Source organism: Amblyomma maculatum, chromosome 1, assembly GCF_055883805.1.
Source record: "Amblyomma maculatum isolate TAMU_Amacu chromosome 1, ASM5588380v1, whole genome shotgun sequence".
Lineage (NCBI taxonomy): Eukaryota > Metazoa > Arthropoda > Arachnida > Ixodida > Ixodidae > Amblyomma > Amblyomma maculatum.
Genome location: NC_139344.1, coordinates 46,574,353 through 46,638,896, shown reverse-complemented (window position 1 = coordinate 46,638,896; position 64,544 = coordinate 46,574,353). Strand labels below are relative to the sequence as shown.

Below are 64,544 nucleotides of genomic sequence, written 5' to 3'. Positions count from 1 at the left end.
TCAGTTAGCTGGCTCGCGCAGCGTAGAACCTACCAATATCACCTTCACGAGTCCACGCCTGTACTTACCTCTTCTTTCTAGACCTTTATCCCTTAAGCTACCAGTCACCTTTTTGTAACATGAAAAAGACACCCAGTTCCCAGGGTAGCTGCAGCCCTTCCATATAACCGTGTCTTTAATAGCAATCTCAGGTGAATATTACGTGGAACCAATGAGCCGAAAAGGAAACACAAGCGATTCGTTTCCCGCATATCATCAGTAATTCCATTCGCTATTTTCTATGCCTCTTCTTCGGTAAATTGCGGAACGATTTCCATTCCAAGTTTGTTTTGCAGTTGACAATCAAATGTTTTCAGCGCTCGCCGCAATCCGCCTTTTTCACAAAATGTGGCGCCCTCTGGGAGTGTTTGAAAATTCGTCTGCTATTGGTTGAAAACGTCCTTGGGAGATGCAGCTGCCAGCGAAATGACGGTGTATGCTCTTGACAGCTACCACAATCTATCCTATGCACCTGTCACTAATATTAACTACACATGGCCTCCGAGATAAGCTACGGACGCGCCGAACACGGAGGCTTAGAACAGCGCATGCACAGCTTGGGTTGGTGGTTTGTTTTCAACCAGGGAAGATTGCGGATAGGCTAATGTCCTTCCGCATTTACTAAATGAGCAGTCAGTAATTGAGATGTCTAATGCAGGGGGCTACCCAAAGTTTCAAGCTCGTCTACCAAGCAGGACGGCGACTGCGACGGCGATTGCGACGGTGATTGCGACTGCGACTGAGACTGCGACTGCGACTGAGACTGCGACGGCTACTGTGACGGCGACCAGCGGTCATGTAGCACCCAGACAGAGAAGGACGCTGAAATCAACCTCGGCACTAAGTGTGTTCGCAGCTTTCGGACCGATGAGCCGCTGTTCGAATACGAGTATGTTGTTCATTCCTCCTTTTCCTCTGAAAATCTTTGTACTTGCAGACATAAAGTTCTACAAATTGGAACATAGCGGGTACAAAGATCCAGCACTTCGTATGTGCACTGCCCCTTGAAAAATCTCTACACTGAGATAATTAGGCATCACAACGTTAAAAAGTCTGTCCGCGCTTCACAAGCGCAGATTGGCAGCTACCCTACCATGAATTAGGATCTATCGGGCACAAAAATTAATTTGGTACACGCATCATTTACGGTGGAAATAAAGATGACTCAGTTTTGTTTTATAAAAAAAGACTGTGTGGACACCCACACCACACATTTTATTGGATGCAGACTAAAGCGTACTCGTATGACGATTTCATGCAAGTGTGTGGAGAGACTTAGCGCGCTGCTGAGCACGATGTACAGATACTGGCGAAGACAGTATGATGCCCTGCAGCGAAAAGACATGGGTGAGAAGATGCGAGATCCATTCAAAGCGTGCAACTCGCAGCATCTATGGGCGATCCCAGGATGTGTTACGTCGGTTCTGTATCGCAGTTCGTGCTCAGACCTGTACATAACGGTGACAGCGTCTGCTTTTTATTTCTTCCCATGGTGTTGCCAATTAATCCGGCTGTCGTCTTCTGGTACCTTCTTCTGCGCATAAAATTGGAAATGGAAGAAATCGGCCCACGTTGACATTTTCATGATGCAGCTAAGTCACGATGCAAGAATTCAGGACTTTTCTTTCGACGCGATCGCTCTGTTACGAAAGGGCACTTCAATAATGCAATTGCAAGCGCAAATGTTTCCCCCGCATAAGTTACGTGTACTCTTTGTTAAAAGTCAAAAGTTACAGCAGAGCCCAGAGGGTCTGCTTCTGAGCCACTTCGGGCTGCTCGTAATGCATTTCCAATGTTCCAAATCTGTTGATGGTAACAATATCTTTTGTCGTATACCCCTGCAATAGGAAGAACCTCCAGTAATGCTAAATCAGCGCCACTTCAAGGCTTAGAAACAAACGCCCGGGCTCTACACTTTTGGCAAAGGCTCTACACGGGCTAAATCCACATGGCCTAGCTACTTCACTGAAATAATTTAAAAGCATGGCATTGGACAATAACGCCATCTGAAAATTAAATACAATGCAGACAAACATAAGAATAATATCTACCAATTGACTTAGCTATGCTTGCTTGAAACAAAGGGTAACAAAACTATGCTTACAAATTGCTTTTTGCACACGGCTGATACGAAGATCTCTATAACGCTGCCTATCGCCTCATTTTACCTCGAAAGTATTAACGGACCGTCAAGGTGTTATTTGTCCATCATGGGGCTTGGTTTTTCACTACCCAAAGTATTTCCCTGCTAAGTTGCATCGATGATACCAGCTAAGCAGGTTACTCACTATAACTGCACCTTACTTTCATACTGAGCAATAGTTGGGCTCGCAGTTGTCCATCTGGCGGCTCCTAGACGTCCACTGAAGAGGTCCTTCCTGGCATCCCTATGACTGCTTTCTACCATTGTACTCTCCGTGGCCGTAGTAGCAACCCCCTTGGCAACATGTAAGCAGTCTCATGGTGACTGCTTCTGAGAAGAAAAAACTTGCTCTGTCCTTCGGGAAAATAGGTTTGAATTGATTGGCCTCATCGGCAAACCCGCATTTCCTCGGAAGTTTGACCCAAATTTCCAAATTCCCAAGAATGGGGGTGACAGGCTCACCACTTCTACACTGCATTGCTCTGCATCACGAGCTGACACCGCAAATAATGCTATCGCAAAACATTGGGTATTCATGACACTAACAAGCTGAGTAGCCCTATTGATGTTGTGTCAGAATGTGTACGTACTCCTCTTTTTACGTGTTGAGTATGGGCATTTTTATTAGGTTAAGTTACCACGAAACAGGACTTTGGTCATGAAACCTGTTTATGCTGTTTTCAGATAAACCAGCCAGGCTGATGTGCTCCTGTTGTGGATATAGCCGACAAACTTGAAATGAGGACCTCTTAGCGCATATCGAACGAGGAGGCTTTCGTGAAAATTATTGCATATGTCCTGCTTTATTAATAATACTCTAAAATCGTATGTACCAGCTTTTCCAAAAGCAATGGATCAGCCCCGCCGGCTGGGGGAGGAGGCGTGGGGCCGTGCTGTGGCGCGGTGGTCGCCTTCGGTGGCTGCTGCGCACTGGCGACGAGTGTAAGCACCTGACGTAATTCAGCTCCCCCGATATCTTTCTTGGGACGATAAAATGTAAGCGAGTAACATGTGACCCCTGATTTCGCACCTTCAGACAGCAGTGCTACTAAGAAAAGGCGCTGCTAGCAGCAAAACGCCCTCAACGATCTTTTTGAACTGGTGCCGTGAACCATGCGCTCTTTGTTGGAACACCTTGCGCATTTAATATCAGTACGCAGCTCCTGTAGTTGCAGAACACCTGCTGTTCTCCTTTTAGGAGTGCTGGCAGAGTAAGACAGAGTACGGTTCTCAAAAACATCGATGTGGTTCTTCTCACGATTCTATTATCTTCAGCTGTCACGCTCCATTGATCTTGAGGAGAGAGAATATCTAGGCATTTTTTTCCCTTAGTTCCAAGTCCCGCAATTGCTACATAACTAACGAATCGAATCCGCCATTGACGCATTTGCAGCCGCTTGCAAACGCACAGGAGTACTGTCTTGACGATTGTAATGTCAAACCGAATGCAGGAAGGTTGAGTAGAGAGTATGCCTGCCTCAAACATATTAGGCATGTAGCCAATCCGTGATGTAAACGTAAATGTACCCAAACATAACATCCCTAAGAATGCATGAAAAAAATTGTTCTTCTAGTTGGCTTGAAGCTCCCGCTGAACTCGAGCATGCTGCGGCAGAAGACTTCAGCAAGGGTGAGAATTCAGGTATCGAAAATGATTTGGTGCGGCACTTTAAGGTTGCATCCAGCGTTATTTTAGATGAGTTACACATGTTACCATTCTGCTAGCGAGCACTGCGCCATCAGTCAAGTGTCTCAGTAATAAGGAGTAATACTAAACTAGTTCGCAGTCCTTGTCCGGTTTCCTATGATCTCCGGAACATATTGCTAACAGGCTCGGAATATGTTTCCGTAAAGAAATGGCCGCACGTGTTGTGAAATTCAGTTATGTAAGATTGAGGCGCGAGAATGACATTGTTTTTCGCATTATGAAAATGAGTGGTGAAAATGAAAGCAAGATTGCTAACCCAAAGTACATTGCGCTCTTTTCTGCGTATCAACAGGGGAACGAAAAATGACTGGAAATCATGCCTCAATTCTTGTCACCTCCAGCGTAACGTGTGTTAAGAAAAGGAACGTCGACGAAAGGTTGTTCTTAATAATACGAAGACGTTTCGGCGTTCATACGGAAGCCTTAATCACACAGCGGAAAGCCCAATGCACGAAGTTTAAGTGCGTCGTAGTAATCTGCTCCCAATAACCTAGTAGATGAATCTACCACTCGACCAAACGCATTTTCGTCAAACATTAGATTTCTCTTCTCCAGCATTACGAAGCGACACAACAAAGCCGGTCATGTGCAAAGAAGTATTGGAACCGCCGGAAACGGTGCCGCGAATTTTGGAGATCCCTTATTCGCAGTTACTTTCCCGATATTCCAATTCTAATTAAGAGCGCAGCTTCACAGCGCCAGCGTAAAAGGAGCGTTGAGCGAGTTATACGCTATGCGGACGCTCTTCCTCAGAAGCGCAACGCTTCGTAGGCGCCAAATCAGACGCTGCACACGATTACGCGCTTACTTTTAATCACCCCACGAATGAGAGCGAGGAGGCAAGCTTACGTCAGCTAGCTTACGCTCGCTGCCAAAATTCTGCGTCCAGCGACAGAGACTGTGACGCCGCGACTCTGTCCCGCTCCCGTGCCAAACCCCAACGGCCGTCGGGGCTGCTCGGTTACGCTTGTACCGCGTCTTCAGCGAGTGTGGCAAAGCTAAACAAATTGGGGTCATCGGCAGCGCCCTACATGTCTGAGAGAGAATCAAACTCAGCGGAGAGCATTAATTGTTGTCGCCACAGAGCCCATATCACAAGTACTCAGTACAAGCTGTGTACCGTGTCTTCAGCGAGTATGGCAACGTAAAACAATTCGGGGTCATTGGCAGCACCTGCTTAGTGCTATAGGGGTCTGTCCCATGCTGACGATTAAATGAAGAATCTTGCAGTAGTCCACGCTTAGACATCGAGAGCATATATTGGGACATAACATATGCATCAAACTCGAGCTGTTTGAGGGCGTGAATGGGCTGAGGTCTTCTTCGAGCAGTACTGTGCATGTCTGACGACAGCGTGGCTTAATGTTTTTTATTCAACCGTACGTAGAAATGACAAGAGACGGCATCGAATTGAGAGCTCACTCACATGGCCGGTATCGCATAAAAATAGCCATGTAATTTACCACTGTCTACGACTGGTCCGGCCCCGAATAATGAAAGAGAATGAGACGATAGCTAGAGTGCCGTCAGTAATGAATTCAGTTTAGCTGTGCTTAGATTTTTCTTTGTTGTCTCGGGCTTGAGCGTGCTTTCTAAGTATTCGCGTGATTCTGTGATTGCTCCTAATACAGCGCCTCCCTTACAAAAATGAGTTTTGAAACTCTATTGTTGGACTATTGACCGCCTTTTGAATTTATTGAATTTCGATAGACATTCAACCCCAGCTGAATGCAATCTTTACAGGGCCAACAGAATTTTCATTGTGTTCTACCCAATAGACTTTTTGTGCAATTTTTTCTATGTGCTTTTTGTTGTCAGTTTTCAACGTTCACGAACAATTAGCGTGTACTGTTCATGCTGACCCATGTTTTTTAGTAGTTTTAGGCACAAATGATAAGAGCATGATGTGACAATTTCGTTATGAATTTTTGGTCTCACTTGTAATCAACTATTGGCCACATTCTGCAAAGGGAAATATAAGAGCAGCATGCAGTTGCGTGCTCGTTCATGTTATATAAAAGTACATATTAACGGTGCACACTTAGCTCAAGCTTCGCAACACAGTGAAAATATGTCCTAAAAACTTCATGATGGCAAAGCCTCCACTAATAATGCAAATACATCGTTGAATGTCAATCAGAATCCGTAATGGATCAGCTTCTGTATGTCGCAGAAGGTAACTTTAGTGGTAGGACATATTTTATATTTATCATAAAACAAGTTCAGTGAGTCATCATACTAACAAACAGGATCCTAGATTGAACCTACCATGTAGGGCAGGACAGAGCTTTTTTAAACCAGTTCCAAAGTTCACTATATATATGCTTCAGGGTCTGACATTCTGCCCAAGCATAGGTATTTTTGCCCGTAGCTTATTGCCGCAAAATGAGGTGCAGTCTGTATTGGAATCCTCCACCGCTCTATGTCTTTGGAGAGTTTTACTGTATTTTTTTTCTTTTCTTTCCTTTCTTAAAGTGGACACCATGCTAAAATGAAGTCACTTTAAACATTGAGGGGTTCTAATAATCACCGATTGATCCCACGGATACTATAGAGTTAACACGCATAGCAAAAACATTCGCGTATGAAAAAAAAAAGAAGAAAAAAACAAGATTGCATGCGTCTTCTAACGGCGACTCTTCTTTTCAAGGACGCATTCGGCCTCCGCCTTGCTTCTGTCCGCATCCCACTTCCCCCGTGCCCCGCGAACGGCGCCAGCATGTCCGGAGAGGTCGAGGGTCGCTTCCTGTCGGCTGGGGGGAAAAAGGGGGGAGGGAGGAGGGGTTGCTCCCGCTTGGTCTGCGCTCTGTGCCTTCTTCGTGGTTTGTTTTCACGGAGATGACCTTGGCTTCAGCAGTCGCGCAGTGGGGGTGGCGGCTTTTCACCGAAGCTGTTCTTCTGCGCCCCGTTTTCTTTGCACGCAGACGCGGGTACGCTGAGTGCGGCGATGTGCCAGTTCAGTTGGCGTTTTCCCGCCACCGTGGTCGCATCTTGCACTGTGAACGAAGCACCGTATGTAGGTTTTTCGCTGGTGATTATCACGAAGATCGTTTTGTCCAAATTGGAGCGCGAACGTACGAATTTAAGTCTTCGGAGGACTCCGCTCTTGGGCGGCAGCTTCTGCGCAAGGAGGACGTGTTTAAGAAGTTCAACAGTCGCAGGCATTTTGGATTCTAAGCGAAAAGCCGGCGCGGGCGGAGGGAGCGTCTGCACTTTGGTGAGTGTTTTACTTTTTCCTGTTCGTGTTTGTGCCAGTCTTGTACAGTGTGTGTTACAAGGTGAAGCCCGCATGTAAATATTTCTATCAGACAAACCAGCCTCGTCGGAAAAAAAAGGAGGGGGAGAGAGAGAGAACGAGGCTTGTCTCTACGCGGACGCTGGGGCCGATGGAACGCCAGCTGGAATGGCGACATTTTCTTTCTTTTTTTTAACCGGTGACCGTTTTTGACGGATTGTTCGGCACAGTGCTGTACTCTTTCGATACGCTACTCGCGCTGAGACGGACACATTATCGAGATCATAATATGCCTCTTTCACACATTGTGGATTATTGAATCTGTGCAGCTCCGCCATTTTTGCAGTGTTTGTTTTTGTTTCCACTCATTTTAGTGCCTATAGTTGGTAATTTTGCTTCAAGTTTTCTGGGTAGTAATGCTTGTGACCTGCGCTTTGCTATTTATATTCACAATGGGATCTTTGACGGCAGCATATATTGTTTATCAGGGAGAAATGAACGATGTGGTAGTGCTGCCGAGCTGTGGAGGCGGCGGTCGATGCCGTCTAAGCAGTGAAAGACAGTGACAACTCATTTTAGACAAGAAATTTCTTGAGCTATGACGTGGAGCAGCGCACAAATGCCTTTGCTCTATTTTTAGGTTAGTATATACCGCAGCTTAATTATGATTTATATTGTTTATTTCAGCATCACATGCGAGGAGTTCCCGGACGTATCAGCGTTTTACGCAAAGAACAGCCTGGCGTCATACCTTGCACATGAATTGAAATAAAGCAAATAAACAACCCAGCTCATGTTATGGGTTCACCAAAGATGCATATTTTTTCTTTCTCATTAACGCGCATTTTTTATTTTGTGTTCCCTTTCCGCTGCGGATTAACAGAAAATGCTGCGTGATCAACTGTTAGCCAGGAGCAGGCACGAGGTGGTTTACATTAATGCAAAAGTAGCACAGCACATATCCTTGCTGCGGTCAGTCAACACATTCTATGTTCTGCTCGACCAATCAACAATTTAGTCAGTTTAGTGTAGGTTAATGAGTGAGTAAGTATAATGGGGCTTAAAAGATCAAGATCTGTTTTGTTCTTTTATGCCTCACTATGCTTATCATTAACCAGCACTGATCAGACAGGATTGTTGATTGGTCGGACAGAACATAGAATGTGGTGACTTATCGCAGCTAGGAAGATGTACTGTACTATTTTTGCATTAATGAAAATCACCTCGTGTCTGCTCCTGGCAAACCGATGGTCGTGTACTATTTTCTGTTGTTCAGGAGTGGAAAGGTAGCAGAAAATCAAAAAGCGTCACTTGCAGAGTTTCTGAAGCATTTGAGCCTGAAATCAACAGAATTTCAGTCGCGCGAATTCCAAAAGCGCTCTTAAGAAACACATGGGCCACTATTTCATAAGCGCTCAACAAGAGGTCAACACTGCATCATCCAAGATGTTGCCGATTATCGACAGACTTTCAACAGCGTGTATTGACACAACGCTTTCGAATTTCTATAGAAACCCTACATGCATTTTTGTAAGGGCTACAAATCAGGGGGGGTCTGAAAAAGCCGATATGAAGAAAGGTGATTAACCGCGTAAATGCAGTTCAATGTAAAAAAGAAACCAGCGCCACATAAGTTGACCGTAATCGCTACGCAGGTCACAAGACGGTGACTGATCTTCGATCGCGGGGTGACGCGCACGGACGCATCTACCGTAGAGCAGATCGTGAGGCCCGAAGGAAGACTAGAGATCCGCGCCGGTCCCCAAAGAAGATGAACTATCACAGTGCGCTCCCTTCACCGGAAGCCAGCTCACACACGAAGAGTGGGAGCCAGTCGCCGGCACTTTCCACCGTCTGGCGGCGAAGTATGTACTATAGTGTCTTAAACTGAAACGTGTGCCGACTGCCAGCGGCGAGCTGGTCGTTCCACCGTATCCTCGGGAGCGCAATGAGTGCCGAGCAGACAGCTGGGTGAACTGTCTCCGCCACCGCTAGTTCTGCGGATCCCGAAGACGCACAACATATTTTTGTATAGCTTTAGCTCCTACACGCTTGACTAAATGCGTTAAATCGATTCTGTGCATGAATAAAATACCTAGTTCCGTATAAACGAGGCCGTCGTCGGGGAAAATGTGTATTTGCGGCAGTTAAGACACATACATCCAATGCAAGATATATGCAGATTGCCAATTTCCAGAGCGTATTGGGTAATATATTTCTTGAACCTTAACGACGGGTCCAATGTCTAACATATCTTTATTACCACAAATATTATTGGACGCGCTAGTTTATGCAGGCTACACTGAAGTCCATCATCGACGCTCGATTGGGATCTTGGTCTGGGCTAGTTGGTCAAAGCTTTCAAAAAAATGAACACACCACAAAGAAACCGGACACCTGAAGAAGACAAAACACAAGACGTGACGGGCGCTGACTATAAACTTTATTTCACGTACAGCCGAAGCAGATTTTATAGCTACTACAATGAACCACGTGGGCACAATCACCTACTGCATAGTCAGAGTGAACACTTTCAGAACACGTTTTGTTTCTCAACTTAGACATTAACATGATGACGGGTACACTCAAATCATAAATATACAATCAAAACATAAATCTGAAAAAACGTTTGCAAGAGAAGCTGCAATCAGACGTACTCCCCGAAGTGCATAAGATGACATCGGAAAGGCGTGTGTTTAACAGTGCGCATTCGAAGCTGGTTAAGCGGGCAGTTGTAACCGACATGCTTCAGGCTGCCCTGACGAATTGTTGTGAGCACTTGGCTGATTCTAGCCTTAATCGCCAGATTGAAAGTCTTTATTCGGCTGCCTATTCGCCTTCTCCTATACCAGGCTTGTGTGAAGTGCTTTAACAGAAGGTGAAGCAAAGTGCAGTAAGTCATCAACCTAAGGAAAAGAAACCTGTGGTAGTTGTTCCATACATACATGAACTGTCACATAATATCAAGAGAGTAGTGGGAAGGTACGATGTGTATGTTGTGTTTTTCGCCCTTTATAAGTTAGAAAGAATAGTCCCGGTGGTGAACCGGCAGAGAAGGGCGAGTTGCGACGTGAAGCATTTGACGCCGTACATCGAATGCCGGCTAGGAGTGGTGTACCAGATCCGACTAAGGACATTGGCCAGACGGAGTGATGTTTTAACCCAAGAGCTGGAGAGCACTGAACGTAATAAGACTGTGAGCCACATGGCACAGCATTGTAATCAAGCCGACCATAAATGTCGGCCTTTATTATCCGACGAAAAATTTTTCGCAACAGCAAAAAGCAAAATAGAAAGAGAAGTAATTGAAGGTTTTAACATTGAAGATACTGCAGACGCGTGCATCAGCACCCTTCAATTTCTCTTTAAGAGAACGAAGTGGCCTTTTTGGAGAGTGCTAGGGTCTTGCATTTTAACTTCAGCTAGGCATTTTGGTGTACGCGTATGGCCATTTTTTTTTTTGCGTGCGCTTGTCGCTTAATTGTTCCCGTTTGTGTAGATTTTTTTTTGTGGTGTTTTGGAAGCATGGTTTGGTCGTGCGTGTTTTCTGTCACCCGTCTGTCTTTTTTTCATCTGTTAATGATTTTCACTGTTTAGCCGTGTTAAATGTTTGGCGTTGGTTACTGTCTTGTTTGTTTTTAGCGGTTTCATTCACTCGGTACGTTGTCGCCTTTCGCATTTATTTTATGCGCCTCGGGGAGTACGTATGCAACTTCTCTTTCAAACGTTTTTTTTTTTTTGTTTTTCAGATTTATGTTTTGATTCTATCTTACATGATTTGAGCGTATCCGTTATCATGTTAATGTCTAGGTTGATAAACAAAGCGTGTTCCGAAAGTGTTCACTCTAACTATGCAAGTAGGTGATTGTGTCCACGTCGTCCATTGTAGTAGCCATAATACGTGCTTCGGCTGTATGTCAAATAAAGTTGGTAGTCAGCGCCCGTGCCGTCTTGTGTATTGTCTCCTTCCTGTGTCCGGTTACTTGGTGCTGTGTTATGTTTTGAAATCCACGCTCGCTCGCACTGAAAACACAACGGAGCGTGTTTCAGGCTAGGCTAGCACGAATATTTTTGCCAACTTATTTTTTTTTCGGTAAACGAAAGAAATCAACTGCCCGCAAGTGTAGTCAATGTCCCATCCATCATTTTTTCATCAGCCCTGATTGAGTTATCTCTGAGTTTCGTAACTATTTTCACTTTTTTTTGTGTGAATTTCATTGTATATTGGAAGCATTATTTTTTATTATTGATATTGTGGTGATTGGGGTTTTTTTTTCCTTCGCTGACTTCATACTTATGAGCCACAATGTTTGTAATCCCCCAAAAATAATGCCCCACGCGAGCGATGTAGGTATATGCGTAAATAAATAAATAAATAAATAAAACCACGAACGAAATCGTAATAACGCTCCTGGATGGCTGGCTGCAAATGTTCAGTGCGTACGGGGCTACCGGTGCAGGCACGACGTTCTTTATGGTCGACATGGAACACTGCCCTGGTGTGGTGTCCCTCATCGTGAGCCACTTGTACGACCACGTAGATCAGCTGCGCTTTGAGGGCCAGTCGTGCGACGTTGCCGTGGCCTACCTCGAGGTGTACAATGAGGTGGTGCGTGACCTGCTCTCTGCCGGTGGAGCACCGCTCGTTGTGCGCGAGGACCCCGCCAAGGGCATCGCCATCTCCAACCTCTCCATCCACAAGGTGAAAGAGGCTGATGCTCTTCTAGATTTGCTGCTGAAAAGAAACAAGAATCGAACTCAGCACGCCACTGACGCCAACGCTGAATCGTCACGGTCACATGCCATCTTCCAGGTGTATGTGCTGCAGACCGAGACTGTGACAAGCACCAGCAAGGGTATCCGCGCTTCAAAGATGAGCTTCATCGATCTCGTCAGCTCAGAGCGCGCTGCAGCGCGGTCAACAGGAACATCGGGGCTAGGCTACGCGAGGGCACCAAGACAAAGCCTGTCCCTCCTGGCATTCCGCAAATGCGTAGATGCCCTTTCCAAGAATGGGACGCAGCGGGCTTTGTACCGAGGCTCGAAGCTGACGCACATACTGAAGGACTCTCTGGGTGGGACGTACCGGACGCTGATGATCGCCGCTGTGACGCCGTCCAAGCTCAGCTACACAGACACGTACAACACGCTCAAGCATGCTAAGCGCGCAATGAATATTGAAATGCAGACCAAGAACAACATCCTGAATGTGTCGTGCACATGTCGAAATACAGCGCACTCATTGAAGAGTACAAGCAGAAGCTCGACTACCTCCAGAATAAGGTCGACAGCGCAGAGCCGGAAAAGGCTGTGCTGGCGGCCAAGGTGCAGGCGCTCGAAAGGAGCCTGGAGTTGGCGCTTGGCAAGTGTGACGCCTTGCCGCCACCTGCCTCTCCCGCAATCCGCAGCACTGAGAAAACGAGGCCGGTCACAACCGTCATGTGGTGAGATGATTTAATTATCCGCGGCTGGCCTTGCGCGAGCGCTCGTCCGTAACAATATGAACACGCAGTTGTATGCAAAACGAAATAGATCAGTGAGAGCTCATTCGACGACGCTACATAGCGTCGTCGACGCTACATAGCGGACAATTTCAAAAACCAGCAGGATTAAAAAATTGTGCCTTATATGAATATAAATAAATAGTTCTAGCATATGGTTTGGTTTTAGAGGGTTAACGTCCCTAAGCGTATCAGGCTATGATAGACGCCGTAGTGAAGGGCTCCGGAAATGTTGACTACCTGTGGTTCTTTAAATTGCACTGACAACGCACAGTACATGGGCTCGTGGTTAGCAGGGACAACGCCGACGTCGACGCGAAACACAGGAACCGGCGCCATGGCGCTGCGCTCTAAAAAAATTTGAAAGACCCCTCCAGCGTATCTATGAGCTAATTAGCTCCGAAGACGGATAAAGAAAGCCCTCGCGGTAGATGTCTGAAATGAATATATTTTCTTCGTTTTGTGCCGCGCAGATTTACTCGAAATGAGATACGCAGAGTACTAAATTCTAATTTGCACATGAACTTTCCAGCCACATACAATGCAATATAAGCTCTGCGACTGTTAGAAGTGTGCCCAGTGACGTAGTTATGATCATCTGGAGGACGGGCATTCAAAGTAGCTTCGACGCCTCTAGCCTTCCCTCATCATCAAGCTTATCATTCGGACTTGAAAGAAGCAGGTTAATTTCCTCGCATGAACGGCTAACGTCATTGCCCGAGCGTATTTCGAGAATAGAAGAGCTCGAATGGGGAAGACCGGGAAAAGAGCGCGCAATGAACAAAAAAAAAAAGCGTTCAGGAAAGGGGGGGGGGGCGAGAAGGCCCAGCCCGCGCTTTGTGGAGACATGTGTTTGCCTCTTTGATCAGTAATCAACAACACACCATACCCGATGCATTGGAACCGACGCAGGACACGGACAGCAGAAGCAGACGCCCCGAACAGCGACACTACGCTTTTCATTGCTCCGGCGACCACCTCGCTCTCATTGCCGCGCGCTGAAGGCGGCACACTTCTCAATTCTAGAACACTATATATGTACCACTTACACCCATCACTAGGACATTACTCTCATGACGGTGTTGCTAGCGCTGCCTTGATTTAACCGGCCACAGAACGGTGAAAAAAAAACAAAAAAAAAACACCATCCCTGAGCTCCTGAACAATACGCAAAGGATTGCAACCTCAGTGATGAATTCACGTTTCAATAATGACTGCGTTTGGGTGAATTCGTTAGCCGTGTTGATCGTGAAAACGCATATAAAACACGCCAACAGAAAAAAGCGCTCGTGTGTCTGTCTTTTGCGGTTGTCCGTGTTTTGTATGCGCTTTCAGGATCTACATTAAAAGCATCACAGCAGCGAAGGCATCCAGCTATGAATTAAAGGATCAGCCTTCTCCTTTTCTTGGCAACTTGCACAACGTATACCACTCAATGCTTGGCTGTACCTATAGGCGGCAAAGAAATTGACGTTTTTCGAGTATAGCATTGGCCTACCAGATTCCAATCCATGGGACGCTCGCATGCCTATATTTACGTTGCCTGTGCATAAAAGTTAAAAATCTACATCTACGCCTTATAATGTCTTACACTGGCAGAGGAAAGGAATGAAATATGGAGAGCAAAGGGGAAGGCGCGCAATCGCGGTTAAGTTCGGAACGGCGTAGTCATTTGTGTCATTCAAACATCCGTGCTGGGGACGCAGCGTGTAAATCGGGCGCGCCTTTGCGTAATTTGCACTGGCGACGACATCCTCGAAAACTCATTGCAAAGTTCCGTTCGAATACTTGAAGCTCAACCCTTCGGGCGACCACTAAGCGAAGCACCTGAGGACTTCTCTTTGTGAAGTGAAAGTTATAAAGGAGCACCTAGATGACCTTTAGTACTGTGCTTTCACCTGGTCGTGATTTAAAGTGTTGCCAGCCGTAAGCAGTGGCTGCTCATTTTTCAGATACTTAAGAATACTGAAAATCACTGTAAACAGAGGCTCTTTTTACGCCTTGTGTCCATTAGCATATAAGGACTGGTGAGGGAGTCTTGTTCTCTACGAATGTCAAGAGGTCCATACAATCAGCAGGACCTGAGCAAGCACACTGCCTTGTGCATGAGAGGGAGACAAGGGAAACGAAAATATGTACATTCCAGCATCCTCAAGAAGGGGTTTTGTTTATAGAGTAAAGCGTACCAACAGACTTAGGCTATAAAAGACGCCGTATTGAAGGAAGGGCGGAGTAAACGGGTGCCTTGCGCCTCGTCTTCACTGTAAGTCGCCACCGCGACTGGGACCGAACCCAGACGTATAGAGCTTAGTTATCGAGTGCCCTAACCCATGAGTCAGAGCGGTTAGGTGGCCAAGTAGTCGTTTAGAGCGATTAAGGATCCTGAGTCACGTGGAGCTCAGCAGCAAGAAGGCGTGTGACACACCTTCACTGACACGCACTGAGACGGCCACTGATCTTATCACCGCAAAATATTTCGTAGCAGTCATACCTTAAACCATCTCACTTCCGTTCAAGGCCTGTGCTTGTAAGGTTTGTAAGTTAAGGACTCCCTTTGCCTGATGGTACACGATGCGTTGAACAGCCCTGTAGAGAAGTGAATTAGTGCCAAGTGTAACAGAGAACTCTTTCAATTCGTTCCAGCTGCGGACGCTTTGGCAGTATACGGTATCGGACCACTCGGACTTGAACGGCATCAGGTGATCAGGAAGAAGCCCGGCCTTGTCATCATCAGGTAAGACTGGACTTTGATTGCACTTCTCTTGCCTTGACGAGTAAGCATCATAGGTGCATATATCAGGAGTAGGGGAGGAAGCGATGGAGGTGATGAAGGGTTGCAATGATCCCGCACCCTCCCCTCTGCCAGGAATTTCTCATAGATAGAGCGTGTTCAACCAAGCTTTGTATGCAAGGAACGTCTTTGAAATACATGGTTCATATGCGACCACCCTTGTCACTGGTCTCTTCTAAGCGCCACCCATAAATACGCCTCTAGGAAAAAGTGCACATATTCTATAAGGCATGTGCGCCATGCGGTTTGCGGTAAGCGACGTTCAGGGTTATTCTGATCGTAGTCTTTCTTGTCGTGCTTTTATATTTACGAACTGAGAACTATGGCGTTGGGTAACGATCAAGTGCCTAATTCTCAATATCATGTTGTCACGTAGTGGTGACAAGGCCGTACACGCCGAAAGAAAACACAGACGTGATGGTACTGAAATAACTCTTTATTGGGGCTGACTTGCGCCCGAAAAAGAACTAAGCAACTCGGCGGCGGCGATAGCAACAAACGTGCTCGTCGAGCAAAGAATGCACGTCACACTCGGCAACGCTCAATTTAAAGGCTGCACAGAACAATCTAGATAACGTCGCAAACAGCTACCAGTACGGGCTGGAACATTGTGGAAAGACACCCGAGTGGCCGGAACCTTTGAGACAGATCTCGGTGCATCTTGCGCTACAACAAAACTGATAAAGGTGTGACTCGCGACATCGAGCATTACCAAAGATTATGGAACTGATACGCGGTCCAGAATCAGAGTGATAAGCCTGTATGCCGGTGGCTGTTAAAAAACAACAAATACTGGTTTGAAGGTTTAACGGCATTACTCCCCCCTTAAAAAATCATCGCCTCGATGTTCCAAAACAAAGAAACTTAAACATAAACACTGCGAAGTTTAAACACCACAGATTCTTTAACGCGAGTAATATGGCTTCAGTCGTACAACATGTACAATTTCTGGGCGTGCGCGTCGCCGTTGTGATGCTGACGTTCCATCGGGAATGACTTCAAAGCCCAGTGGTCCGACGCGGCGAAGGATTTTGTATGGCCCAAAGTATCGACGCAGCAACTTTTCACTTAACCCGCGACGGCGAATTGGTGTCCAAACCCACACTTGGTCTCCTGGATTGTACTCTGCGTGGCGTCGTCGTAAATTGTATCGTCGGCTGTCGGTGCGCAGTTAGTCTTTAATACGCAGCCGTACGAGTCGTCGGGCTTCCTCTGCACGCTGCAGGTAGGCGGCGACGTCAAGGTTGTCTTCGCTGGTTACGTGCGGCAGCATTGCGTCGAGCGTCGTCGTGGGCTCCCTGCCGTACACAAGCTTAAACGGGGTCGCTCAGTCGTCTCCTGGACTGCCGTGTTATACGCGAAGATCACGTACGGCAGGCGTCCCAGGTCTTGTGTTCAGCGTCGACGTACACAGCGATCATGTCCGCGATCGTTTTGTTCAGGCGTTCCTAGGGCCATTGGTCTGAGGATGGTACGCAGCTGTTCCTCGGTGGCTTGTGTGAGTATTCCAGGGTGGCTTGCGTCAACTCTGCCGTAAACGCCGTTCCCTTGTCCGTGATGAGCACTTCTGGGGCGCCGTGTCGCAAGAGAATTTGTTCGACAAAAAATTTGGCGACTTCTGCCGCGGTACCATTTGGTAGTGCTCTTGCTTCGGCGTAACGGGTAAGGTAGTCAGTGGCCACGATGATCCACTTGTTGCCCATAGACGAAGATGGAAAGGGGCCGAGGAGATCCATCCCAATTTGTTGAAAGGGCAGGATTGGGGGCGGAATCAGGTTTAGTAGTCCTGCTGGTCTAATCGGCGGCGTCTTGCGTCGTTGGCACTCCCGACACGTCTTCACGTAGTGGGCAACTTCGGCAGGCAGTCGCGGCCAGTAATACTTCTCCTGGATTCGACGCAACGTGCGCGCAAATCCGAGGTGGCCTGCTGTGGGCTCATCGTGCAATGCCTGCAGAATTTCTTGCCGATGGGGTTTAGGCACTACGAGAAGCTGCGCGGTCTTGTTGGGTGCGAGGTTCTTCTTCACGAGGAGGCCATTGCTTAAAGTGAAGGATGATAAATGTCGCCTGAACACACCAGGAGGGGAAGCGGTCTTTCCTTCCAAGAAGTCGGCTAGCGCTTTCAGCTCAGGGTCTGATCGCTGTTGTTCTGCGAAACTGCTGGCGCTTACCGGTCGCAAAAAGGCGTCGTCGTCATCGTCCTTCGGGGGAGCATCGACGGGAGCGCGGGATAAGCAGTCTGCGTCGGAATGCTTCCGGCCCGACTTATCGACTACAGTCATGTCAAATTCTTAGTCGTAGGCTCCATCTGGCAAGGCGGCCGGAAGGATGTTTCAAATTAGCCAGCCAGCAGAGCGCGTGATGGTCGCTTACCACCTTGAATGGTGGGCCGTATAGGTATGCACGAAACTTAGAAGTCGCCCAGATGATTGCAAGGCACTCCTTCTCGGTCGTCGAGTAATTGACTTCGGCTTTTGTGAGGGACCTGCTGGCGTAGGCGATTACTTTCTCCTGTCCGGCACTCTTCTGGACGAGAACGGCTCCTGGGCCCACACTGCTCGCGTCGGTGTGAATTTCGGTCTCCGCGTTTTCATCAAAGTGGCCAAGTACAGGAGGGCATTGCAGGCGGCGCTTAAGTTCCTCGAAGGCTTCTCCTTGCGGTGCTTCCCATTTAAAAGGAACGTCAGCCTTTGTAAGCTGCGTCAACGGTTCGGCGATCCGCGAAACGTTTCTGACAAATCGTCGATAATAAGCGCACAGCCCAAGGAATCGGCGCACAGCTTTCTTGTCGGCAGGCGGTGGAAATTGTGCGATTTCAGCTGTTTTCTGCGGGTCTGGGCGAATACCGTCCTTGCTAACGATGTGACCTAGGAACCGGAGTTCTTCGTAGGCGAAGTGACACTTCTCTGCTTTTAGCGTTAGTCCCGATGACTTGATGGCTTCCAGCACTGTCTGCAGTCGTTTTAGGTGGTCTTCAAAGTTTGACGAGAAGACAACAACGTCGCCCAAATATAACAAACAAATTTGCCACTTCAAGCCTGCCAGGACTGTGTCCATCTCGTTGAAACGTGGCTGGTGCGGAGCAGAGGCGAAATGGCATCACCTTGAACTCATAACGGCCGTCCGGTGTGATGAATGCGGTCTTCTCGCGATCTCTTTCGTCGACCTCAATTTGCCAATATCCGCTCTTCAGGTCCATCGATGAGAAGTACCTTGCATTGCAGAGCCGGTCGAGAGTGTCGTCGATGCGGGGAAGCGGGTAGACATCCTTCTTCGTTATGCCATTGAAGCGGCGGTAATCAACGCAGGAGCGAAGTGTGCTGTGTTTCTACTTGACCAAAACGACTGGTGCCGCCCAGGGGCTGTTCGATGGCTGGATTACGTCATCACGCAGCATTTCCTCAACTTGATCGCGAATGGCCTGCCGTTCTCACGGCGATACACGATAAGGGCTTTGGCGCAGAGGTCGGTCGTGTTTGTCCGTTACAATGCGGTGCTTGGCCAGTGGTGTTTGTCGTACCTTCGTTGATGACGAGAAGCACTCCCTGTAGTCTCGAAGAATACTGCGAATCTGGTTTTTCCTGCTGTGGGTCAATACTGGGTTGATGTCAAATGTGGGCTGACGGCATTGGTCCGGTGCGTCTTCCAGTGGTTGGTCGTGGAGGGCGAATACGTCTTTGAGGTCCGCTAATTCGTCGAGAAAAGCGATGGTCGTGCCCTTGTTGAGATGGCGGTATTCTTCAGTGAAGTTTGTTACCAGCACCTGAGCTTGTACTCTCCTGAATTTCGCGATGTGTCTTGCGATGCCGATACCTCGTTCCATGAACAATTGGATATTTCCTTCGACGATGCCTTCAGCGGTTTCGATGTCTGTGCTACCTACGCTGACGGCGACGCTTGATCGGGGCGGCACGGTCAATTCTCCGTCGAGGACGTTTAGAGCGACGTGTTGCGTCGAAGTCGTCGTAGCAGGTATGGCTTTGTCTGCAGAGAGCTTGATGAGCTTGGATCGGAGGTCGATGATAGCCCTATTTTCATTTAAGAAGTCCATGCCTAAAATCACGTCGCGGGAGCACTGCTGCAAGACCACAAAGCTGGTTGGTTAGTACACCCATTTACAGTTATTCCTGCAGTGCATCGTCCCGATGGAGTAATCAGGTTGCCACCTGCTTTGCGAATCGGCGGGCCATCCCAAGCGGTGGTAACATTTCTGAGCTGAGAGGCTAACGGTCCACTAATGACTGAATAGTCAGCTCCGGTGTCTACTAGGGCAGTGACTCTGCGACCGTCGATATCAACTTCAAGGTCACTTGTTCGCATCCTCGCATTGCACGCGGGCCTTAGTGTCCGATCTCGGCTCCGTCGTTTCTTCAGGTCATGGCCGGGGCATACCGTTGTTACTTCGCTGGGCGGCCGTGTCTGCTTGCACTCTGGTCGTGTTGTCGTCGATGACGTCGTGTGGAGCGGCAATGAAATAGCTGCGTCATCGTTAGTGGTCGTCGGCGGCGGAGGATGTTCGTCGTTTCGCCGTTGAGCAACCTCACCTCCAAAGGTTGCTTTGTTTAGTTTCCCCTGCGCGGGCTTGGGGACCTTCCGCGCAAACTATCATCATAGTTACATCCTGGCGACGCGAAGCGGGCCCTATACGGCGATGGAGACCTGGATCGACGGTTTGGTGGCGCAATCTCATCGCTACGCAGATAGTTGTCGATTTCTTGCGGTCGTTCACCTGGGCGTGGTCGTGGAGTGTCGACTGCAAATGCGCGGAGACCGATTCGTCGGAACGGGCAGTGCCGCAAAATGTGGCCGGCCTCACCGCAGTGGAAGCATAATGGCCGGTTGTTCGCTGTCCTCCATGCGTCGCACTTCCTGGGGCTTGTTCGTCGTTTGTAGGCTTGGCGGGCGGGGGCCAAGGGGCGGTTTTCAGGAACAGGACGGTAGCGGCGAGGGCTTGGAAAGTCATCACGTTGGGGCGAAGGGCGACGTAATGCAGCAGCGTAGTTCATCGCTGTTGCCTCTTGGGCTGGAACTGTCTCAGCCATCGCTTTAGGAACGCCCAGCGCCTGCTGAACGTCTTCAGTACGTTGTCCGCGAGCGTCGCCACCTGGGGTTGTTGCGATGATGGCATCAATCAGCGGAGCTCCTCTCGCACGATCTCCCGGATGAGGTCCCGAAGGTTCTCCCAGCTTGCAGATGCGCTGGGGTAGTGGCTTGAGTAGTCTGGCTGAAGTGGTCGCTCGTAGTGGCGCATCCGGGTGTTCAACGTCTTCTTGGTGGCAGACGCTTCCGTATCGAATTCCGCCACGGTTTTTGGCGGATTTCGGACAAGATTTGCAAAAAGCGATTCTTTAACGCCTCGCATTAAAAATTTGACTCTCTCACCTTCAGTCATGTTAGGGTCGGCGCGGCGAAAGAGGTGCTTCATCTCCTCAACGTACGCCAGGACAGGCTCGTTAGGAAGTTGAAGTCTTGACTGAAGGAGGGCCTGGGCTCTTTATTTTCGGACGACGCTTGAAAAGGCAGTCAAAAACGCTTCCTTGAAAATCTTCCAATCCTTCATAGCTGCCTCATGATTTTCGAACCAAACTCGGGCATGTCCTTGAAGAACAAAATAAACCTGCCTGAGTTTCGCAGCGTCGTTCCAGCCGTTGAATTCTGCCACACGATCGAAAAGGCCCGTGCAGTCTCCCGCATCTTCATCCGGTCGTGCATGGAAGCAGGGGGGCTCATGTGGTTGGACGAAAACAACGGTGCTGTAGGCTGCGCCATTGTCAGCGTCGATGCCTCTCGAGATCGAATAGGGTCAGGCAGCAGACCGTGTTCGGGGTGTAGGCCTTGGAGTCGGCAGCTCGCTCGGCGACCTGTAGGCTAGTCTTCCAGGGCAACGGGAATAAGGCTGCGGTCTTCGCTTGAAGGATCAAAGACAGCACCTCCACCAGATGTCACGTAGTGGAGACAAGGCCGTACACGCCAAAAGAAAACACAGGCGTGATGGTACTGAAATAACTCTTTATTGTGGCTGACTTGCGCCCGAAAACGAACTGAGCAACTCGGCGGCGTCGATAGCAACAAACGTGCTCGTCGGTCGTCGAACAAAGAATGCCCGTCACACTCGTCGACGCTCAATTTAAAGGCTGCACAGAACAATCTAGATAACGTCGCAAACAGCTACCAGCACGGGCTGGAACATTGTGGAAAGACACCCGAGTGGCCGGAACCTTCGAGACAGATCTCGGTGCATCTTGCGCTACAACAAAACTGATAAAGGTGTGACTCGCGACATCGAGCATTAACAAACAAAGATTACGGAACTGATACGCGGTCCGGAATCAGAGTGATAAGCCTGTATGCCGGCGGCTGTTAAAAAGCAACAAATACTGTTTTGAAGGTTTCGCGGCAATATTGCCCCGCTTACTTCTAAGAGTTTGGGATGTGATATGCTAGAGCCAAATTGTAGAACCGGCCATCGCAGTGCAGTCACTTGCTCCCTATTACTAAGCTGTACGTTGTTTGCGGAATGGTTTATTCATGTTGATTTCATGCTGCTTGATTTGTGTTTCCACCCGTTAAGGTTAACAAGTTAAGAATTTGATTCGCTTCTGACGCCACTCTCCCTGTCGTTACCCATGTTCAACGACATGGTGATGGATGATGGGAAGGTCATGGTGATAGAGTGGTGGAAGAGGGTGTGTTTAGTCTTGACGAGCCGGTATACGCGCGATACATTGTTGTCCAAAGGATGTCTGACGAAACACGCACTGTCAGCCGACTGCACTCGTGACATTGTGACGCAAGTATTGTGTGCCTCCAGAAATGCTAAAATTCCCCATGTGCGTTACCTAATAGCTTATAGGGCGAGCTGTATTTTTCAAGGATTATATTCTCCAAACTCAGCGGTCAACCAGTGTGAATCTCACAGCCCATGTGACGCTAGTAATGCTATTGCGAGGGTATTGCGCAATGTCCGCCTGCTAGGCTTCGAAACTGTGCTAAGGTTGAAAACCCCTTCTCGTTCTTTCTTTAGTTTTGAAATAAGCCCTCCAAAAGTGCTCAGGTAAGGCCCATGTGCAGCGGCTTACCATGAAAGATGCGCTGATAATGATGAATTGGAAGGGCGATTCCTATAGGCAGTTATTAAATGCATGGTACCTTAACCGATGATCAGTTCAATCTTTCAGTCGTGCCCGACTCTTCGTGACCCTATGGACCATGTCACGCCATGCTTTCCGGTCTCTCACTATCTTCCTAACATCACATAACTTCATCTGCAGCGTCTCGAGGATGCCATCTAACCATCGCGTTCGCTGCCTACCCTTTCTCCGGCGACCCTCAACCTTTCCCAACATCAAATCTTTCTCCAGCGACTCATTTCTTCTCATCAGATGACCAACGTAGCTGAGCTTTAACTTTAGAATTTGACGCTCCAATGAGTAGTCAGGGTTTATGGTCGACAATATCGACTGATTTCATCTTCTGGCAGTCCACGGAACTCTCAAGAGTCTCCGCCAGCACCACAATTCAAACGCGTCAATTCTTCGGCGGTCAGCCTTCTTCACAGTCCAACTCTCGCATCCATACACAACAACTGGAAAGACCATAGCACGAGTTATACGGATTTTGGTTGGCAGACTAATGTCTCTGCTCTTTACTAGGCGGTCAAGGCTAACCATAGCTCTCTTTCCCAGAAGCAGGCGTCTCCTAATTTCATGGCTGCAGTCTCCTTCCGGGGTAATCTTGGAGCCCAAGAAGAGAAAATCTGTCGCAGCTTCCACTTCTTCTCCCTTGATGCTCCAGGACTTGATAGGGCAAGACGCCATGATCTTTGTCTTTTTAATGTTCAGTTGAAGCCCAAACTTCTCACTCTCTTCTTGTACGCGCATCAGAAGTCTCATGAGGTACACTTCACTTTCTGCCATTAAAGTGGTATCATCCGTATATCTAAGGTTGTTAGTACGTTTTCCAGCAATCTTCGCTCCAGCTGAAGACTCGACCAGACCGGCCTTCCTCATGATGCACTCTGCATATAGGCTAAATAGGCAGGGCGACAGTATGCAGCCTTGCCTCACTCCTTTCTCAATCGGAAACCAATCAGTAAGACCATGACCAGTTCTGACTGTGGCCTCTTGCCCTTCATACAGGTTCCTGAGGAGACAGATGAGGTGAATTGGAACTCCCATCTCTTGGAGAGCTTGCCACAATCTGCTGTGATCTACGCAGTCAAATGCTTTCGCATAATCAATAAAGCAGAAGCAGATGGGTTTCTGGAACTCTCTTGCTTTTTCCATGATCCCGCGAAGGTTGGCAATTTGGTCTCTAGTTCCTCTACTCTTGCGAAACCCAGCTTGCACGTCCGGAAGCTCCCGATCCACATACTGCTGCAGCCTACCTTGCAGGATTTTCAACATCACCTTGCTAGTATGTGAAATAAGCGCGATCGTGTGGTAGTTCGAACAATCTTTGGCACTGCCTTTCTTTGGAATGGGGATGTAAACTGACCTCCTCCAATCCTGTGGCCACTGCAGGGTTGTCCAAATCTTCTGACATAATGTATGCAGAATGTTAACAGCGTCATGGTTGAGATTTTGAAGCAACCCAGCTGGAATGCCATCAATTCTGCTGGCTTTGTTCTTAGCAAGGCTGGCTAAGGCCCATTCAGCTTCACTCTTCAGGATGCCCGGCTCGAAATCAGTAATCACAACCATCTTATGTTGGGTTTGCACATCCGGGTTCTTCTTGCACAGTTCTTCTGTGTATTCCTGCCACCTCTTCTTTATCTCTGAAGCTTCAGTGAAGTCCTTGCTTCGTTTGTCTTTTATCACGCCCAGCTTAGCACAGAAGCTTCCTTTGATATATTTGATTGTCTTATACAGTGCTCTTGTGTTCCTTAATTGGCTGTTGTCCTCAACTACTTGGCACTGTATGTTCAGGAAGGCATTCTTATCTCTCCTTGCTATTTTCTGAAAATCCGCATTGAGCACCTTGTATCTTTCTCTTTCCCCCATAACTTTTGCCATCTTCCCTTCCTCAGCTATTTGCAAAGCCTCTTCAGAAAACCAGTTTGCTTTCTTGCATTTCTTTTGCTTTGGAACTACCTTAGTAGCAACTTCTTGTATTTTATCAGGAACATCGGTCCACATCTCTTCAGGCTCTCTGTCTTCTAGATCTAATTCTTGAAATCGATTCCTCACTTCCACAGCATATTCTGAGGGAATTTGATCCAGATCATACCTGAAAGGCCTTCTAGTTTTCTGCGTTTTCCTCCATCGAAGCTTAATTTTGGCAACACGAAGCTGATGATCGGTGCCACAATCGGTCCCAGGTCTTGTTTTTACTGCTTGTATAGCACTTCTCCATCTCTGCCGGCAAAGAATATAATCAATCTGATTCCTGTACAGACCGTCCGGTGAAGTCCATGTGTACAGGCGCCTATTGTGCTGTTGAAAATGAATACTCGCTATGGTCAGGTTGTTTTCTTGACAAAACTCTACTAGCCTCTGCCCAGCTTCATTTGGCTCACCAAGACCGAGCTTGCCTGTAATTCCGGATATTTCTTTACTCCCGACCTTAGCATTCCAGTCTCCTATGAGAAAAACGGCGTCTGATGATGGAGTGCTGTCTAAAAGGCATTGCAGGTCCGCATAAAATCTCTCAACGTCAGCTTCTTCAGCAGTAGTGGTTGGTGCATAGACTTGAATGACTGTTATGTTGAAAGGGTGATCTTGGATCCGAAGTGAAATCATTCGGTCGTTTTTGGGGTTGTACCCTAGCACTGCTTTGCCCATTCTTCTGTTTACTATGAAAGTGACCCCATTCCTTCTCTTGGATATCGTGGCCACAATAAAAGACATAATGGTCGCCGGAATTAAATTCTTCCATTCCGGTCCACTAGAGCTCGCTGATACCCAAGATATCAATGTTCAATCTGTCCATTTCTCGCTTGACTACATCCAGTTTACCTTGCGTCATAGATCTTACATTCCACGTTGCTAAGTGATATATCTCCTTGCAGCATCGGACTTTCCGGTCGCTTCCCTACACATCCACAACTGAGCGTCCTTTTGGCTTTAGCCCAGCCGCTTCATTCGTCCTGGAGCTTCTAGGAATCGCCCTTTGTTCATCCCCAGTAACATGTGCGACGCCTTCTAACATGGGGGGCTCATCTTCCGGCGCCATATCATTAATGCTATTGTGACTGGCCATAGGGTTTTCTTGGCAGGAAATACTGAAGTGGGTTGCCATTACCTTCTCCAGTGAATCACATTTTGTCAGAACTCTCTGCCGTGACCTGTCTATCTTGGGGGGGCCCTACACAGCAGAGCTCACGACTTCATCGAGTTTCGCAAGCCCCTCCGCCACGACAAGGCAAACCTATGATACAATTAACGGAAAAAAGCGGAACAATTTTTCATCGCATCAAGATACCCCCGAACTGAAGGAAGCGATTGCATTTAGGAGCAGATTTATTTTTACGTGTTAAGCATATGACATGACCACAGACAGCTGCGAATATTGTGTTGTCGACCTTCAGGCCGTCGTAATTTTGACTGGAGTCAAATTAAGCTTCCGTAAATCATGCAGTGCAATATTATCTACGATATCAGGGCTGCGCGCGCTGGGGCGCTAATTCAGTGTAACTGAGGTCTTCTGATTTTCTGTTTCTTTCCTGCCAGTGCCAATAACCTTACGGCCCCAGCGATGGCTCATAACGTCCTGGCTGGCGGAAGACGCAAGACCTGAAACATCACCCACACACCTGTCTGCAACAACGGAAACGATATCAGGAAGGACGCGCGTTTTGTATATGTGCGCACGCACTGCGTCCCATTATAGGCAGACTTCCGTGTTGAGAGCGCAGGATTAAATAAATGTTTTGAATGCTTCCTTGTATGTATGCTTTGACAGGAATGTGAACTGTTGCGAACCTCTCACACATTTTTGATGTGCCTCCATCTTCGCCGCACGGGTAGGTTTGATAGTGCTATATTATAGCGATGAGCTCCTGGCCCGTGTTCGCACTGGCACATTACACCCCCTGTGTTATCACTGCCTGAGTTAGCGACCAAAAGCACAGCTGTCGCTTCGCTGTCGGCCAGAGCATGAAAAGGGGAGGGAGTGAGGTCATGGTGAAAAACAGCGAACTAAATGCGCTCTTTCATGGCGGTAGGAATCGTTCTTAATGGGACATAATATGCTTACATTCGCTATAATTGCGTTTCTATATACGCTTTGTAATCTGTTTAATACTTGTTTCCCTCCCCATCATTGCGCGTCGGGAGAGCGCCGGATGAGCGATGGGGTAAATGGCTTTCGTATACGGGAAAATGGAAGTAGCGATAGGAATTCCTCCTCGGAGCCTACTAGGCATGATGTGGAGGGACGAGAAGGTCCTTTGGATCCGGCCAGCGACGTGAGCGACCGTGACCACATGCATTCAGATTCCCTCCGCAGGCGTACGGGAAAACTGTTTGGACACTGCCAACTAGTGTTCTGGTTCAGGGCAGCAAAGTGCCTTGAAGCATGTGCGATGGTGTTGCCTGAAGAATGCTGCGCGTATTGGAAAGCTTGGGACACACTGCCGCTACTCCCAGTGCTGGGAGCTGTTAGCAAAGTCGCACTTATACCCCAGCCGGTAAGCCTGAGACCCTTGTTTCGCAGTTTTGCCTGTCGCAGGGATAATTACCTACCTACGCTACCTGCCTACACACTTACCGCCCTACGTACCTACTTACCCTACCTACTTACCAAGCCCATCTAACTATCACTAACTATCATCTTTGCCAAAAGTAACCCAGCAGCCCCCATAGAGTAACATAACCGACAAGAAGGGACACTAGCATAGGCCATCTGCGGCGGCTGATTTTTGCTCACTGCGCACCTAAGGGAGGCGGTGAAGCGCACCAGCCTACAGAACCCTAAGAGATAGCCGCGCTTGTCGCCAAATATCTGAGGCCAATTATAAGCACCGGCCTCTGGACGAGGCTTAAAACGCCTAGCCGGGGTATGAAAGGGCCCAAAAGGTATTTTTATGCAAGAGGCCAGCTGTGTTAGTGCAGTGGTTAGGGCGCTCGATAACTATACCCAATGATGCGGGTTCGAATCATGGCCTCGGCGGCCGCTGTTCGGTTGAGGGGGTCTGAAATTCTGGAGCCCTCCGCCATGGCGCCTCTCATAGCCTGAGTTTGTTTGCGAGTATAAACCCCATAAACCAAACCATCTTATAGGTTATGTTACTCGATGGAGCCCCACCCGCCGGTACAGCAGGCACAATGTAGAGCGGTTGCGCAGTGGTCGCCGTTGGTGGCCGCTGTAGGAGGGGTAGAAAGCTCGGTTGTACAAAAAGGTTATCCCTAGAGTTACGTAAATTTTACCACCATGGTCAAACTAATCACTGTGATCATAATACGTTTTGCTCATTAAGTCAGAAATTATCAAGGTTTGGGCGGGATAATTGAGAAATCGCACTAGATAACATAACATTTCCAAATGTATACGATTTTTTTTTTTCAAGCTTCAAAACACTTTTGTGATCTTTCAGGAACTGTCTTCGACATATGGAATTGATTTAGGGCGATTGTGAACTATATTTGTGAGCAGGTGCTCTATGATTTTCGGTTTGAAATTTCAATTTGCTCTTGTCACTTCAGCTTGCAGGTGCAAAGTCGAAACGCTTTAAATAAGAAGCCGTTTGTAACAAAAACGCCGTTTGCGCTCTCATGAATGGCTATGGAACCTTCGTGAATTGTACGCAAAGCAGGAGCTCCAAAAGGATCCCACCTATCGCCGCTGAGAGTAAAAGTACCGCGTTGCAATTCCTTTGGCAAACTTAATGACAGGTTTTACTTTCCACATCGAGAGCTATGCGTGAACTACGGACTGCAATGCGTGTGAACGAAAAGCCTCCGGAGGCAATGACACCAAACGAACTCAACATTATTATTCGCTGATTTCTTTACGGGAATAGGGAACAGCTGGTGAAGTAATTCATCGCTACACCGTCTCAGAACACGCTGTTCTGATCGCAGATTTTTAAACGTCGCTTATGAATTTACACAGGGCAAATAAAGCGAACGTAAACACACACGCATGCACGAAAACGGAACAACCAACGCGAAAAGCATTACGCACTTTTATGCGTTGCGATAGGGCGTGAAATAAAGTATGTAGAACAGGCGCATATGGATACATTGCCTCATTTTTCTCCTTTCTCCAGGTGAACAAAGCGTCACAGCAAAGCCAGTAGTGGTCACCCAAGAAAACTAGCAACTGCAGGAAAGGAGAGTCGAGTTTTTGAAATCCGTTCCTCGTCTTGCTTTGCTGACATTGCAAGCGAAAACAAATGTTTGCCGTATTGTTGAAGATACGGGAACTGCGTGCTGGTATAAACGTGCAACGTATTGTAATAAAGCGCGCCACCGAAAAAAAGAACGAGCGTTGTGCGAATAATACTATATGCAGGGCGGCCTTCCTACGTCACGAAAAATACCGAAGGCGCGAAATCGGACGCCGCACGTGATGCTCGCTTACGTATTACATCCCACGAAAGAGAGCGAGGGAGCGTTCTTTCGGCAGCCAGCTTGCACTCGCAGCCGGAGAGCAGCGACTAGCCATGGTGGTCTATCGGATTTGGAAGATCGTAGTCGAAGAAATAACTTAGTTGTGTTTGGCATTAACGAACAGGATGATGAAACTGAAGATGACCTGCGACGGAAGGTAATTGATGAGGTCTTTAATCAAAAATTGGGTGTTGATTGCTTGTCTGTAGCACGCATTCACAGAATGGGGTGAGGAGCCTCTATTCGCCCAGTTATTCTCTACTTCCAGAACTACCTTGAAAAGCAAATGGTTTGGCGTAACGTACGGAAGCTAAGATTCTGGTATTTCTATTCAAAATGACTTCTCGCCAGAAACTTTAAGAAAGCGCAAATTACTTTGGCAAAGCGGAAAAGCAGAGAAGGACGCTGGCAAAAAAGTAAATCTAGTTGGAGATAAACTACGTGTTGATAAAGCCTTTTACGTTTGGGATGATTCGTGCAACATGCGAATGCCGGCTCGACGGACCGTTCAATCAGATAGATAGCGATCACAGACTCTGCAGCGTCAACTACGCATGCTCTCGCTCAACGTCAGGAGTATCGTGAATAAAACTGATAGCCTGGAATGCCTGCTTCTTTCATATGACCCTTATATAGTCATCCTTACAGAAACTTGGTTACATGATGGCATCTCTAGCGATAAAATTGTTCCAACTGGTTACAAAGTATACAAGCGTGACCGGTGTTCTCGTGGTGGAGGGGTTGCCGTTATAGTGAAGTCTTCTGTTGCCGTTACGGTATTAGACCAAATACCTGACCACGAAAGCTTATTTTTGAATGTATCTCTTTGGGGCACTTCCTTTCTACTATGTTCAGTTTATCGTCCACCCAACTCTGCAAATTCGTACCTTCAAAAACTGTATGATCACCTGCTGGCAAAGCGTTATTGTAATACCATATTAACTGGCGATTTCAACCTGCCTAGCGTGAATTGGCCATGTCTGGCTTATGGACAATGTGATGACAATAATACTATCTTGGATATCATGTTAGCTCTGAATTTAGATCAAATGGTTAGAGAACCCACCCGTGACAGTGCCCTTCTTGATTTGTTTTTTGTCAGTGAAATTTTTTCCAATGGCTTTTTGAGTGTTGAGCGTGGCATTTCAGATCATGACTTGTTATCGTTTTGTTCGTCTTGTAACTATGAACGGTCGTCCGAGAATGTACCACCTGTACGTATTCGAGACTTTAATCGATCAGGCGACACTGCCATAATAGACTACCTAGAAACGTCTTTAGTTATTAATGAGAGCGATGATATTCATGTTTTCTGGAATAGGTTTAAAAAATCAATACTTTCTGCTATTGAAACTTTTGTTCCTCTGAAAAAAATAAAACCTAATCGAAGGAATCCTTGGGTCACCCGGGAAATTATACACCTGAAACGCAAAATAAAACGACATCGTAGGCAACTTTAGGCCCCTACTGCAACCTTTCAAGAATTAAAGCACGCGTTAGCACGTAAGTTAATGATGGCAAAGAACCATTACTACCAAGTTATTCTTCCTTCATATTTAAATACTTATCCTAGCAGATTTTGGAGACATCTAAGTAAGAGAAAGGAAGTGATAGATAGAGTGAAAACGGATGAAACTGTTACTTGATAGCCAGAAAATTGCGGATTCTTTTAATCATTACTTTCAAAGTGTTTTCACATTGAAACCTGTCCTTACTAAACCGAAAGAATGTATAGATCCTAGTAGTATTCCTTCCATCTCAACAGAAGGCGTATTATCATTGCTACGCCAACTTGACACAAAGAAAGGCTGTGGAGTGGACGGCATTCCAAACACTTTTTTAAAACGCTATGCTTCACAGATTGCTGAGTATTTAGCCAATATGTTTTCAGTTTCCTTCCGTACAAGCGATTTACCTTTTGACTGGAAAGTAGCACGTGTAGTGCCTATTCACAAATCAGGTGATCGATCAATACTATCCAATTACTGTCCTATATCAATAACTAGCAGCTGTTGCAAAATTATAGAACAAATTCTGGCGGGTATCGTTAGGGATTTTCTCAGTGACAAAAACATTTTATCACCTTTCCAACATGGATTCCGAAAAGGAATGTCAACAGTTACCCAACTTGTGTCAACTGTTCATGAATTATCCTCTGCCCTTGACAATTCCGGCCAAATGGACATATTGTTCTTGGATTTTGCCAAGGCCTTCGATACGGTCCCACACAATAAACTTATTCGTAAATTAGAGCTAATATGTCTTCCACAATATATAGTTCAATGGCTAGAGGCATACTTGGAAAAGAGAAGTCAGTTTGTTGAGGTGAATGGTGCCATTTCCAAATCACTGTGTGTCACTTCGGGTGTACCGCAGGGAAGCGTGTTGGGTCCATTACTGTTTCTTATATATATAAATGATTTGCTTGATGTTATTCCAAATTCTGTATCCATACGATTATTTGCAGATGATTGCATAGTGTTTAAGCAGATAAGGAAAACTTCTGATTATGGTATTCTTCAAGCCTCTTTGACAGCTATTGATAAATGGTGTGTGGAATGCAGCATGAAACTTAATGTCAAGAAATCTGTACTCCTACGTGTAACAAGGAAAAAACATTTTAGCCCATTTACTTATTCCCTACAAGGCTCCGATATTAAAGAAGTAGCAAGCCATAAGTATTTAGGGCTGACACTTACCAATCAATTGGACTGGTCACCGCATATCTCACAAATTTGTTCTTCGGCATTCTCGACACTCTGCTTCCTAAAACGCAAACTTAATCGCGCCCCCTCTAATATCAAACTTTTGGCATACAACACATTCATCCGAACTAAGCTCGAGTACGCCTCTATCATTTGGGACCCTCACACAAAAAAGAACATCACTGCTCTTGAAATGATACAAAGGAAAGCAGTCAGGTTTATTTTCCACAAGTACAGCAGATCTGATTCTCCCACACAGCTGATGGTAGAAAATGACATCCCGCTCCTTTCAGTCCGCCGCAAAATGAACAGAATTTTGTTTCTTCGTAAGATTCTGTCACAGGAAGTTAATATTCCATTACCTAACTTTGTCCAACCTTCTACTGCCAGACGAACACGACACACTAGGGAACATATGCTACAACCTGTCTTTGCCCGAACAAATTCATTTAAGTACAGTTTTTTCACACGGACCATCTCTGATTGGAATTTGCTTCCAGAATTTCTTTTCCAAAGCAGTAATTTTAACAAGGCACTGGAAGGTCATTTGTTTGGTTAGGCTGCTCAACTTTTCAGTACTTTATATCTGTTTCCTTTGTTCATGCCGAAATGTGCTGTGTGTTATTGCCTATTTTTATTTGTTAGACTGTCAAATTGTTTAATAATTACTATTACTATCATGATTCCTTTTTTCTCGCCGAATTGTAGTGTGTATTGTATTTTTTGTTTTTTCTGTGTGTGATTGTTACCTGGTATGCCCCTCCTGCTTGGGCCATAAGGCCTGCAGTATTATGAAATAAATAAATAAATAAATAAATAAATAAATAAATAAATAAATAAATAAATAAATAAATAAATAAATAAATAAATAAATAAATAAATAAATAAATAAATAAAGCCACCGCTCTTCATCGTGCCTGCTCCGTCGATTGGAGGCTGCTCGGTTATTTTTAACAAAGATGGCACCTATCTACCTACCTACTCACCGGCCTATGTATCTACCACCCGCCTGACTACCTAGCTAACTTTCCTACCTTACCTACATACCTATACCTGCCTACTTTACCGCACCTTATCTAACCTAACCTTGCCTATATGAAAGAACACGGAACAAGAGTAGAGGAAGGAGGGGGTGGGAGCCTCAGTTCGCAGGTCGAGCCAACTTTCCACAAGTGGACTTGTCTTCGTCTGGGCAGAGCAATCATCACTGGCAGAGGTTTAAATACGCTTTTGCTGCCGAAGAAGATAAAACTGGGAAGGGGGAGGGAGGGTGAGAAGAAGGTTGGTCGAAGAATAAAAAACATTTTTCTTCAGTGTACATTTCTGAGCCTGGAACCGGTGATCATGTGGCCAGAAAAAGAAATAAAAAGGGCAGCAGCAGGAAACGCTACAATGCGGGGTGGATGATTAGTCAGCGCCTAAAACAGGTTCGGTGCAGACACACCTTTCTCGAAAAGGGACAGGATTTCGGCCTTACCTTACCTACTTAGCCTTACCTACCTACTTACCTTCCTCTGGAGGGCAATTTTCATGGATAGTGAACTCTCAAGTGGCTTGGTCGGTGAACCTGAAAATGAGTGGTTGAATTGATTTGCACATCTTGTTCTTTGCATTTTCTCCTTACAATGCACGATAAAGATCTTATGCAACGTAAAAACTCTAAATTTGGTGAAAATGTTCACCTAAAATGTCTGCCTGTTTCTCTATACTTGTTTACATGCAAGGGGCTGTTGGAAATTGAATTAAGAAAGGGAAGAAGATGCCTTCGAATACAAGAATTCTCTCCCACATTTCCTTCATGCGAAATGTAGTAACACAGAAATTTGAGCTAGTTGGTTCATCTTCGTTATTTTACCGGCGCTGCGACAGGGGACGATGAACAAGAAGAAACGACAAGACAAGCGCTCGGACTAACTGAAGGTTTAATGAAGCATACAAGAAAGTATATTCTCACATGACAACCAGAAGCGCATGCATGCGCTATCCCTTCCCACCAAAAAAAAAAAAAAAAAAAAAAAAACATACAGCTATGGATCCAAATATGACAGTTCACAATCATTGATGATTACTGATGGTGTGCTAACGCACGTGTCACTATTTTTATGGATGTGATAAGCTTCACTGAGTTCCCTGGTCAATTTGTTTTGATTCCTGAAAATAATCTTAGCTTTATCAAGGCTCAAACAAGTTGGCAGTATATATGGGGTTAAAGTGTTGTTTTCGGCTCCCAATAGGCTGGGAAAATTTTTTGCTATGGTATACATAGGAGACGCAAAGAACAAAAACAATAAACTAGCAAAGGATGTCAAGTAAAACATGAGCAGCGTTTTGTGCCATGCGCAGAAGGAGTAGTCTATGATATTCCTAGTGAACATGGCGCCTAGTGAACATGTTGGGGCAAGTATAATTTACTATTGTTTGTTTCGTTTTAGTTTGGTTTGTGGGGTTAAAGTCCCAAAGCCACTCAGGCTATAAGAGACTCCATAATGGAGGACTCCGAAAATTTTTACCACCTGCGGTTCTTTGACGTGCCCTTACCTCGCACAGCACACGGGCGCCGTGTTTTTCGCCTACATCAAAAAGTGGCTGCCACGGCCGGGATTTGATCCCGCATCCTTGGGCACAGCGGTCGAGCGCCCTAACCACTACACCGCCATGGCGACGCTAACGTGCGTTCGGGTTGCGTACTGAGGTCACATGAATAACAATCGTAAAACGCAACCAGGGAGCGTCGTGGCTCCATCAGTTACTGATGATGGCAGACCTCGGCTGAAGCATTGCATGAAATATAGATCAAATCTCGAATGCACTTGGACTACACCTACTACGTTGTTCAAAAACAAACTCTCGTCCCTTCGAAGCCCTAACGTGGTGATGCAGTGGCAAGACGACCGACTACTGTGCCGGAATACCTGGGTTCGATCCCGACCGTGGCGGCTGCATTTTGATGGAGGCGAAATGAACCGACGTCCGTGTGCTGTGCGATGTCAGCGCACGTTAAAGATACCCAAGTGGTCGAAATTACTCCGTAGCCTTCCTCTACGGCTCCTCTTTCTTTCTATCCACTTTCGCTACAACCCTCCTCCCTTTCCTTACGGCTCGGTTCAGGTGTCCACAGAAACAAGACTGACAGATGCTGCGCCTTTCCCTTCCCGGGAAGCAATTAATTATCCCTTTGAAGTGACAGCGTCCGAATATTGCCTGTCTGATTTGCAACAAACACATCGTAAGGAAGACTGATGATTTTAGAAATATTTGCAGCGAAATTTCGGGCCCACAAAAATGAATGTTTTCGTGTTCTCGCACGTAAGCAGCCAATTATGTCTAACGAATATTTTTTTTTTATGCGACTGAACTGTTTATAGATGACACTTAATTTTCCAAGGAACCCTCTCTGATATTGTCACAGACACGGTGCTTAATCTTCTGCCTGTGTGAAGTTTACGTTATTGTTGCGGTTGTCCTTGTGTATGTGCGAAACATTCCTACAGCTTTAATTTTGTTTTTGTTTTTCTTTGCATTCCCCCGAATACAAAGCATTATTACATTTTGGCACAACTCCTGAGGCCTCCAGATTAGCTCTAGGTGTCCTGAAGCAATCATCAAGGCCGTAAACTGTTCGTTTAGCACATCTACGCTGAAATGTTATCCGAGAATCTTTGTTTTTTTTTTCAAATCTAGCTTAAGAATTGAATAAGGGCCAATAAGGTCAGGGAAGTTCCCCCCTCCTGGGTTTACTTAGGGTGATGAATGGTGAAGATGTTAAATAATTATAACCGGAAAATGATCCCTTCTACATGGACTATAGCGGACAGCCAAATAAATGTCAGTAAAAACTGATCTCGAACTAAAACACAAATCGAGACACTTCATTTTTGCAGTGCCTGTAGAGTAGTACGTGTGCTTTCCGGCATTGAGGAAGGAGATGTCGTAGCACAGAGTCAAATCTTCTATAATGTGGCCTCGTTCATCGGTTAGTTCATTTAAAAAACACTGAAGCGCGCAATAAAATCCCCAAATACCAGATGAGGATCTGACTGCTGTTTTAGATGTGCTTCTATGTAATTACTTTTAAAGCTAAATGTGGTACTAGGTCTATGTAACATATTGCTACTCTTTTAAAAGCAAGAATGCCGACATCAAAAGCTTTATATAATTGGTTTAAGGTCGGCTTCACGAGTTGCAGCACCACTTTGAACTACGACAGCAACACCTCCAGAAAGCCTACCAGATTGCTCTCTATCGCATTGAATTGTTTTAGATAGTTTTTAGAACGTTTCTGTGATTAAGTCCTGCGTGAATTTTCTGTCCACATGAACTTATCGGATAAAGTAAATTTAACAAAGTTCGAGCACACTTTGGCGACTAATGTGATGAAAGGCGAAAGTGCTGCATTCTGCTACGCGACTGTTGTGCATGTAGCGATGAATGCAGCTACGAGTAAAGCGAGCGACTACTCTTTAACATTCGGCAAGTGCATTTATTCAGTGAATTCTGCTTGGCAGCGACGAGATCACGCTCCTTGTATCTTCTACGTTTACTGCTGTGTGGCTGATTTGACAGGGTGCGCGGTATTAACTAGTAACTAATTATTTCGCAGCGGTAAGTAATTAGTAGTTGTTATTTAACTAGCCAATTATGAGTAATACTGAATTATTTATGATAAAGTACTTAGTTAATATTATAATTTCATTTTATAAATAATTACTAATTAATTAACCACTGATCATTGATTGCCATATGGCCATATAAGGCACGCATTCGCGCATACTGTGGTGGCACTCTGTGATTGCTCGAGACCTCCATGACGTCATCGCGTCTCCACCAATTAGAGCCGCCGCAAAAGCTTGACACCTTTGCTGACGACAACGATGAGGCAATAAAGGCTTTCGCTTTAAAATATCAGTTACATCGGTATAGTTTCCAATAAGTTTACGGCAGTTCCAATACATTGGAAATGCCAAGCTTAGCCACGTGTGAGGACGTCACTAAATCTCAAATTTGTGGTTTTTCCGTTGCCGTTATTAAATTTTGCGCTTTTTTTTTTTTCGTTCAGAAGAGTTATGCCGCCGCTGCAGAGGTGGAGGTGGAAGGATTGCATCCATCCCATGCTCAGAGGCTGCGGAAGTTCACAGACGAGCTGCGGGTGCTGAGGTATTGGGAATGTTCGACGGACCCTGTTTCACAAATGCGAGGGTGAATTTTGTTTTCCCAGCCTGGAGAGGACGTGCTCCTGCCTAAGTCTTTGCCTGGGCAGGGGCCAGGTTCCAGTGTGGTGTGCCGTTCCCCACACACCCCATTGGCGTAGTTTGTTTTAGCTGGGAATGTGAAGATGCTCTTATTCCAGTGTAGTCGTTTTCGTATCCTTCCTTAAGACTGTTCTCTTTTGTTTGGGTTTTTTGTTTTTCAGGATTGACACGACCTGGAGTAAACGGAATGATCCCCCTCACATTCGAACGTGGCACAGCATCATGGTTGTCGGATATGTGATCATTTTTGGCCCTGAACCTGGACCTGATCATTCCAATGAAGACGCCTCGGAACTACTGAAGCAGTTGGTCACAGCACATACTAAGTTAACGACCGAGATTGTAGCCCTCAGAACACAGAAAAGGAATTTGGGAAATACAATATCTGACTTGAGTACGCGCTTTGCTGATTTCGAAAAACAAACTGAGCGAATTGATCACATGGAACGCGCTATTCAAGAATTAAAATCAAAACTGGTTCATATGGAAGATTACAGTAGGCGTTCCAACTTGGTCGTTTTCGGAGTATGTGAGGAGCCAAATGAGACAGACTCTGACCTAAAACAGAAGGTCCTGGCTGAAATCTTCTCTGAAACGCTTGATGTCCATTGCTGTTGTGTGGGAAGAATTCATCGTTTAGGAAAAAGCACTGACAACAGGCCTGTAGTAATATTTTTTTCAAAACTATAACGAAAACCAGGCAGTACTTAAAAACGCATACAAGCTGAAAGGAAAGAATGTGCCCATTCAAAACGACTATTCCAAAGAAATCCTCAAGAAACGAAAACTTTTATGGGAGAGTGTCAATTAGCAGAAAGGGACAAGAAAATGAAAGTTAAATTAGTGAGTGATAAGTTGGTCGTATGATGGAAGTAGGCGGTAGGATAGTTAAAGAGGATACTCGTAAGCTGTCTAAGAAGACGAAAGATTTGATTAAGAAACGCAGAGTATGAAAGCTTCCAATCGAACAGACTAGATAGAATTGGCCGAGATATCAAGGCTAACCAATAAGCGCAAGATGGCCGATATAAGGAAGTATAACATGGAGAAAATTGAGCATGCTGTAAAAAACGGGGGAAGCTTTAAAGCGGTAAAGAAGAATTTGGGTATAGGCAAAAACCAGATATATTCGCTAAGGGACAAGGCGGGCAACGTCATCACGAATATGAATAAGATAGTCAAAGTAGCCGAGGCGTCCTATACAGATCTCTACAGTAGCCAAAGTAGTCAGGACCGTAATGAGTGGCGGTAGGGAAAAAGTCACACGTTCCACCAGTGACGAAGGACGAGGTCAAGAATGCATTAGAAACTATGAAAAGGCGGAAAGCAGCTGGAGAGGATCGATAACTATAGATTTGTTGAAGGACGGGGCGGATATAGTGCTGGAAAAACTCGCCACCCTACGATAACTATAGATTTGTTGAAGGACGGGGCGGATATAGTGCTAGAAAAACTGGCCACCCTACGCAGTGCCGGGTGTCATCGACGGTACCGGTACAATGGAAGAATGCAAACATTATCCTCATTCATAAGAAAGGGGACGCTAATGATCTTACAGATTATAGACCATTCAGCTTACTCTCAGTTAAGTATAAGATATTTACTACCTAAGGTAATCGGTAATAGAATCAGGACAACCTTAGACTGCAATCAAGCAAAGGATCCAGCAGGTTTTCGGAAACGGTACTCTACTATTGATCACATCCATACCATCAACTAGGTAAAAGAAAAATGCTCGAAATACAACCATCCCTTATACATAGCACTCATTGATTACGAAAATGACTCAGTAGAAACCTCGGCGGTGATGGAGGCATTGCGAAATCAGGGGCAGACGTGAAAGTGCTGGAAGATATATATAGTGACTGCACAGCAACCATAGTTTTGCAAAAAGAAAGTAACAAAATTCCCACAAAGAAAGGTGTTAGGCAAGGAGACACGATATCCCCAGTACTATTCACAGCTTGTTTAGATGAAGTGTTCAGAGACTTGGAATGGGAGCAGTTAGTGATAAGGGTAGGTGGAGAATACCTCAGTAATCTGCGATTTGCTGATGACATTGCCTTGCTAAGTAACTCGGGGGATGAACTGCAAATATTTATTGATGACCCATACAAGAAAAGTAGAAAGGTAGGCTTGAAAATCAATATGCAGAGGACTGAGATACTTTTCAACAGCCTAAGGAAGGAACAGCAGTTTACGTTAGGTAGCGAAGCACTGGAAGTAGTAGGCGAATATGTCTACTTAGGAGAGGTAGTAACCGCAAATCCGGATCATGAAAAGGAAATAAGTAGAATAAGATTGGGATGGAGCGCATTTGGCAAGCACTCGCAGATTATGACTAGCACCTTACCAGTATCGCTCAAGAGCAAAGTATAGAACAGTTGCATCTTACCTGTGCTCACCTATGGGGTTGAAACGTGGAGGCTAACCAAGAGGGTTCTACTTAAGATGAAGACAACGCAGAGGGCTATGGAAAGAAAAATGGTATAGGGTTAACCTTAAGAGATAGGAAGCGTGCAGATTGGGACAGAGAAATAACTCAAGTTACTGACATTCTAGTGGAAATAAAGAAGAAGAAATGGGCATGGACGGGACATGTAGTGCGAAGAGAGGATAACCAATGGTCGCTTAGGGTAACAAGTTGGATTCCAAGGGAAGGAAAGCGTAGCATGGGGCGGTAGAAAGTTAGATGGGCGGATGAGGTTAAGTTCGCTGGGGTCTAGTGAATGCGGCTAGCATAGAACCGGGTTAATTGGAGAAATATGGGAGAGCTAGGCCTTCGCCCTGCAGTGGGTATTTCAGGCTGATGATGATGATGAAGTTGGTCGTGGCGGGCCAAATGTTTTCATGGGATGACATTACAAACAGAATCACATTTTTCTTGGCAGAATCACATCTTTTCGTTGATATTTACTAAAAATAATTAAGAAATCGTCAACGTATCTGAACACTTTTAAAACAGGAAGGTGAGAGAGGTTGGCTTGAATGCGCTTGTCAACAGCGGATAAAAATATGTTGCATACCACAGGTGCAACCGATACAAATGCCTTTTTAATATAAAAATGGCCTTATGAAATGATAGCTATGGATGCAAGGTAGAATTCCAACAGGGTAAGGAACGAATCGCTGTTGGTTCCCACGCCGTTTTGGTAGGCTGTTTCCCCGCTTTCAGAAATTGTATCACGGAGCACCATGAAGAATTCCCGGAATAACTAGTGGTCCATGTCAGCGATATCCACTCTATTCAGCTGCACTTCCAGCTCGTGTTCGAACATGGCCGCAAATACAGGAGAGCGAGCGGCAAGGATAGCTTTGTGGGCGTAGAGCTCTCGCCCATTGACACTCAGGACGACATGGCTGAACTTCTGGCTTTCAAACAAGTGACTAAAGTCATCAGACAGGCTGCACTGAGGGACCATGAACTCTTTTGTGTTCTTCTGCCCCGAAATGTTCACTAAGTCCGAAACAACGCTCACTTCGCAATATAGTGTGAGCTTGTCGTCAAGGAGGAGTTCGTATTTTCTAGAAGACATCTCTCCGAATGAACTTCTTGAAGCCCCTGTCCTTGCCGTAGAAAAAGTGGTATGCCATTTTACTCGCCATAACTTTTGTCTCTTCCCGCTTGGCGTTGAAGAGGAAAAATCTGAACATGGCGTGTACCTTACTTTTATTGCTGGACCACAGCAGCAGGTACAGGGATAGGTAATCCTTACTCTTCTCGTCTAGGCCCTTGGGGTTCATCCTTAGGCAAGATTTCAGGCTGTCGTTGGCCGCTGCAGAAAATGATGACCTTTTGATAATTTCTCCCACTTTCTCTCGGCGGAAACTGAAGTTGTTGATCGTCCACATGAAGGATATATTGATGACGTTCACATGTGTGTAGCACCAGTCCTCTGCTCCGGGCCTGTTGACCACACTCAGCGGCAGGCAGGGAATGGCCATGCTTCTATACGACTCCGGCAGGATCTCATCGCGCGCAACGGCGGTGGCACCAGCTGCGGCAGCCAGAAGCCCCGACCTAGCCGCACTGCCACAACGCTGAGCAGGCCGCCTTGAAAGGGCTCTTCCTCCCAGTGGGTGCCCTGACGTAGTGCACACATATACCCTTTCCGAAGGATTGAACTCCTTAGCGAAGACGGACGTAGTGACGGTGTAAGCTGGTCCCAAGGCGGCCCCATGAGTCGCGAACGGAGTGATATCGGTTATAGCAGCCGCCGAACGGTGTTCTTGCCTGGACACAGCCGCATCGCCAAAACGTCTGCCTGGCCTCCTTGAGAGTACCTCGAAGCTCCCTTCTCCCAATGGCGGCCTTCGCGCAGTGCCAGCAGATACTCTTTCCTCAGAATGAAGCTCCTTGGCTAAAAATGGCGTAGTGACGGCGTACGCTGGTCCCACGGTGTCGCCATGAGCCGCGAGCGGAGTGACATTGGGTACTGCAGCAGCCTGACCTTGGTCGTGCTTTGAAAAAGCTGCATGGATACCAAGTAGAGCAGTCTTCCTGCCGGCCCTTGCGACTTTAGGCCTGTATGACATGCGCCAGCATCCGTGTCGGCGCATTAGTACAGCCAATAACCGGTTGACGAGGAAAATGGGAATCCGAAGTCCGAAGGGAATGACTAATATTTGATAACCGCCTTCTTTTTCACCTAGCGGCACAAGTGAGTGCCACGAGACTGCAAAAGGACATTCGTTTTCTTTCTTCTCTTGTATTCGTGGCGAGAGAGCAATAACGGCAGTATGAGAAATTCTCTGTGATGATCATATTCAGCGTATGCTTTGGATCTGATATTTACCGTCGCGTAAAAAAACTAGATCTATCTTTAAAATATAAAAGTAACATTTCATCTGGACATTTGATATTGCCGCAACAAGTACTCCTTCGCCCAAACATACCTCATGAACATTGCCTAACATGTTCATCATCATCATCAGTCCGACTATACCAACTGCAGAGCGAAGGCATCTCCCATATTCCTCCAATTAGCCCGGTCCTGTGTTAACTGCATGCACTGGACGCCTGCGAACTTTTTAACCTCATCTGCCCACCTAACTTTCTGCCGTCCCCTGCTACGCTTTCCTTCACTTGGAATTCGGTTTGTTACCCTAAGTGGCCATCGGTTATCCTCTCTTTGTACAACATTCCCTGCCCATGCCCATTTCTTTTTCTTGTTTTTCGCTAGAATGTCAGTGACTTGAGTTATTTCTCTGACCCACTTTGCACGCTTCCTATCTCTTAATGTCACCCCTACCATTTGTCTTTCCATAGCCCTCTGAGTAGTACTCAACTTAAGTAGAACCCTCTTGGTTCCTCCACGTTTCCGCCCATTAGTTGAGTACAGGTAAGATGCAACTGTTGTATACTTTCCTCTTGAGCGATACCGGTAAGCTGCCAGTCATAATCTGCGAGTGCTAGCCAAATGCGCTCCATCCCAATCTTATTATCCTTGTTATTTCCCTTTTGATGGTCCGGATCTGCGGTTGCTACCTGTCCTAAGTAGACATATTCGCTTACTACATCCAGTTCTTCGCTACCTTACGTAAGCTGCTGTTCCTTCCTTAGGCTGTTGAACAGTATCTCAGTCTTCTGCATACTGATTTTCAAGCCTACCTTTCTACTTTTCCTGTCTAGGTCGTCAATCATTCTTTGCAGCTCATCTCCTGAGTTACTTAGCAAGACAATGTTACCCGCAAATTGCAGATTACTGAGGTATTCGCCACCTACCCCTATTCCTAACTCCTCCCATTCGAAGTCTCTGAATACTTCCTCCAAGCACGTTATGAATAGTACTGAGAAGATCGTGTGTTCTTGCCTAACACCTTTCTTTATCGGAATTTTGTTACTTCCTTTATGCAGAACTATGGTTGCTGTGCAGTCACTATATATATATATATCCCAGCACTTTCACGTACCGCTCGTCTACGCCCTGGTTTCGCAATGCCTACATTACCGCCGAGGTTTCAACTGAGTCAAATGCTTTTTCGTAATCAATGACTGTCATGTATAAGGGCAGGTTATATTCCGTGCTTATATATATCAGCTGGTTGAATGTATCGATATGATTGACTGTAAAGTGCCTTTTCCGAAAGCCTACTTGTTCTTTTGCTTAGTCGCAGTCTAAAGTTGTCTTGATTCTATTAGCGATTTCCTTGGTAAATACCTTATATGTAACAGACAGTAGGCTGATTGGTCTGTAATTTTTCAATTCTTGAGTGTCCCCTTTCTTATGAATTAAGATAATGTTTGCGTTCTTCCGTGGTTCCGGTGCCGTCGATGACACCAGGCACTGCGTGTACAAGGTGGCCAGTTTTTCTAGCATATCCCCCCTCCCCCCCTCCCCCCCGTCCTTCAACAAATCAATAGTTACCTGATCCTCTCCAGCAGCTTTCCCCCTTTTCATAGTTTCTAATGCTTTCATACATCCTTCGTCACTGGCGGAACGTCTGACTGCATTTCCCCTACCTCCTATTTCATTATTGTCCTAACTTCTTTGGCTACTCTAAAGATCAGTAATGAACTCCTCGGCTACTTCGACTATCTTGTCCATATTCGTGATGACATTGCCCGCCCTGTCCCTTAGCGCATATATCTGATTTTTGCCTATGCCCAATTTCTTCTTCCCCCGTTCTTTACAGAATGCTCAATTTTCTCCATGTTATACTTCCTTGTATCGGCCACTTTGCGCTTATTGATTACCTTTGATATCTCTGCCAATTCTATTTGGTCTGTTAGATTGGAAGCTTTCATACTTTGGCGTTTCATAATCAAATCTTTCGTCTCCCTAGCTTACAGGTATCCTCTCTAACTATTCTACCACCTACCTCTACAGCGCTCTCAGTAATGATATCTCTGAAATTATTGTTCATTGCTTCTAGGCTAATGTCCTCCCATGATTAGCACTACACAGCCTCGGCCTTCAATTAATCACCACCGGCGGCGGAGCAGCTGACCACGGTGGCGGTCAGACCTGTGACGCAGCGGGGTGTGCAAAGAATTTCTGGCTCTGCTGGACAGGCCGCCATTGGAAACTGAACCTGGCAACGTTAAACTCTAGAACCCCAGTATAGTGAAGCTGGTTTAGCAGTGCTATTGAATTAACTAGAGGTTATATGAATTCGGATGTAATATGGCTCAGTGAGGTTGGGAGGCGAATGAGGCATATACTCTACTGAAGGACGGGCATGTACTGTGTTATCGAGATTTAAGTGACAGCTAGGAGTAGGTTTTCTGAACAAAAAGTATACAACTAGTAATATAGATGAATTCTATAGCATTATGGAGAGGGTGGCAGGCCTCGTAATTGAGCTTAACAAGCGGTATAAATTGAAGGTCGTACAGGACTACGCATCTACATGTAGTCTTGAGGACCAGGCAGTTGAAAACTTGTATGAAGACGTATAATTGGCAATTCGGAAAAGAAAGACGCAGTATACTGTATCAATGGGCGAGTCCAATGCCAATGTAGGGAAAACGCGGGAGACCAGGCAGTAGGTGACTATGGCATTGGTTCTAGGAATCGCAGGGGAGAGTTACTAGTTGAGTTTGCAGAGCGCAATAACTTAAGAATCATGAACACCTTTTTCAGCATATGGGAGAACCGGAACTGGACATGGAAAAGTGCTAACGGGGAGACAAAATTAAATTGACTACATAATGTGTTCTAATCCCTCCATTATGCAGGGTGTAGAGGTAATCAGGAAGGTGCGATGCAGTGACCACAGGATGGTGATGTCTCAAAGTCTAAATCTGAAGAGGTAACGAAAGATATTAGTAAGAAAGAAGTTAATCAACCAATTAACGGTGAGGGGGAGAGGGAGGGAAGAAGAGTTCACGATCTCGCTACAGCATAGATAGTTAGCTCTAACTGAGGATGACGACATTAGCCTAATGCATTATTTCGAATCTAATTAACTCTTGTTTGATGCAAAGTTCTTTTTTTACAATGTACCCAAATCCATCATGTCGATGAAATTTTCGTTAGAGACAAAAAAACTGTCCAAGTGGGAGAATGCAAAAAGAAATTCCAAATTTGTGTGGCCTGAATTTCCTTGGAACATTTCTGAATTGATTAACATTCATTGTTATATTGTGTTTGTGTGTTTGTTGCACAGGAAACCGGCGATATTCTCTCCTTCTCGCTACAAAGCGACGGGAGTTTCTTAGTTTGCACAGTCCGGACGTAGTCAAAATCAATTCGAGGTTTCATCTACAGTTAGTTCGCGCTTTGCTTCAGTGCGTTCAGTTCGGTAAATATCAATTGCTGCGGCACAGAGATAGCGGAGGTAAGAAATGGCTTGCGCAACTCATTAGAGGGATTGGTTAGTTGATGGGGGGAGGGGGGGGGGAGAAAAAGGGAAGTACAGGATACTCATCACACGTGAGATCCTGAAAAAGGCAAAATGAGACGTCACAGGCGATTCAACGGAATCTATATCATATCTAAAAACTTACGTTCTTTTTTACGGATCTTGCTCGAAGCCGTGCTAACGTGGGGACTCCCACTCTTGTAGTCCTCCAACAATTACTCTCGCGGACATTGCTGGTTTCTTGAAGCTTGCTTCTTCTTTTCTTCTTTCCCGCATTCCTTGTTGTGAAGCAGCCGACTTGAACCAGTTCTATCGCTCAAGTGCAATTGTGCTCTCCGAAACCTTCATTGATACAATGTCTCGTTTGTCCAACGTAAATTTTTCCGCACGCTAGTGGGTTGCTATAAACAACCCCAAAGCACATTCCCCAAATGGGTCCGCATATTTCGTTTGAAACACTTTTTTAGCTTTTCCAGAATTTATCATTCGGCACAATGATGCGAGCTTCCTGCGGGCAACAAAACTCGACGGGAACGTTGTACTTGGCCGCCACATGCTTTAGAATATGCGCAACTTTCTGGGACTACGGAATTGCCACTGGCTGAGTTCTCTTTTACGGCGCTTTGCTTTCAACCTTGTTGTTTTTTTTTCTTCACGTTTCTTAGTAACTGCTCAGTGACAGAGCTTAAAACCGTAGGAAATCAACCTGTTCTATCGCCTCCGAATCGGGCCCTCAAAGTTTTTCTGTACTTTGTGACTGCACGATACTCAAAGAGGATTCTTTATCTATGTCTATATTCCATGTCTATATCTTATAACTGCAAAGAGTGTTCCCTAGGCCGGCCTTTAGCGCTCTTGGCGTGGCCCAGGACTGATCGCCCGGGTCGGTACTGGCGAGAACAAGTTCCCATTTTTCAATCGAGGGTGATTTGACCATATCTACTGGAGGCGGATCCTCCGCGCAGTCCGAGAATGTATGGTATAATGTGGCAGGCTCGTCGCACAATTTGCAGAACGGGGTTGCTAGGTCAGGAAAGATATTCGAGTAAGTCCAGGGGTATGGCTGCAAACGCGTTCAGGGGCACCGCCACGTGGTAGCCTGTTCTCAGCTGAGCAAAACGTGAGGAGGAGACAGGGTTGCTCTAAGCTCCTTTTATTAGTTGGTAATGGCCTGGTACGTATACAGCGCTTCACCTGTATGGCACCCGCTTTCTAGACCCCCAACCGACTCTGCTGACAAAATTTCGAGCATAATGGTGAAAGTCCCGTTATCCAGGACGCCGCAATGGAATGGGACTCATAACAGATCCACGCCCGCGCTTCTGTCTTTAGTCGAGCTGTATACTGATGTAGAGGTTTTGTTCCCCCCTTTTTCCTGAGAACTTCTACTAGGGTGTAATCTCTCTTGGCTCCATATGCTTGATCGCTGTAATGTTCCTGCGAGCTAGCAATGCGGCGAGTGAATCGTGCTTCCTCACCACACGAAACTGATGGTATGCATTATAGTTGGCTAGTGAAACTAGCCCCCTATCATCCTTTAGTGCTATTATGTCAGGTTTCGACTCAGCATTTCGAATGTGCAGGTGTCCCTTATTTCTTCCGAACCCCGGTTCTACTGCTACATGCTGATTCCCAATTTCTAGCAAATTAGCTGCGTAAAGGTCATTGAACCTGCCGTTTATATGCATAATTCACTGATAAATTTTGGTCTGTGGGGTGGTGATCCTGGCCTCCGTAGGTTTGGCTTGATTTGGTTTATTTGGTGTAACGTCCCAAAGAACTCATGCTATCAGGGACGCCGTATGGGAGGGATTAGAATAATTTCGACCACCTGTGGTTCTTTAACGCGCGCTGAATTTGCACACTGCTTCGCCACCTTAGGCTTCGCTTCTATCGAAACGCCGCCGCCGCAACCGGGATGGAACTTGGTTCTCCAGGCTCAGTAATCGAGCCCTCTTAGATCTGAGCCATTGCGGTGTTGGTAACAAAGATACATTTGGAATTATTGCTGTAACTATTTGAGACTTTGGGCCTTACTGAGAGAAGCGCGGATGTTTATTTTATATAGTGAGAATATTTTGTTTCCTCTCCTCTCGATGAAGTGTTTCAATGCATTAGCACTAGGGGTCTAAGTCAGACCACAAGCCGTTGTTTGTGCGTCCGTCTGAAAGCAGCTAGACTTGCCAAAAGGAATAAAAAAAATGGCCACAGACACTTAAGGCAACTTACGCGCGCAAAACATTATATTCTCGCGGATTGAAATATTTTTAAGTGAAGTTTGCGACATACATTCAAGTTCATTTTTGCTGGTATTGTATTCGCTGTACGAGTTTGCGGTTTCGGCGTAGACTACAGTGCACCAAGTGGTGTTTGGAAACTGTAATCGCCGATACATTAGCCTCAAAGCGTACAATCGGTGGGACAGTCTTTCCGAAAACCATACAACCCAGGTAGTTGGCTCCGAATCCATGTATGTAACAGGGCACGTGGCGGCACTCCTAGAATACCTATGGTGAAGAAGCATGAGGAAGGGTTTACTCGTCAGCTGCAAATTTCGGAACGCTGGAGGTGCCCACAAGCCATTTTAATAAGCTTAGAAGCAGGCCCCTTGTGCTGTATTTGTTTTGTGTTTGTGCTTTTGACAAATACTGTACGTGTACCATCAGTTCCAATCCCTCTCCCCCCCTAGAAAATCATACGACACTCCCCGCGGAGCACTTATACTACAAGCTGTTCAGTCACAGTTTTGATAATAAATTCGCAAAATTGCAGCCACATGAAGTTTAGTGGCAAGTATATACCGGTTGTTTGAGCGAACACTTTCGAGAATTCATACAAAAAAGACGTTCACTAAGAACCAAATATATGCAGGAACGAGCTCTCAGCCTCGCCGTACACTATTTTCTGCAAAACTATTTTATTTATACAACAAAATATACAAATATCTAACTCTTTATTAACATACTTCGATTGTTAGCGCCATTAAGACTTTGTTTGAAACCGTGCCCAAGACGATGCCACGTTATTTTTTGAAACGATAAATAAAAGAAAGAGAGAAAACATTTTTCTAAAGCACAGCAGCGCTATGAAATGCACCGCGTTTTTTCCGCACGAAAGCGAAACAGCGCATAGGACGCGCACGATACATCTGTAGATTTGACGTCCGCTGTTGTGTTGCAAGCCAATAGCGCCAAATTTGAACTGCTCCATCTGCCGTGCCGTGTCATGTACTTCATTTCGTACCGTCACTCTCAAAAATAACGACCACGAATTTACGGTGGATTTCATTGGAGCATGGTGCGAAGCTTAATGCTCTACTTGAGGTGGCACGAGGCCACTTGGAGCTCGAATTGAACGCTGTAGACCCTGCGTCGCGACGCCTATGGACGTCGCATTTCAGGGCTTCAGAAAGTCATTTTTTTTTTATAGAAAGTTTGGAAGCAATATGCGCGCCGTTTCGGGCCCATACAAATGGCCCGCAAATACCGTTTTCAAAGCTCGCGCGCAGGACGCGTATTCTGTCCAATGCACATGTACCCTTGCCGAAAGCATCGTCAATTTCTCTTTCCAGAAGGCATATGCGCTTCCATCGAGAGTGGAGTGAGACGCGGGCAAAGATGAATAAAGATAACATGAAAATCGGAGGACAGCCACCCCTAAGTGGCTAGAATACCAAAACTTGAGAAAGTAGAACGTGACGTTTCATATCTCTCTTCGCGCCACATGAGAGCTCGCTTTTTAAGTTGGTTTAATCACTTTCTCACCACTAAATTCATTAAGGCAAGTCGGAGGAAACTGGCTCTAAACAAAACACAAAAATTAGAGACAATCCACTTAATTCGCACTAACAGCTAGTAGTTTATTTGCAGGAACGCCGACTATCTGCAGCCATGTGACAAACGTGAAAGGTTCACATCATACATGTATCGTAAAAATACACGCGCCGTTCGTGCAATGATCACCAAAAACGATAACTCCTTTGGTGATAACAAAACTGATGTGCTGCTTATGCAACATTTGTCTCAATTTCTGCTTTCAACTGCTTCAAGTATTTCTAGTGCGATTTGATTTTGAGCCCTTTCAATACACAATATTAGGACTCGTGCCGTCTGTCATTTACACATTTTCCCGTCTGCCCATGTGTGTTTTTTCCAATTTGTCCTTTATCGGCGACAGTTTCCTCAGTCAGGTTGAACCAACTTGTCGATAACACGTTATCTGTGCGATGTCAGCGCACGTTAAAGAACTCCAGGTGGTCGAAATTTCCGACGTCCTCCACTACGGCGTCTCTCATAGCCTGAATACGTTCTGGTTTAATTAGGTGGTGCGTGTGTGGGCTCCGGACTGGCCATGCATATTCTACACCAGAGCGTATGTTAGTGATATAGAATGCTTATTTGAGGTTAAGAAGTGCAGTTTTGAAGAATTTCGCTTAAATAAATTCAACAGAGTACTAGCTTTGTTAGCCAAGTAGTCTACATGTTTGTTCTATATGAACAGTCGGACGTGAAGTATACGCCTAAATGCTTGAAATTACCAACACGGTAAAGGGAGTTGTTATTGTTGTTGTATTTTGAGGGTAAGGACTCTTGTTTTCGCGTGAACTAAACATAACATTTTTTGATATTGAGGCGCGTTTTCCACACATCAAAGCGTGATGTCACATAGTTCAAATCACTTTGCAGAATGCCTCTATAACCTTCCTCCTCCTCCAGAACCTCTCCTCTATACTCTACCTTAATCGTTCTCAGTGAGCACGCCGCAGGCATCGAAGACATGCGTCTGAAACATCCGTTTCTATTCCTTGTGCAGACGAGAGACGATCGTCTAGTTCACTGTTATAAAAGTAGCGATATGCATCTTGCTTGCTCCGTGCCCACGGCGTGTTTTCCCTGTTTTCCTCCCCATACCACTTTTTAATCGATCTGATGGCTTCATGTGGTGATGTTGAGTCTCGTCCCCGCCCAAACACAGCAAAGATGATTAAGACAATTATGGAAGACATGAAGGAACTCAAGGAAACAGTAAACCATCATCGAAATGAAACGGTGGAAAAGCTTAATTGTATTGATAGCAAACTTGATCTTTCATCTACCGTTCTCAACTACTCAACGAAGTTTGACAAGCTGCAAGAACAAGTAGACCACCTTCTCTTAAATATAGATGATCTAGAGAATCGCATCAGAAGGGACAATCTAATTGTTTACGGCATCAAACAGGGCACTGGCGACACCCGAATAGTTTCTAACGACATTTTGAAGCACAAGTTGAAAGTTTCCAACGTTCCCATAGAGCGTAACTATCCCCTCGGAAAAACTGCAGGAAACAAATGCCGCCCTGTTATATTCAAATTGCAGGATGGAAGAGACAAGGAGAAAATAATAATTGTGACAGACGGAAATACGCATATTACAGCATATCGGAGGCTTCTTCATCTCGAGTTCAGGCCATAAGAAAAAAACTGTGGACGAGCACGAAAAAAAAAAAAAAACAGACAAGGGTAATAAGGTTTTCTCTACGTTTGATATAGTTAAAATAAATGAAATTTATTCCGAATGGAATGATGCTCGGAACGTGCTGGTACCTCTGCATCGGGAATAACCAACTATACCTGCTGGTTACGCTGAAGTTCCCAAAAGGACGTTGCGGAGAGGGCAGTGGCAGCTGACCCTGGCATGAACAATTCTGTGTGATGGTCATTAATGCTAGCAGTTTGCGAACAAAACAGATGATCTTCGATGGTTATTTATTGCATATGATCCAGATGTCACCATTCTTTCCGAAACATGGCTGCATGACGGTATTCCTGATGAAGTAGTACCCAAATCACACGAAATAATTCGCCGCAATCGTAATTCAAGAGGCGGTGGTATCGCAATTGTACGAAGGAAAGACATCAAATACGCATTGATACCACATATATCACCAATGTTGAAATGCTGTGGATACTTGATCATTTATGTACTCGCAGTATTTGAATTGGCGCCGTGTACAGGCCCCCAAATGCTATTTTTTCTGTATTGAAATCGTTGCATAATTTCATACTGGCGCACTGCAAGCGTGGCTCCCATATTTTGTGTGGTTATTTCAATATACCCAAAATTAACTGGAGCGCGTTTCAAGCGCCTTGTCGTCATTCTCAACTGACGCTAGATGTCGCATTTTCTCTCAGTTGAATAAACGCTGTCGAAACATCCTCACGCACGACTTCCAACACGAGCTCAATCCTTCTTGATCTCGTTTTCATTTCCGACAAAATGTCTGGATTGGGCTACTCAATGACTACTACAGCTGGAATATCGGATCAATAAACTGTTCTTTTCGCCAGCTGATGAAGCGATCTGCGACCCGAAAGACTTCCAAGTTATTTTGTTTTTTAATTTCAAAAACACCCAAGATGAAAGCATTCTCGACTTCCATAGAAGGAAACTTCGATACTTCTGAGCAGAACCAAACAGCTGAAACTGCGATTGTTAATCAGTTGGGGCTTTTTTTAGACCACCGTACATGAGTGCATCGAAAGATATGTACCTAAGAAACAAACAAAACATACAAGGCACAACCCGTGGATCACGGCTGAAATCCTCAGCGTAAAACGTCTGCCGCGCTCGGGCAATAAAAACGGCAGCGATAATATTCAGCACCTGCGCAGTAAATGGCGCTCGAAGGTTATAAGCTGTATAAATACTCTTTTTTTTTTTAAAACGTCCCTATGCACAATTTGCTCAAAACTGACCCCAAACAGTTTTGAAGGTATTTTCTCAGAAATGGATCATGTATCTAAACTAAGAATTACCGACTCTGTACAAAATGACAACTATTTTATATCTGTTGCCTTTAACGCCTACTTTTCGTTCATGTATCTTCCTCGCAATCCCAACGTCAATGTATTTGTTCGGACGGGATCTGAAATACCCAGTCTTACAATCACCGAGGAAGGTGTATTTTCAGCCCTACTTAAAGGGGTCATGATAGCTAAAATTTGAGCATAAACTGGTTATTGCGTTTCACTCCACACACCCTAAATTATCAATCCTCGAAATTTGAACTCAGTCGGTGCAGTAGATAGTTTTAAAATGAATTTTTTTATTAATATCGAAATCAGCTTTCTGGTGTAGTAACCATTAGCTGCTGACGTCACGACGACATCTTATCCCCGTGTCGTCTGCTATTCGCGGTGTCGGCTGCGCTCTTGCATGCATGCGTGCCGTGGGCTGTGGACACTGAGAGCTTTTTTTTTCTTCAGCAAAAATATTTTATCCGCATATTCTTTTTTTCTTTTACAAGCCTTCACTATAATCTGCGACCTTAGTGACCCTAGGACTTGTTTTAGGCTTCGTCTAGAGATTTTTTTTTTTTTTTTTTTTTTTGGGGGGGGGGGGGGCCGAAATCAGTAGCCTCGCGCTGTATTATTTCAACATGCAATCAGAAGCACATTATTGTTCTTACGTTATGAGAGTTAGCTTGTTCACCAACAACAAGCTCCCGCCTATAAAAAAAGGCGCATATTCAACGTTTCCTTCCGCCTTGTGCGCATCGAAAGGGGGGGAGGGGTTAGTGTTGTGTTGCTCATTGCTGAGCTAAGCCCGTCGCTCTTTCGGTCCAAAACTAAGAGGAAATCCCAAACAAGAATACTTTGACGCGAGAGCATACCTTACGACAATGGAGAAGCAGACAAAACTTTTGAACGAAGCGGTACGCCTTGAGATGCTGTTATATGCGTCCGTTAGTGAAACGTAATTATTTTCGGCTGGTAAAGAATTTTTTTTTTGCAAAACTATATGTTAAATCTGGACACAGCTAGCGCACGAAAGCATGCACCGCCACCGCCGCTTCAGTACCATCGTCGCAAAACCCTACGCGATTCAAATGTGCTTCACTGCCCGCACCGAACAGGAGCCTCCCATCTGCCGCCATCTCCGCGCCTCGCCTCCCCCGCAGCCGTGCGGGCGACTGCGACCGACACTCGGTCCAAATGACGCCTCGTGAGTGCTTCAACGTAAACACAGTAAGCATACACCATTTAGTATTCAGTGTGTGAGTCCTAAACTCTCGCAGGAATGTGCCGACTCGCGGATTAAGACTGCGCCCCCAGCGTGTTTGTTTATCCACAAGCGGCGCCATAGACAGGGTCACATAGACGCTTCCCGTTCAATGTGCACGCGTTTTGTGATGTAAGCAGTTGTGGATTTGGGGTCACTATTGCCAGAACTACACTCCATGACCGTATGCAACCGCTGAAGCTTGTGAATGTGCGCCCCGTAATCGCCAAAACTCTAGACCTGAACCCCGCGTACTCGCGCTAGGCTTACTCGTCTCGGAACGGGCCGGTAGTTCGGCGCCGACTAATATTTCTGGCCAAGATCATTGCTGATGACAGGAGGGAACCTATGAAGAGGAACCGCTTGTTTTCCTTTTTCCAACACAGTTAAGCTACAGACAAGCGCAGCCGTTCAAGCCGTTAACTCATCGGATATGTCAAGTTCTCGCCGATCTCCGATCGCGGTCCGACCAAAACAGATCGGGCGACCGCCCGCTGATCAGTTCCGTCGGCATCGCGGGGCCGAAAACCGCACACTACGGTGACAGGCAACCGTTGATCATGGTGGCGTCCCTGCCGGTGTACGTATCGTGCGTAAAAAGTTTTCAGGCTCAAATGGCATACTGAATATTTTCCTTTACCGATACGCAGAGTGGTGCGTGAAGTATCTTTTTTGTTTTATTTAACGGAAGTATGCGATAAGCAGAAATTCTCACAGATTGGAAAACCGTTAAAATAGTACCTATTCAGAAATCAGGCGACAAACTCAGTGTAACAAATTATATACCGGTCTTCTTATTATGCTGTTGTAGCAAAGTTATGTAACATATTCTTTTCAAGCACTTATCTTCATTTCTGGAAGCCAATGACTTCCTTTCTAACGCTCAGCATGAGTTTTGCCTCGGCCTGTCGACGATAGCACAACTTATTCATACCACAAATGAACTGATGGAGCTACTGATAAAGGTAGGCAAATTGACATGTTTTTGTTCGACTTCAAGAAAGCTTTTGACCGAGTATCACAAAGGAACGTATTATCAAAGCTTCGCAGTCTCCTAAAAATGACCAAATCACGAACTGGGTCCAAGCGTATCTCGCACAACTCCACCAATATGCTTAGTTAAATAATAACCTTCGCATCTAGTATTAGTTATTTCCGGGGTTCCTCAACGATCGATACTTGGCCTGCTTCTCTTTCTTACCTACCTTAATGACCTGCAGTTTAATTCACATGTCCGCTGTCGATGTTTTGCCGACGATTGCCTAGCTAGTGTAACTAAGGATACAAACTTCTCCTGAACAACTCGTCCTGAATGATTTCTTGAACTTAACAGTTGGTGTTATACGTTGTACATGAAACTAAATACTTCTAAATGCACTCAAATGACCATAACTCGCAAAACGAACAAGCTAGCCTATAGTTACAAAATAAGCCATGATCCACTTAAAGCTGCCACTGAGTTCACATACCTGGGAATACACATTACCTCAACTCTAAACTGAAGTAGTGACATTAAGCATATTGTTTCGGTGGCTTCTAAGAAGCTCTGGCTCTTGAAATGTCGCCTGCAACATTGCACATCTGACACCAAGGTATTAGCATGCACATCACTGATAATACGTTTATTGGAATATGGCGATATTATCTGGGACTCCTCACAAATACTGCGCTGATTAGTTTTACACGAACAAAGGAACTGGACAAACGCTGAAGTTAAGCGCAATAAGTGAGGTTGCGTTTAACCTCAGCGTTTGTCCAGTTCCTTTGTTCGTGTAAAACTAATCAGCGCAGCATTTGTGAGAATATGTTCCAACTAGCTCAATCTCAAGCACTTCTTGTCTGCGACCCACACACTAAATCAAACATTAATTCCGTTGAAAGTGTCCGGAGAAGAACCATAAGATTCATTTACAAAGCTTGTGGGAGGCATATATTGGTTAGTAATCTGAAGGGAAAGAAGCGGCATTCGAACACTGGAAACGGGACGTAAGATCCATCGGTAGCAGATGCTCCGCATCATAATCAACATTAGAACAAAACTGGATGTTAATACCTGCATACAGTTTAACAGAACCCGACCAACCAGAGGAAATCTGATATAACAATAGTTCTGCCACTAACTAGAATCAAAGCGCACCGCTTCTTCTTTCCGCGAACCATAGCAGAATGGAATGCACTTCCACCTGAAATTGTGAACATTCCATCAATAGGCTCATTTTTAACTGGTCTACAAAATCATGTCAGATAACGCGCTTTATCACTGCCTTATTATTCGCGCACACCAGTATCACTGAAAGTGCTCCTTCCGATAACTGCGCAAAGCGATGCGTGGCATTCGATTATACTTCTTTTTTTTTTTCCTTTTTGAATGTGTGCTTGCTTGTGCATGTGCTTTCTTCGTGCTTTATCACAATTATTGCTGCTCAGATTTGCTGGCAGATCTACCATGTGCTGCTTAACTTATTTTGATGTTATTCTGATGATGAATATTGTTCATTTTGAAATTTGATATGAACGCCAAAAGTGTATTTTTATTGTATTTTGCTTGTACCCAATCCTGCATTGGCCGCTGAAGGGCAGCCGGTAGAATTTAATGAATAAATGAATATAATAAAGACGTATGTGTTGTCCCTCGTTTCATCAAACACCTTATCAAACATGAAGGCCTGATCATTGTTCGGCCTGACAAGGCCCCCGCACGACCTCTGCCTATGCACGGCCGGTCTCGAGGGAGAGGGCGCGCGCTCTTACGGCCTTCTCAATCGCTGCGGGAACAATGGGAACTTTTCTCCTTGAGCTACGCTCTCCGCCACCGCAAGGGGCGCGACCTGCTCACTGTTCGCTCCGCGTCTGCTTCAGAGGCGGCGGGTGGGTTTTGGCTGATTTCGTGTTGTCGCTCGCGAGTTTCGTGGTGAGTGCAGCCCCGAAATTAAAAAGCACAGAAGGTAGATGCTGCAGCGGCATGTCGTCAACGTACCACACTTGAACGGATATAAAAAGCACTGTCGTTCAGCAAACGTTCGACAAGCATGGCATACATTGCGGCATGGTAGCTACTTTTGTTCATTTTAATCGGAATTTTTCCCAAGCCTGTACACGAATGGGAACAAAAAGAAAACTGAATGAGCAGTGATCACATCGAAGCTTCTTCAAGCCTAACAACTCGTCTGCAACAGCAAAACCGTCTTTCAGCGCTAGATGCGAAACCATTCAGGTAGCACCGAAGATGAAAATAATTTCATAAAAATGTAATGTAAATTGCAAAATGCTTGCATGATATAAAGTATTAGTATAACAGTCGAAGTAAACGTTGTAGGGTTGAGTTTTAAGTGTTATTACAATTCATATACTTGGCAATGTGTGGTATTATAAACATTATTTTAATTTTGCAAATAAACATTGTTTTAATGAACTTTTTACATGATATTATGCTTAATATGAAAACAAAAAATGGTTGATATTCATGACACCACTTGTGCTCGAAGTGGTAAAAAAAGGCCAATAAATGATGAAGGTAATACTCGATGCAGTGACTTACAAATGAGTTCCCCTGCTATATCGAAAGTATGCAAGAAACTTCTAAAGCGTTAAAGAAGGACACTCTCACTGAAGACTCATGTCAAGCCTTATATAGCGACCCATTGAGGCTCTCTTCGGGAAAGTAAGCTTAACGTGAGGAAGGGAATGACATATGCCAGATTCGAGGGCCGTAACAGCTAGCGGCACATGACTATACATGACTACATTGTTAAGACGGACGTTTCATCTGAGAACAAAATTAAGGCACGGAAGGAAGTGATGGCATCTCCTACCATCCCATTTTCCACTGTCACATATTCCGGTTCACCTTACGTCGCTGGATATATCGTTTAGTTAATCAGCTTCGCGTCTGACGCTTGCGCTATTCTTGAAACTAGCGAAAGAAGCAGCCCCATGTAGTACGCTCTTCTACGAGGACAATGTTCTAGTGGACTGCATTATCCGAAACCAGAGCTTGTTGCTCTATTGGACAAACATTTTTTTTTTTCGAAAAAGCTGCCGTGCACCTACTACACACAAATGTTCTCGAAGTACTTAAGATCCTGATTCAGTCAGCATTTCAGAACTCAACACTGAGTTGCCAGAAAGGAATTGACACAGGTATGTTATTAGGTCCGTTTCTTTGATATTTGAAAAATTTCTCAGAATTCTTCTCAATTAATTATACCAGGAAAGTGACAGAGAAGACCGAAATGCCAACTCCTTATGTGCACAAGCCGTGCAAGAAGATTTTGAGCCTGAATTTTCTTGACGCAGGTCGCATTTTGATGAATTGATGAATATATAGTGCAATGTGTAACTTTGAAGGAAAATTTTTTTATTGTTTGCTGCTCTTTTCGATTCTGCTTAACTGTTTATGCCCATTTCATTGATTAAAAGTAGTCGCGAGACTACATATGCATCTTCGGTCTTTCAACCGACTGATACGTTTTGAACGAAGCTAGAACAGCCCAGTCCACTAGACAAGTGACATTTTTACTAGATGGGTAAATTTTTGTTATTTACTCTGAATCTGAGACGCGCCATGAATTTTTGCCGGTGCCTTCTGATCTAAACGAAAACGGTAGCGGTTGACAGAATCTGCACCCAACAGTTCACCATGCACTCACGTCAGGTTGCGCTCATCATCATCATCATCATCATCATCATCATCATCATCATCATCATCATCATCATCATCAGCCTGATTATACCCACTGCAGGGCGAAGGCCTCTCCCATATTTCTCCACTTAACCCGGTTCTGTGCTAGCTGCATCCACTTGACCCCTGCGAACTTCTTAATCTCATCCGCCCACCTAACTTTCTGCCGCCCCCTGCTACGCTTTCCTTCCCTTGGAATCCAGTTTGTTACCCTCAGCGACCATCGGCTATCCTCGCACTACATGTCCTGCCCATGTCCATTTCTTCTGCTTAATTTCTACTAGAATGTCGGTAACTTGAGTTATTTCTCTGACCCACTCTGCACGCTTTCTATCTCATAATGTTACCCCTACCATTTTTTGTTCCATAGCCCTCTGGGTTGTCCTCAACTTAAGTAGAACTCTCTTGGTTAGCCTCCACATTTCAGCCCCAAAGGTGAGTACTGGCAAGATGCAACTGTTGTATACTTTCCTCTTGAGCGATACCGGTAAGCTGCTAGTCATAATCTGCGAGTGCTTGCCAAATGCGCTCCATCCCAATCGTATTATTCTTGTTATTTCCTTTTCGTGGTCCGGATCTGCGGTTACTACCTGTCCTAAGTAGACATATTCGCCTACTACTTCCAGTATTTCGCTACCTAATGTAAACTGCTGTTCCTTCCCGAGGCTGCTGAACATTACCTTAGTCTTCTGCATATTGATTTTCAAGCCTACCTTTCTACTTTTCCTGTCTAGGTCATCAATCATTATTTGCAGTTCATCCCCCGAGTTGCTTAGCAAGGCAATGTCATCAGCAAATCGCAGATTACTGAGGTATTCTCCATCTACCCTTATCCCTAACTGCTCCCATTCCAAGTCTCTGAATACTTCCTCTAAACAAGCTGTGAATAGTACTGGGGAGATTGTGTCTCCTTGCCTAACACCTTTCTTTATGGGAATTTTGTTACTTTCTTTATGCAGAACTATGGTTGCTGTACAGCCGCTATATATATCTTCCAGCACTTTCACGTATGGCTCGTCTACCCCCTGATTTCGCAATGCCTGCATCACCGCCGAGGTTTCAACTGAGTCAAATGCTTTTTCGTAATCAATGAATGCTATGTATAAGGGCTGGTTATATTCCGAGCATTTTTCTATCACCTGATTGATGGTATGGATATGATCGATAGTAGAGTACCGTTTCCGAAACCCTGCTTGATCCTTTGCTTGATTGCGTCTAAGGTTGTCCTGATTCTATTAGCGATTACCTTAGTAAATACCTTATACGTAACAGACAGTAAGCTGATTGGTCTGTAATTTTTAAGGTCCTTAGAGTCCCCTTTCTTGTGAATGAGGATAATGTTTGCATTCTTCCATGGTTCCGGTACCGTCGATGACACCAGGCACTGCGTATACAGGGTGGCCAGGTTTTCTAGTACGATATCCACCCCGTCCTTCAGCAAATCTGTAGTTATCTGATCCTCTCCAGCTGATTTCCCCCTTTTCATAGTTTCTAGTGCTTTCTTGACCTCGTCCTTCGTCACTGATGGAACGTCTGACTGTTTTTCCCTACCGCCAATCTCATTACGGTCCTGACTACTTTGGCTACTGTAGAGATCTGTATAGAACTCCTCGGCTACTTTGACTATCTTTTCCATATTAGTGATGACGTTGCCCGCCTTGTCCCTTATCGCATACATCTGGTTTTTGCCTATGCCCAATTTCTTCTTTACCGCTTTAAGGCTTCCCCCGTTCTTTACAGCATGCTCAATTTTCTCCATGTTATACTTCCTTATATCGGCCACCTTGCGCTTATTGATTTGCTTTGATATCTCGGCCAATTCGATCTGGTCTGTTGGATTGGAAGCTTTCATACTCTGGCGTTTCTTAATCAAATCTTTCGTCTCCTTAGACAGCTTACCGGTATCCTCTCTAACTATCCTACCGCCTACTTCTACCGCGCACTCAGTAATGATATCTCTGAAATTATTGTTCCTTGCCTCTAGGGTAAGGTCGCCATCCTCAGTTAGAGCTGAAAACCTATTCTGTAGCGAGATCCTGAACTCTTCTGCCCTCCCCCTCACCGCTAATTCGTTGATGGGATTCTTTCTTACAAATCTGTTGCGTTCTTTCTTCAGATTTAGGCTAATTCGGGACCTCACCATCCTGTGGTCACTGCATCGCACTTGCGTTACACCTGCTTAAAACATTCAAAGGCAGATTGCATAGCCTGGTAAATTTATTTTTGTACAAAACTTAGAAGTAAAAATGTTGAAGTGCACCCGAAGCTTCATTCGACCGTGCACGGCCGCACTGACGAAGGAGGGCGCGCGTGAACGGATTGTTGACTGTATTTTATTCCTCGTACACGATATATGTTCGATGTTGATGACGGACATTGTATAAACCATAAGGGGCGAAATGTCAGGACCTGCCAGTTGCAACTGACGCGGGCGAAGCTAAAAGCGAGCGCGCGTTTCCCTTGCGCGTGAACGGCTGTAGCGGAGGAGCAGCAGTGGGGCGGTGGCGACCCCACCGAGGCGCGGCGGGCGGTTGAAACAGACCCCATTGGAGAAGCCGTAAGAGAAGAGAAGCGCTCTCTCCCTCGAGACCGGCCGCCGCCTATGGAAGTAGAAGGGCCCGCTTCGACCTTGGGGTCAAAGACTCCTTCACCGTTCATCCACCACGCGCATTACACTGGCGGTCTCGGACTCGCGCTCATGTAGAGGGCGCACGCTGACTGCAACGTTCACCCGCCCGCTTGCTGATGTTTGGGCGCCCGACCTGCGGCGCTTGGGAGTCGTGGTGTTCGGGGCGGGCTCGTTGGATCGCCTCTTCTGGGGGAGGGCGAGAAATTGTGGTGGGGGTGGGCGCCATCTTTGATGTCATCCGTGCGAGGAGAGTGTCTCCCTCTACTGCTCTTGTGGTGGTCGCCACTCGCCCACTCTGTAGCCCGTGTACATGGGATCAGCCAGCTGCGTGTCACTGCCTGCAGTGGTCCTTCGTTGTGAATCGGCCAGTGATGGTGCGGCGGTAGCTTGGTCGCAGCTGCATACCACCAGCAAATTCTTGGTATCGGGGTACATCCGGGCATGGACTTCACGCTGACAGCATCACCAGCCCAAAATATTTATTCGCCCGCATTGCAATAAAGTATTCAATAGCCCCTGACATAATTTCTATCTCCAAGCAATGTGCTCATGCCTCTCTTAATTTATGTGACGCAAACAAGGTACGCTAGCCTAGCATAAAACATCCTCCGTCGTGTTTTCAGTGCGAGCGAGCGTCGATGATGCACTTAAGCGTAGCCCGCCTAAAAAAGGCGTATCCGATAATATTTATTCTCATAAAAATATGTTAGACATTCGCAAGTGGAACTGAGGTTAACGATTGAGAAATAAAGTGCCCAATACGTTGAGGAAATCAGCAATCTTTATATATCTTGCATTGGCTATATGTGTCTTAATTGCCGCTTATACACATTTTGCCCGATGACGGCCGGTTTTATACGAAGCTGGTTCTTCTATGCATACACAGAATCGGTTTAATGCATTTAGTCAAGCATGTGGGAGCTAAAGCGACGCAGTTGCTTGTTCCGCGCCTTCGCGGTCCGAAGAACTACCGGTGGCGGTTCACCCAGCCTTCTGCTCGGCACTCATTGCGCTCCTCGTACACACATGCGAAATTCAGAAATTCCCACAGATTGGATGCTCTAGGCAGCATCAGAGCGTCGAGCGCTCTGATGCCGCCCAGAACGGTCATCGCTGATACGACCAGCTCGCAGCGACAGACGGCACGCTTTTCAATTCTTGAACACTATGGTACATACTTAGGCGCCGGACGGTGGACAGTGTCCCCCACTCTGCTGGAGTGAGCTGGCCTGGCTCCCGGAGAGGGGAGTGCACTGTGCTCCTTTGCCTTCGTCTTTAGGTGCCGACACCACCAACGTTACTAGATTCTTGTAACTTTGGACACCACGACGGCTCGGCGAGACGTCAGCGCGTGACGATAATTGGAATCAACCAATGATCGCCAGGGTGCCGCCCCGGGCCGCTTATTTTCGCGGCAAGAGGTTTATTCGCACGTCAAGAAGCTGTTTGCTAACTTTTTTTACCGATGTAGCGTGTGAATAAATAACTAAAGATTTAGGTTTTCAAGAAATCGCATTTCAAGTTCACAATCATCCAAAAAAATTAAGAAGCAGCTATAGTTTTAAATTAAACGCGCTCCAGGCTAACTTCTGTTGCCGTGATCGAGGGCGCGCTGGCAGAGGTAAACAAACCTTACAAATGGTGCCCTTCGGTAAAACAGCTGATTCCACGTTTAGTGCCGGCTTTGGCGCATCGTCTGAAGTAAAGGTGCTGTACCATGTCCCTAAATGCGCGGAGAAATCAGATCTCAAAGCAGTGTAATCGGCCTTTGTTGTTTTTTCTTTTAGAAACAGAAACGAAAGGAAGATCGACCGCGGAGCACGCTCCGGTGGGCAAAATAAACTTTTATGTCCGCACGAAAGTCTCACACACAAGTGCTTCATTTAGAACGAGCACGGGGAAAAGCAACGTGGTTGAGCGTACACTAACAGCCTCGCTCGTTTTCATTCGTTTTGTACTGTATGTCGCCTCCGCCTTTTGCTTTGGGTGCACCGCCGAGCCCAACCATTCCTCAGCGCCAACTTTGCAGCAGTTGAGTTCAGCCATTTGACGCACGTATGAACCTGACCGTTAGTGCCTAAAATATCTATTCTTTGAAAGGTGCTCATTTTATCTGCTTCTTGCTGACCACCAGACTCAGCACCGGATTTCTTGAAAAACTTGCAGGCTCACATGACTGGTTCTTGCAGGCACAAAATAATTTTTATGCATTTTAGTCTTCCCGGTATTGATAAGGAAAATTTTTAATCGGGTTCTGAGTCGTTCAGAGACGGGAGTATCACCTTTGATTTAATGCTTGATCACGATCTTGTGCAAATTGTCCGAAATACGACGTTTGTTTCCAGCCTATTTTCTGATATCCTTGATCTGGCTTTCTTTCCCCAATCCCATGCTGAGTGGAAAGATTCTATCGACGATGGATTATGTGACCTCCAATATGGTTGCCGTTCCTTTCCGTTATCTGCTAGACATTCCGATAGATCACCTGCCTTGAAAATGGTCAAAGATTATGCACACGCTGATTATATCGGCATTCTAGATTTCCTCGATGCTCAGTTGGAAGAATTCAACAGTGATAATGTAGGCTTATTGTGAGGTATGTTCGAAAATATATGCTATTTTTTGTCTCTAGAACTTTATTTCGAATCGTGTTAGGAAAACCAGTAAATCAACACCGTGGATGACCAGAGATATTATACACCTAAAGCGAAAGGCAAAGCGGTTGAATAAGAAGGGTTCTGCGACCAATGCATTTACCGCAGCTTGTCTTGCTTTATCTCAAGCCATGGCTCGAGCCAAGCACATTATGTTTTAACACCACTCTCCCAAACTTCATAAAAGACAACCCTCAATTTGTTTTTTTCAATTTCTATGGAGAATAAAATAAGCCAGTTGGCCAAATAGTTCACTATGGCGTGCTTCTAAATATTCCATAGCAAATACCACACCAGGTTTTAAATATCATTTTCACAGTGTTTCCCTCTTTCCACTCATTCGCCTGATGTAAACACCCTTGTTAACATGTTTCTCAGGTTAAATGTTAAATCTTCACCCGGCCCAGACAAAATACCCAAAGCATCCTTCGACGATATGCAGAGGTGCTAGCTCAATTCCTCGTGGCTATTTCCAGGTGTCACTGCGATCTGCGACGTTGCCAGAGGACAGGAAGTCTGCACTGATTTTACATATCCTAAAGATAGGCGACCCTCATTCCGTCTATAACTACCGCCCAATTTCTATGTTATTTTTATCTTGCAAAAGGTTAGAACACCCAGTTTCGAACTACATCCCTGACTACTTAAAAGAACCTACATATATTATCATCCTTCCAGCATGCTTTTAGAAAAGGATTTTTCACTGTCACTCAGCTGTAAAATGTTGTTCAGTTCCTCAGCTCTGCGCTTGACATATCCGGTCAGGTGTCTTTAGATTTTAGTGAAGCCTTCGACCGTGTGCCTCACGATAACTGGTTACGAAACTACAAGCAAATTGTCTTCCTGATTTTATAATTACCTCTAATCTTTCCCATCGTACTCAGCATATAACCATTCACAATTGCAGCTCGCCTAGTCTTCCAGTTATATCAACTGTACCACAGAGAATATTTTGTAACAATATGGTAGACGTTATAAACTAGTACTTAAAAATTCGGTTGTTTGCAGATGATTGTACCCTTTTTAGCAAAATCAACTCAGAAAACGACCAGCTTGCAATAAACTCGGCCCTGAATTCTTTAAGCGACTGGAAGACTAACTGGGGCATCGAATATACCTTCACTAAATCGGTATTTCTTCGCGTCTTAAGGAAGAAACGTCCACAGCGATTTGCGTATGCTATCCAGGACAATCATCTCGCTGAAGCATTGAATTTAACAAAAATAAATGAACTGAACTGGAAAACACAGATTAAAAATATTCCCCCTTATCCTTCTGCAAACTCTGCTAATCTTAAAGGCGTCAGG

The 64,544-nt window shown here is 45.6% G+C and overlaps 3 pseudogenes; 1 reads left to right on the top strand and 2 right to left on the bottom strand.

Moving 5' to 3' along the window:
• The first annotated feature begins 11,554 nt into the window (after positions 1-11,554).
• LOC146202281 (kinesin-like protein KIF18B pseudogene) lies at positions 11,555-12,573 on the top strand (annotated as a pseudogene).
• A 27,422-nt stretch (positions 12,574-39,995) lies between these two features.
• Positions 39,996-40,926, bottom strand: LOC146202280 (protein roadkill pseudogene; annotated as a pseudogene).
• A 19,918-nt stretch (positions 40,927-60,844) lies between these two features.
• Positions 60,845-64,544, bottom strand: part of LOC146202279 (speckle-type POZ protein B pseudogene) — a 12,812-nt pseudogene continuing 9,112 nt past the window's right edge.